A 72,089-nucleotide genomic window follows, 5' to 3' on the forward strand; every position below is an offset into this window, starting at 1 on the left:
TCTCACAAGCACCAAACCCCGTCCATTCCAAGAAGTTCTTTGTCCTTGGGCAAGGGGGCCTTACAGCTTAACTTTAGCCCTTACACCTTGTCTGGTAATTGTTTTGCATTTGAGTTTTGGATTTGCCAAGAGCTACATGCTTTGTTACAATATGAGTTAAGTGAGCCCACAGGCCTATGTGGTAAGTCGGTAGCCAGTGTGTGATCGTATTGGAAGATGATGGGACATCAAGAGGCAGAGCATGGTGGGAGATCTTAAGTCATTGTAAACATGACCTCCAAGGAACTCCAGTCCTGTCCTCTTCTTTTTTTCATGTCCCACTGCCGTGAGATGAGCAGTATACTCAACATGAGCTCCTGCTCTGATATACTGCCTCACACCAGGCCCCTAAGCAACAATCAGTCCAGGAGGAGAATCTCCCAAACCGTGAGCCCAAATCAACCTTTTCTTTCTATAAGGTGATTAACTCAGTATTTGTTACAGTTACAGCAAACTGACTAATACAATTGCTTGTGAGCACTATCATTTCTTAAGTCTATTTTATGTGCAAGAAAATAATGACAGTGGCCTATGAAATCTTAATAAGTGCATGTTAATTCAGCTTCACCTGTCAAAGCCGTTATTTTCAGGCATATGTGTATTACTGATAACTTGCAGACTCAGTTCCATGACTACTGTATAGTTTCTGGCAGAAGGATGTGTTGGGAAGAATCAGGGAAGGGGAGAAATGGGTTTAGATATGAATATATTTCATTGTATACATTCTCAAATGATAAATTCATTTATTATTAATAAGTTATCAAGTAATAAATTAAAAATAAAAACTAGCAAAAGAACTCTTTTGCTTCCAAATAGTTTTACATATTTTTGGTAAAAGTCTTTGTATGAAATATATAGAAAGATTCTTAGAATGAAATAGATGTGGAGCCCCTCAAAGTCAGGGGCTGACACTACTTTGTTCGTAAGTCAGATTTCTTTTCAGGAGGAAAACTGAAGTCAAATTTGAAAATACATTTCCCCATACCACCCACGTGCACTGACTATATTAACTAAATAACTTAGGTAATTACTTAATCACACATAACCTGCCTACAGGTATTTTTGCTTACTCTTCAGGAAGACTAGCCATTTTTAGTAGTGGTGCTTCTTATATTTGAGAAACATACGGGTTTTTTTTTGTCAATAGCCATTTTCTCAGCAAGTGTCTAGAATGACTGCTCTACACTTATCTCTTTCTGGAGCTACACCCAGGAGTTAGAGGTGAAACACTTGTTCTCATGGAGCCTCCATTCTAGGGGTACTGGTGATAGCAAATAGATGACCAGTCCAGCATGTGCTGGTGTACTGCAGCCTGAAGGGGGGGGTGAAGACAGAGGAGGATGTGAGAGAGAGGTCCAAGCAGACCGCTGAGGGGTGCTTTTGAGAGCCATAGAGAATACCAGAGGAAGAACATCCGGGCTGCATGCACACAGATCCAGATGCCTGTGCTGGAGGATGTTAGAACTCGATGGGGAATGGCAGGAAGAAGGAGAAGCTGCAGAAGAGCAACAGGTTAGGCAGGTAACAGTGAGGGTTTAAAGCTAACAGAGCATATTATGTGGTGACCATTGTGGTCAGCAAAGTATCTTTAAAAACTGTATGGATGTAACTTATTTAAATATGTCCAATAACTATGACTAAGTGACACTATCATTACCTCTAATGTAAACGTGAAATACTGTTAGTTCATTTAATTGTTTATGGTACAGGGCAAAGTTCACAAACTCTAAGGCTGATAGTTTTAAATGACTGCCTTTCTCCGGACAATTGTGTTCTTCTCCGATTAAATTTTGTTTACCCTTCCTTCCCTCCCTTAAACTTTAGGTTACAGACAGAAAACAGATTTGATGGACATAAAGGAATCAGACACTGAGATATTACTTACAAAATATCATTCCCCACCTCAACCCTTACTAGGAAATATGAGGAAGACCAAGGAAAATGGATTTTCATGCTGGTGTCCCAAGACCAAGTTTTAGGAAGTAGCATTTCTCTCTCGTGAATTTTCCTTATGTATCCCTTCACGTATTTCTTTCTGACTATTGATGCAGGGTCTGTGACCAAGGTGCTCAACAGACAGAATGCATGGATTGGTTTAGCCTGAAAGACACACAAGTCAAGTATGACATTTCTAAGAGGGTTTATCATGGTCAACTAGGCATACAAGTTTCACTTAGATCTTCACCTTAGATCCATCTTGGGGTGATCTGTACTACCTTCCCAGACAGTGCTGATGGTAACAGTTAAAGAGGCATACACAGACAAGGTTATAGGGAACCCATCCTTTATCCCAATATACTCTCGTAGATTTTATGCTCTGGGAGAAAATGGAAAGCACTAACCGTGTTTGTGTACATTTTTTTTTTTATGGAATCCAAATGATAGAAGAAATTATCTTTTTTAGTTAGTTAATTAATTAATTTTACATCATTGCCACATTTTCCCCTCCCTCCTCGCCTCCTAGTCCTTCTCCCCGACCCTAAAAGAAATTCTTGATTGCTTCATGCCATTTTTTTTTTTTTGGAAATAACTAGACTCTACCTCCTGGAATAAAAATATAAGAATATGACTGAGGAACGGGAATTGAATCCATGGTTTCAAAGTGGGGGGGGGGGTGGCAATGATCATGCATTTTTGTGTGACACGAAGAGAGATGGCATTAGAAAGAACCTGAGAGTGATGTTTCAGAGGGAAAGAGTGCAGAAGGTAGAATAAAGTGGAGTATGTCTCCGCCACAGTGTCACACGCTTGAAAGACAAGAGGAATGGATATAGGGAGATCTGGTGTAAAGTCCCAATATCTGCCTGAGCTAGAAAAGTGACCATAGACAAATAAATCCTGGTTTCCTTATCTGTAAACTGCCAGGAATCACAATATTTTAGAATGTTGAAAGAAGCAGCTGCGTATATGTAAAGTCAGCACAGAGTAGTGTGATGTGTACTGTAAATGTCAATCCTTGTTATTAACTTCTTAATGCTTCTTTTTCTCACACAAAGGGATGAGTTTCTCATATTCAAATTCATTGATAATTTGCCAAACTCTAAAGATTTCTTTAGTTAAATATTTTCCTCTGTGTTCCCAGCTACTAGTTCATAAGAAATTCTGAGTGACCATTACCCATACATTTATAATTCCAGGGAGTCCAGGTCAGCCCAAACATTCAAACTTATTTCCAGCCACTTTCATTCACACAGCCTACTCGTCAGGAAATTGGAACCACCTGTATTTTCTTATGGGTGCCCTGGTGGAGCCTCATGCTTTGACCTCACTTTTCAACTAGGTATTTTAAAAAAAAAAAGTCATCCAGTGTAGAAAATTCATCTGAAACCTCAACTTCGTACCCTCTAGAGCTGGGAAAAATAAATGTATGTTCTTTGTAAGCTCCCCAGTCTCTAGATTTTTGCTATAGCAACACAAAGCCATGTGTTTTGTGATCTAGCCAAAAGTAAGCAAAACAGCTTTTTTTCTGCATGCTGAGTTCTTCAACAGCGAATACCAATGTGCTGTTGAATGTACCTGTGTATCTCCACAGCAGCCACTGCTGGGCCCACATACTTGCACGAGTCTGGTTTCCTTTTTACAAGTGCCTCCAGATTCTTGAATGTTTTTCTAAGGCAGGAGTTTTTTTATCCCTGGCTGCACATCAAAAGCAAAGGAGATTTTGAAGTCCTGAAGTAGGTCCCAACCATGGGCTACATATGTAATCATTGCTTTATGAAACCAAAAGAGAGTCAAGTTCAAATGAAAAAGAAAATACTCCTTTAATTTAGAGTTGAGAGGCAGGTGAAACAACAAACCAAACACACCTTTACACTTGAGCTCATGGTAGGTATGGGGGTTGCTTTTAAATGAGTCATTTGTGAACAAAACCGTCCCTTCTGAGCTGTGGTTTTCCACATTGGAAGAGATGGTAGGTACTGTAGTTATTTCTCATAGACTGAAATTCATCATCTGTACACACTTAGGAACTGTGGAATAAGCACCTGATCTCACTCAAGGCAGAGACAAGACTAAAGACCATATAGATAAGTTACTGATCCTGTTCTCAAGGTGACTCTAAATGTCTCATAAATTATCTTGAAGAAAGGAAATTTCTTACCTTTGACTCAATAAAATGTTTCTAGTTGGAATATAATTGTTGTTATGGCTAAATTGCATGAGGGATGTATTGAAGGGGTTCAGCAAAAGGTAGATAAAGAAAGGATATATGTATGCTTCAAGGTAGGCTCAACTTGTCCATTTGACGAAGGAAAAGTAATCAAGAAAAACAGAGTCAAAATAAGCTAAGATGTTTCTTTGTTGGAAGATAGAAAACACCAGCTTGGTTGGTTCAGTCTCTAGGAATATCTCAGTTTGGTACAAGAATACAAATTTCCTAAGGGAAAGAATGATGACCACCTCAGTAGCAATCCAGGAATCCATGGTGCAGGGAGATTAATAAGGTTGAGCTGGTTGTGTTGAAGAAATTTTGATGAGTCACCCTTAATGCCATACAAACCTTTGTGAAAATACACTTCTGCTGTTACCAGATATATTAGTCAGTGTTATCTACAAGGATAGAATTTGTAGAAATAACATGTGTTCATATATGTATTCATGTATATGTGTGTGCATGTAAGTATATAGAAAGAGACAGAGAGAGAGCAAGAGAAGATTAATTAGGATAGTAGTCCATCTAGTCCAACAATGACTATACACCAATAGAAGTTCAAAGAATCTGTTAGATGTTTAGTCCAGTTGTGTAGCTGGTTGTCTCAGCTAGTCTTCAGTATATGTCAGAATCCCTAAGAAGTAGGCTGAAATGCCAGTGAAGAAATAGACTTGCTGTAAACAAGAGCAGTAGGAAAAGAGTGAGAGTTTCCTTCTTCCATTTCCTTTATATAGGATGCCAGCAGAAGATATGGCCCAGATTGAAGGTAGATCTTCCCACTTCAAAAGATCTGGATTAAAGATGTACCTTCCCACCTTAAAACATCTGGATTAGAAGTGTGTCCTCTCACCTCAAATGATTTAAGAAAAATCCCTCATTGGTTATAGTTAATTCCAGATGTTGTCAAGTTGACAACCAGGAATAGCTGCCACATTGGATATCACATAAACCATTTTATTCTCACGCAATTGAGTAAAGATGTGATGTTACTGTTATAGGCAAACTAGCCATAAATCAAGAAAGTAATTCAATTTCTTTACTTATATGCCAAGTAGGTGATCTCATCAAATATGTACTGACTGTGTCAGAGACTGAACAGGGGTAGACCTACAAAGTAATTGTCCCATTTAGGTAGTTAATTGCTAGTTGTTGGTCCAGTCTCTAGGGATATCTCAGTTTGGTACAAGAATATAGATTTCCTAAGGGAAAGAATGATGACCACCTCAGTAGCAATCCAGAGATCCATGGTGCAGGGAGATTAATAAAACTTCTTCACTCCTGTGAACTGTCCTAGATGCTAAAGAGAGACATAGACAACTAGTTTGTGTAAAAACACTCACCTTTTCTGTGACATGCTGATCATATCACCATTGGCCTTCATGCATCAGTCCTGCTAATAATACCAGCATGTCAGTGTTGTGTCTGTAAGTCTACTTGAGTATTCTTAGCATATGTGCTTAAAAGCCCAACTTTTGATGAAATCATTGCTGTGAGTCACTTACATGGGATTTCTGACATTCTACTGTTTATGTTCTTTGCAATGGATGTTACTCAGCTGTAAAGATGTACTTGGAGATAACATCAAATGCATAAGGATTTATAGGGCCATGACCATTGAAAAATGGTCATGCCATTTAGGGGAAAGTCTTGCACTGTAAAAAAAAAATTGACATATGACTACATACATTCATTAAAAGGGCTATATATCTCCACACTTACCTATGTTCATTGCTGACAGGAATTGGAGACAAAAAACCATGTGTCAGTTGATGGGTAAGCAAATATTGAAAATATAGTTCATATAAACAACAGGAAATTATTTAACTGTAAAGAAAAAATAAATTATGAAGTTGTAGTTGGAAGTTTTTCTGTGTCCCACCCAGTTCTGCAGCCACTCAGACCTAAGTAAACACACAGAGGCTTATGTTATTTTCTTTTTTTTTGTTTTTGGAGACAGGGTTTCTCTGTGTAGCTTTGCATCTTTCCTGGAACTTGCTTTTGAGACCAGGCTGGCCTTGAACTCACAGAGATCTGCCTGCCTCTGCCTCCCAAGTGCTGGGATTAAAGGCATGTGCCACCACTGCCCGGCTGTTATTTTCAAACTATGGCCATGGCAGGCTTCTTGCTAGCTAGCTCTTATATCTTAAACTAACCAATTTCTATTGATCTGTGTTTTGCCACATGTTCCATGGCTTTACTGGTCTCCTGGCATCTCGCTTCTCCTTCAGTGGCAGTTGGTGTCTCTTCCTCTCTCTCCTTTCTTCTTCCTGTCTATCTGCTTGAAATTTCTGCCTGCCTCTAAGCTGCCTTGCCATAGGCCAATACACCTTTATTTATCACCTGTAGTGGGTAGCCATTACAGCTTTGATCTGGAAGTTCCAACCCCCATTGAGGCTTTGGTAACTGCCAGAACCTCTGGTGGTTTTTTTTTTTTTTAGTTAAAAGGGAGGTTTATTAGTGGTGTAACTTACAAATGAAGGGATAGGTAGGTCACATGGTCTGGGGAAGGTGTGTTGTAACCTGGTGGTGTTCTCTGAAAAACTCTGCTTAGTCAACCTTCACCGTCCAGGGTCCAGGAACAGAGAGCATTCGGCGCATCTGGATCTCGGGTCTTCAGGGCCGTCTCTTGGCCCTGCCTTGTAGGTGCGACAGTTACTGAAGCCTCAATGGGGGTTGGAACTTCCAGATCAAAGCCCGAATGGCTACCCACTACAATCAACCAATCAGAGGAACACATATTCACAGCATACGGAATGATATCCCACAGCATGAAATTCATCATTAAATGTATTGAACTGCAAACAATCCTTCTGGGTGAGGTAACCTAGACAAATAAAGATATATGCAACATGATTTCTCTCATATGTGGATGCCACCTTTAGATCTGTATGTTTACACTGGAGTACATATAGAAGGTAGGAAACTTGTATGCAACCATGAGAGGTAGGTACATTCAGGAAAGAGAAATATAATACAGATAATAAGGAAGGATAAAGAATAATAATGGAACAAAAAGGGATAAATAGGGTAGGGAAAAGAAGGGAAGAGGGGAGGAAGGAGTATGGGAAAGATAACATTTGAGCTTTGAGAATGCCATCTAGAAACCTACTGCTGTAGATGTTTTAATATATATCATATATATTATATAACACTATGTATTATATAATATACATTATACATACACACACACACACACACACACACACACACACACACACACACACACACACACTCACACATACATACAGACAGAGTTACCTTAGTTTCCCTTAGACACCATTGGCTACATTATTTAAAATGCCCAGGACCAGATACATGTTACCTCTTTTCCAGTTAATGGACTCTATAGGCCCTCCAACACTAGAAACTATTACTGTTGATTTGAGTTACCCTTCCAAACTTTGTGATAAAACCCTAGACCTGAAGACATTATATATCTGAATCATAGAATGTGGAAAAATATATCTGGTAACAACCTAGAAGATTCATTCTTGCTAGCAAGCTTCCATAGTGCTGGAAGATTCTATGTATATTTTGGGAAGAAAAGTCATCATCTGTCTTACTCAGCTGTGAATCATGCAAGCTACAAATGCCCACTAATTCAATAGTGGCATTAGTGTTATGGAGCAAGTAACTATTTTCTGGTTAGATTTAATGCCTTGTCGGAGATAGACCTCATGACTGACACTATTGACTTGTTCAAAAACATATTGCTGGTTATGTTATAGGGCTTAGGGGAAAACTTATTCTTGTAGATATATGTAGCAATAAACTGCTCCCTAAATATTTATATTTATGGTCATAGATTAGAACATCTTTCAACCCTCTTCAGTGAATCCTCTTCTTTTCTTCTTCTTGTTCTTGTTCTTGTTCTTGTTCTTGTTCTTGTTCTTGTTCTTGTTCTTGTTCTTGTTCTTGTTCTTCTTGTTCTTCTTGTTCTTCTTGTTCTTCTTGTTCTTCTTGTTCTTCTTCTTCTTCTTCTTCTTCTTCTTCTTCTTGTTCTTCTTCTTCTTCTTCTTGTTCTTCTTGTTCTTGTTCTTCTTGTTCTTGTTCTTCTTGTTCTTGTTCTTGTTCTTCTTCTTCTTCTTCTTCTTCTTCTTCTTCTTCTTCTTCTTCTTCTTCTTCTTCTTCTTCTTCTTCTTCTTCTAGTAGACTACTATTAACACGGAGACCAACAATCCATCAATACATAGAAAATAAGAGACTATGGCATACTCAATTCTAAGTGGGACATCTATATCATAGACCCTCCTCCCATGGGTCAGTTACCATTATAGAAGATGGGGTAGAAAGATCATAGAGCAAGAGTGCTGTGGGATGTTCTTTATGCTGTGAATGTGTTGCTCTGATTGGTTAATAAATAAAACACTGATTGGCCAGTAGCCAGGCAGGAAGTATAGGCAGGACAAGGAGAGAGGAGGATTCTGGGAGGAGGAAGACTGAGACAGAGAGATGCTGCCAACCACTATGATGAGAAGCAGATGTTAAGATACCAGTAAGCCCTACAAGCCACATGGCAACTTATGGATTAATAGAAATGGGTTAATTTAAGATGTAAGAACAGAGAGCAAGAAATCTGCCACGGCCATACAGTTTATAAGCAATATAAGTCTCTATGTGTTTACTTGGTTGGGTCTGAGCGGCTGCGTGACTGGCGGGTGAGAGAGATTTGTCCTGACCGTAGGCCAGGCAGGACCAGGAAAACTATAGCTACACAAGAAGAAGTATAGGTATGTCAGTATCAAAAGAGCACTTGCCAGCCATGACTGTGCAGTTGCATATATAAGCTCATCACAGCTGGGACTGCATGCACAAGATCAAGCCAGTCAAAATCCCAGCAGTTAAAATCACAGCAGGAATGGATGAAGAGCTCACAAAGCCCTATTGTTAGTTGGTGGCTACTTCAATGGGAGAGTCACTTTTCTTCAGAAATGTGGGCCCTCAGATGCTACCCATGCTCCAGGAAATGCTCCCACACCCATGCACATACAGGTAGCATCAAATAGACCCAGTGAGTATTGAGAACAAAAGAGAGGAAGCACATGAAGTTGGGGGCAGTGAGCTAGCAGAGGAATAAGAGGGGAGAAAATGAGGGATGGACTAGATACGGACATACTGTATGAATTCATGAACACTGAATATTAAATTAAGAAAGAGCACAATTAATGGGCTCTGAAAAAAACTTCTGACAACAAAAGTTAGAATAGGAAAAGGTTTATGATTAATTAAGTTAATATAAAACTCAATTTGCCAAAACCCACTGTTCTCTCACCATTTTAACTTTTGGCTGAATTGCTTCAAGGTATTGCTTTTTCTCCAGAGAGGAGTGTTGATGGCTGAAAAATGCTACAATTCAGGAAAGATGAATTTTTTTTGTTTGCCTTTTAATTAAATTTTAGTATATATATTTTTAAATGATCCAGGCATCATCTGAAGAAGTTGGAAGCTTTTGCTGTTATGAAGGTAATATTTGGCATCTGGACACACATCATAATGAGCAGAAAAGATCATCTTTCAAGCTTTGGTTTTGAATATTACCTGCGAGCATTACTGTTGAATTCATCCCTACCACAGTCTCTCTTTTTGGACCAAAATGTTATTTCTTACCATTAGACAACACATCTGTTTGAGGAACAGTTTCATTTTTGCCGACATTTAATTATATTTTATTTTACTGAAGGTTATTTGAAAGACTATTATGAAACATATAGGGCTTTTTTTTTAAACTTTAGAAGTAATTTATAGGCAAAGGACAGTTTCAATCCTAAAAGCAAATATTAAAATTGGCTGCTGCCCCAAGATACACCTCCTATGACTTGGATCACATTAGCCATAATTTGGAAATAAATAGTGATTTTGTTTGTATGGCTTAAATTTTTTTTTCAAGGTCTTATTATGTAACTCAGGCTGGCCTCAAACTCAAGATCTCCTCAGTGCTGGATTGCAGGTGTGTGCCACTATGTCCCATTGGGGGAAGGGGAAATCAACATTTGAATTGCTCCTTGTGTTCGAGCCCCCAACCCACACTCATCTGTAGCCTGGATCTCAAAATTTAGTTCGACTGGAAAAAGAAACATGTTTCCCCACAGCATTTGTTTTCTGTGGCTAAAATAAAAAAACCCAGAGTTGGTGGAATAAGATAACATAAATGGATTGTTTCATAGAACTGGAGGTCAGTAGTCTGAAACCAAAGTGTCCCTGGACAATGAATGCTTGCTTGGACAGTCTAGAACAGATTCAATATTCTGCCTCTCCCAGGTTCTGTAGTTGGAGGAATTCATTGACCTATGGTTACATCCTTACAATCTGCCTCCATTATCACATTACTCTTCTTTCTTTGTGTCTTTTCTTCAGAGATGTGTCTGTTCAATCCTCTTACAAAGATGCCAGTAATGACAGGTAGGTCCACCGTGAAGATAATTAGGCTAAGCTTGCTTGTACCAGGATTCCTAATTTAACACATTCTCACCTGCCCTTTCTCTGTACAACACCCACAGATTACATAGACTTGATATGGTTGTCTTTTAGGGGTCCAGATTTTGGACTACCTACCTGTGCAGTTCCTATTTTTTCATGTGGATGAGTTTGTATTTCCACAATGATGATAGGTGGGCATGCTTCTTTTAAAATTCTTTATGTTGCTTGTAAAGTAGTAAGCATACAATGGGGAGTTCATTAATTATGGCTGAATCATATTAAAGTATTAAGTAACCTTAGATAACATATAAAATTGTCTACTTGGAGAGAAAACTATGATGTTTGGAAATTCTCAAACCCTGACATCAATTCATTAATGTCATCTTCTTAGTTCCCCAGGCATTGTCCCTCATTCTGGGCGTGATGCTCCTCATTCCCATGTACCTCTCTACCTTCACTGTGTCACTACAGCATTCCACAACCAGAGACAGCTACGTGCCACTTGGCTGCTTAGCATCAACTACCTAATGCAGAGTGCAAGCATTTCCTAATGTCGTTGTTGAGCTGTCCTGTGTGTCTGCAGTAACTCTCCCCTCATGATCAACCTCATCAACAGGACCTCCCGAGTAACTGTTTTTCTATCTATTCACTCATTTATTTTTGTTGTTGTTGTTGTTGTTTTGTTTTTGTTTTTATATAGGGCCTCACTATGTAGCCCTCACGGACCTTTATAGACCAGAATGGCCTCCACTTCATACAGATCCACTTGCCTTTGTTTTCAGAGTTCTAGGATTAAAGGCATGTGCCACTGTGCTTGGTACCAAGTAACTAGTGCTTTCAAATTACAGTGAGCACAGAAGAGTGGTGATCTACTGTTGAAAGGGGAACATGGAGGCTCGTGGCTTTGTGATGTTCTTTGTGCCTCAGAATTACATGCGATACATTGCCAATCTGGAATGAGGGTATTTTATGCCCAAACTCACTTTATATCCACTACTCCTACTAGCAGCTTGGAAGGTACCATTAACCATATACCAAACCCAGGTCACCCTGGACGATGGCCAGCTTTCTAGATTTGAGGTTAAGTTTTCCAGGCAAATAGACTTTCTCACTTCTTGAGAGTGTTTTTATATTTTAACAGTGCATGGCTCGGTTTATTCCTTTGGCCTCTTAAGGATAGGGGGGAAGGAACAGTGTTATACTCCGAAGGCCACGGTGAGCATATTTATCACCACACCCACTTCTAAATCTTCCAACTTCAAAGCACAAAAGGAAACTTTTAAAAGTTCATTTTATGACATTTCCCCCCTTCAGCCATATAACTTTTTAAAAAAAGGCTCTAACCAATTTATTTATTATTTTTTAGAAGGAGTAGAAATTTTCCTTCTGGACTTACTTTCCATGTGCCGGGTTTCAGCCCGGAGCACATTTTTTTTACTGCTGGAAATAGGGGGTTATAATGAAAATGCTGACGCAACCTCAGCCATCGAGGTGCTAGCAGGCACTTGTGCAATAAATAACGTGGGAAATATTCTACACTTCAAGGCAATTACATGTTCAGCCATCTTTAAGATAGCTGGCCCATGAAGGGTAGGGATTAGGTTTCTCTGACAAGTGCGAAAGACCCATGACTCATGAATGCCGGGAGGGATGAATGAATTACGAGAGCTGAGTGAAAGCCCCATAATCACCTATCACAGGTAAAAGAGATTCTGTGTATTTGCAGGGGAAAGGACGGAAAAATGAAGTCAAGGCATTTCTGCCAGTTTGGGGTTTGACCAGCAAGGCTGGAGGTGCTGGATGTTGGGCAGTCAGTCCCCTGTATGGATTGGGTGACCACTGCTGCATGATAAGCTGAGTTTTACTTCTGATATTTCCTTCACGTGAATTATGTTTTCAGGGACACTGAAATGATTACTTATGATCCATAAAGATGACAGCGTCTGTACACCCACAGATTGTCCTGCGGCCAGTATGGCCCAGGACACAGCGACAAAGCCTTCCTTGATTCACTTTTACTTAGTCTCTGGCTCAGCTGCATGCTCTGACTTGTCTTTATATTGCCCCATCCACTCTTGGCTCTATAGCTGAGCACAGCGGGGGCTGTTGAGGGGCCTCCCCCAGGAGCTATTCACCTGGAGGCACACACACTTGCTTTTGCATCCCTTTCTCTTGAAATGCTTTGAATAGACATGGTAGTGCAGGGATGAATTTCTCCGTATGAGTCTGTTAGGTGTTCCAGACAGAGACTAAACCTTCAAACGCAGCAGCGAAAACACCGTGTGCGCCTACAGCCTGTTGACTGAATTCACCCTTCTATTGGAATGTTACCGTTCGTTTGGATAGAAAATATTTGGGTCTTTTTTGGGGCTGTACTTCCAAAGCCTAGCATGCCTTTTTTTTTTTTTTCTTTCTTTTTTTTTTTTTTTCTTTTTTTTAGCATGTGGCTCATTCTCTAAATTAATGGAAGAGGTAGGCTTCGGGATTAAGGCAGTTCAAAGGTCCATACAGATTCCAAACAATATTATGCCGGGTCTTATGAGCTGGCATTGATTCAGTCTTTCTACTATAAGCGAATCACGCTTTCCACCCTAGAGGAACTGCCACTGTGGTAGGGAGCTTAACTTGGTGGATTATCACAGTATGGTATGACAAAGGCTATAAAGAGTAACACGGTTGAGATAGAGCCCCGGCAAGGGAGTGTGGTCAGTTCAGCATGTACCAATCATTAACTCAAAATACTTGCAACCATAGCTTTCACATTAGTAACCATCAAACCATGAAAGCCGTAAGTTCACTTACGTTGTTTGACTATCCCAAATAGTCACCGACAGTCTCCTTGCATCTTCCATCCTTCTGCAGTCCTGTGGTACTTGGCCCACAGTTTCTTCCCTCTTTTGAGGAAGGTATCAAGATGTGAGTGGATAAGCAGCCTAGTTCATTTGGGCTGCTATAATAGAATGCCATGGAAAAGCTAAATAGCCTGAAATAACCAAGTTATTGCTCACAGTTCTGGGGCTTGGGAAAGTCACTCTGTTCATCATCGTTGGTGGTGGACCTTTTGAGACTCTGTCCTGGGCCGTGTGTGTCGAAGCCAAATGGTCTGGTCCCTCATAAGAACCATTGTGTAGTCAATCTTGTTTACTCTGAAGAATAAGGGAAAGGTTAGGAACTACAAATTTAAAGTTACTGTATTTTAAGCTTTATAGGAAGAAGAACGATATGCAATGAAAACCATAATTTGATGAAATAATTGTTAAGTAGTTGCTTTGACTCACAATTTCCTGAAATGTACTTCTTTGGATATCAGAGAACCTAGAAAACATAACCATCCTATACCTAATTTTTCTGCCATGGGCAAATACTTTTATAAATACTGTATTTAATTTTTCATCTAATAAAGTCATAAAACAGCCACAAAATTTCAAACAGCTCTTCCTTAAATATTGGCAAGGCTATTATGTAACATATTAAAGTATACATATTATTGCCTATGCATACATTTTACGTTTGCAGATAAAGCCATGATTATTCAAGAGGTTTAAAATAACAGGCCCTAATTTATTATCACTGCTTATAAAGACTTTAGAAGGGGCCACTGAACATTATGTTAGCATTGATGTGTCAATCTTTTAATTGAAGTATGGCACATCTGAATTCCAGAACAGACTTAATTAACAGAAAATAATTAGCATCAATTTCCCAACAGAGAATATGGAGCTTTTTTTTTCCAGCAGAATTCATTGATTGATAATTAAGGAGGAGTTAGTTGTAATAAAACTCCAGTATTGCAATGTCTAATTGGCATTTCAGGACATTTTACAGTTACAGTTACTTTGTTGCAGGCATTCTCTGCCTTTTGAACAGTTTTAATAAGAATCTTTTCCTTTCCAAGGCCGAAGCTCTGCAGGTGAGGAGGGAGGAAGATGGAGGAGGACAGGAGCACATTAGTATCGGGTGGGCAAAGCGGTGGCTGGAGAGCCTTTCCTTCCCTTTTAAGTTTCTGTGGCTGCCACCCTCCATGCCTCTAGGGCTCAACTTGTTCAGGGGACAGGTATGCCCTGCCACAGGGTCTCTCTCCACAGGAGGCGTTCTGTAATCTGGGGTCCTTCTGTAGCAGAAGACCCTTTAATAACTATCTGTTGAGCCTGGGCCTTTTCATTGATTGATTTATTTATTTTACACAGCTTTGCCTACCTATGATGCAGAGATCACTGATCATCTCTTTAAGCGTTTACAGCCTTTCTTCAAGACACCAAATAATCTAACCATCTCTGACAGGCCCTTCCTCTCATAATCTCCAATTATCTCCAATTTTTTCAGTATCTTTCTTTTTTAATGGAAGATTCCAATAAGAATTCACTGTAAATGCATTGTAGAAAAATCAGGAAATGTAGCAAACAAAAGAAGAAAATAAAAATTCAGCACATTGAATATGCATAGCTATAATGATTATAATTTTGGCATATTTCTGACTGGTCCTTTTGTATATGTATTTTCCAATAAAATAGAATCTACTTTTTTGTAAAATTTGAATTTATTAAAATATAGTTTCATACTCTTCCTACCTGCAGAGCAGTGCTATTTGCAAACTGGACAAAAGTATTTGATGTAATCATCTTTGACTAAGTATAAAATCCTGTTTATCTCTCAAGCAAGATTTTTATTTGATTTGAGAATAAAATTGTCCTTCAATTTCTTATTAATATTCCATGTAACTTAGAGATATGTTAGGCAAATGAAAGAAATACATAATAGGAAAAAGGGAGATATTACTTACATAAACACAATAAATAACAGTTATTATTTGAACTAAAACACATCTCTTGAGATATAACACAAAATATGGATAAACCAGAGATCATGGAATTGATTAAAAAACTTATTAATTCTCACATAGGAAACAGCTCAAAAGTCCAAAAGAAGGCAGCAGAGACTTTTGTTGACATGTTGAAGACAAATCCAGTTACAAAGTTTTCCACAGGTCACAACAGCTGTTCAATATAAAGATCAAATAGAATTTTGAAACTTATGAGAAAAATTCATTGAAAAGAAAAATGTGACAAGTAGATTTATTTACTATACATGGTGAAATTTCCACTGTCTTCCATTAATGTTAACACAATTATTGGAATGTTAAAGAAAACAGTAAAATATTTTTTAATGCAATGGAATACTGGATACAGTGGGTGTTCAATGTTTTTGATTGGGTTCATTTTGTAAGGAAAAGAGAATTCCATAGAATGTTGATTAGAACATACTTGAGACATAATTCTTAAAATAATAAATAACTACTGAATCAAAAAGACACATGAGTCATTTCAGTCATTTTATTCTCCCCACAAATAAACAAACAGCTAAGTCTATTCTTGTACAAAGGAACTGGGGCCATGGTTTGTTTGAGGCCAGTATTTACCAGCAAGTGTTGAGAGTTGTCCTCCAGATCCTTGAAGAAGGCATAGAAACTTCCCTTTAAAATGTCAGGTCTGAGAAGTACAGCTTTCTGAGACTACAGGAGTCATGTGTCATCAAATGTGTTCTTATACAACTAACAATCAATTTCTATGAGTCAATTGCACTTTAGAAAGGACCTCTACCCTCACACACAAATCATTACAGATTCATCTCTATTGTCCCACATATCTGGGGCATCCATCTGTAAACTTTATAGTTCAGTTATTTAGAACTAAAAAAATGTAAACCTAAATATTCACTTTGCATTTACATTAGCAAAAAATAAAAGACAAAACAGTATAAAGTACAATTGAAAACATTTTTTAGCATCAGTATATATGAATAACATTTATGATTTTCAGATTTTAATAATAGAATATGTGCATACATACACACAGTATATTACAGAACATAGTACAATCAACTTTGCAAGATGTGAGTGTAAGCTACGCTGCTGAGGTAAAGTCCTCCAGTTAGAACACACAGCTCAGTCAGTATGATTAAGTTGCCATCCACATGGTAACTTCTTTTGGCTGGTGAGTAACAGACTCTACTTCCCTGATCGCTGAATCATTTGCAATGTGCATTGTTTGTCCTCCTTTGAGTTCTTCCCCCACCCCCACCCTGCATGGTTTTGGTTATGTTGGGTCTGTTGACCAGATCAGAAGAACTAACGTAATTCAAACAGTTCTAGATCTGTCGTAAATAAGTCAGAATTACATTCCACCATTGGGAAACCCCAAATATCAGTGGTTTAAAGGAAACAACATTTATTTTCTGTTGTGTAAACTTCTGGAGGTATTCATTCCAAATCTGCTTAGTTGTTGAGTTTTATGAAAGTCTCGGGAACCTGACCACTGTCCCACCATGCTTCTACTGCTGTCTTTAAGATGAACTCTCCATCTCTTTTGACTTAGGATGTTGACGGCCCCATTCTCAGCAGAAGAGCAGATCACAAGAAAACTGATTTCTGAAGGTCCCAAGTCTGTTTTTATTTCCTACTTAAAAAACAACAAAACAAACAACAAAAATTGTTCAATTTTCTTTATTTTAAATTTTTTTCATTTTACATACCAATCACAGTTCCCCCTCCTTCTCCTTCTCCTGCTCCCCCCTCTTCCCTCCCATCTCCCCCCAACCACTCCTCAGAAAGGGTAAGGTCTCCCATGGGGAGTCAACAAAGCCTGACATATCAAATTGAGGCAGGACCAAACCCCTACCTTCTGCATCAAGGCTGAGCAAGGTATCCCACCATAGGGAATAGACTCTAAAATGCCAGTTCATGACCCAAGGAGAAGTCCTGGTCCCACAAATAGACCAAGCCATACAACTGTCGTTCACATTCAGAGAGCCTAGTTCGCTTCTCTGCTGGCTCCCTAGCTGTCATTCCAGAGTCCATGAGCTCCTCCCAGTTCAGGTCAGCTATCTCTATGGGTTTCCCCATCATGATCTTGAACCCCTTTTGCTCATGTAATCCTTCCTCCCTTTCTTCTACTGGACTCCAGGAGCTCAGCTCAGTGCTTGGCTGTGGACCTTTGCATCTGCTTCCACCAGTTACTGGATGAATGTTCTAGGATGACAATTAGTGTAGTTACCAATCTGATTACAGGAGAAGGCCAGTCCAGGCACCTTCTCCACTATTGCTAGGAGTCTTAGCAGAGGGCATCCTTGTATATTCCTTGGAATCTCCCTAACATCAGATTTCTCCCTAGCCCCATAATTGTTTCCTCTGTCATGATATCGCTTTCATTGCTCTCCCTCTCCATTCTTCCCCCAACTCAACCATCCTGTTCCTTCATGTTCTCATCCCCTACTCCCTCTCTTATCCCCTCTTCACCTCCAGTTTACCCTGAAGATCTTATCTATTTCCCCTTCTTACAATGATTCATGCATGTCCCTCTTAGGGTCCTCTTCTTACTTAGCTTTTCTGGGGTTGTGGTTTGTAGCCTGGTTATCCTTTGCTTTACATATAGTATCCATTTTGAGTGATTACATACCATGTTTGTCTTTCTGGGTCTGGGTTACCTCATTCAGGATGATTTTTTTTCTAGTTCCATCCATTTGCTAAGAAATTTCATAGTATCATTGATGTTTAGCACTGGGTAATACTCCATTGTGTAAATGTACCACATTTTCTTTATTCATTCCTTGGTTGAGGGGCATCTAGGTTGCTTCCAGGTTCTGGATATTATGAATAATGCTGCTATGAACATAGTTGAGAATGTGCCCTTTTGGTATGATTGAGCATGAATTGGGTATATTAGCCCAAGAGTGGTATTGCTGGTTCTTGAAGTAGATTGATTCAAAATTTTCTGAGAAATCACCATACTAATTTCCAAAGTGTCCATACAAGCTTGCACTCCTATCAACAGTGGAGGAGTGTTCCCCTTGCTCCACATCTTCTCTAACATAAGCTGTCATCAATGTTTTTCATCTTAGCCATTCTGACAGGTATAAGATGGTATCTCAGAGTCATTTTGATTTGCATTTCCTTGATGGCTAAGGATGTTAAGCAGTTCCTTAAATGACTTTCAGCCATTTCAGATTCTTCTGTTGAGAATTCTCTGTTAGACCTGTACCTCATTTTTAATTGGATTATTTGATATTTTTGATGTCTAGTTTCTTGAGTTCTTTACATATTTTGGAGACCAGCCCTTTGTTAGATATTGGGTTGGTGAAGATATTTTCCCATTCTGTAGGCTGCTGTTTTGTCTTATTGACTGTGTCCTCTGCCTTACAGAAGCTTTTCAGTTTCAGGAGGTCCCATTTATTAATTGTTGCTCCAAGTGTCTGTGCTACTGGTGTTATATTTTGGAAGTGATCTCCTGTGCCAATGCATTCAAGGCTACTTCCCACTTTCTCTTCTATCAGGTTCAGTGTAGCTGGATTTTTGTTGAGGTCTCTGATCCATGTGGACATGAGTTTTGTGTGTAGCAATAGATCACACTGACCTTTAAAGTACACTGGGAAATGCGACCTATTTTCTAAGGGGCCCATGTGCAATGCTGACATTGTGGAGGAAATAGGGAATGACAAATGCTTCAAAGAATCAATAAAAGAGCCTCCTTTCAGGTCATATTCTGTAGAAATAGAGCTGGGCCAGAAGCCCATAAACCTGTGCTTTGCTTCAAGTATGCTTCAAGTTGGGAACAGGACGGGGGGAGATGAACAGGGAAGGGGACGGGGCTTCAGAAGAAAGCAGTCACTCTAGGGAGTTCTAGAGCAAGAAATGATTTCAAAATCTTTCTCTTGAGAAGGGCTTTGGGAATCCTGTCCCAGCTACTCTGTTGGAAAAGAACAATCTCAGTATTGCACAAAGGCACACATGAACAAAGCTAAGGTCATTTGGTAAGGGAATCACTGTTTGTAAAGAGGGTTGTGCCAGAACCCAGACTAGGCTAACAAGCAGCACACTTGGTCAAAATGGTCTGTCTTTGATCCCTGAATTAGATGGTAACTGCCTCTCCTTCCATTGGCTGGAGCTTGGTTTGTTAATCTGATGTGATTGGCTAATCTAATTGGTGCAAAGGGGAAGGGGGAGGGATCTGGAAATGCGGGCCTTTGTCAGGCTAACTACCTTGGATAGAAAAAAAATGTTTCTCAGAACTTCGTGGCTCTGGCAGGCCTGATGTTTTGCTCTCTCTCTATTTACTAACAAATCAGTTAATTTTACCATTTTGGGTGTTGCTGTCTTGAAAGGAAAGCAGGGTATTTGAGAGAAGCAGATATATGCAGGATTTTCTTGTCCTTTAGGATCATGGTACCTGACCCTGGGAATTTCCAGATAGTTATTTGATCATGTGATTGAGGAAATCGATTCACCATTGCACATGAGTACACTCTAGAATGAGTACACAAACAGACAACCAGCTATGAGTTCAAAGAATTGCTTCTGTCAAGTTGATTCTAAAACAAGTGATCATCCCTTAGGAAAAGTAAATACACATCAGTACATAGGGTCTTTGGTATTTTTCTTTCTTATCTTGTGTTGTTATTTGTTTGTTTCATCTTTGTGGTTAACTTGAAAAGGACTCAGAGATACACTGTAACTATTAGAATTTTCCTTCTTCAAACAAAATAAGATAATAAAGCTCCTGTCCATAAGGCCATCAAAAACCAGTAGAAACATTTGGTGCAATCAATCTATTGCAAACCAATTTTATAGCCATATAATGAGATCTAATTGCTGCTTTATTAGTCTGGCTAATATTAAAAGTGTCAGTAATTGCTTTGCATTTAAGTTGCTTTTCCAATTTAAATTGCATGTCCAATACATTACCATTAACTTATGTACTTCTTTTGTTTAATAGATTTTTCCTGTTCTTATCTGCATCTATAGAACTAGTTGAAATTATAGGAAGGAGAAATTAGAGAAGTAGAAATAAATGAAAATTTTATATAGTGAATGTTTGTATATCTGGGGTAGTTCAATGTATTTTTCAATACCAAAACTTAGATGGAATTTGTGTATTGTGAAGTATTTCTATTGCCTTTATGCAAACTATACGCAAAAAAAAAAAGGTTAGTAAGTATATTTCTTACTGTGTTGTCCACACATCCCTATTAATTGAAGTACTGGATTAGTCATTTCTAATTCATTTGATTTAATTAGATTAATTGATACATCAAAGTGACTCTCAAAGCAGTAACTTGTTGATTGGCTCTTTGGAAAAGCAGATGAAAGGGAGTCAAACAGATCAGTTCTGTAGTTAAGGACCCATGCTTGAGCACCAAGTACCAGCTTCTGTGACCATAGTCTCTGGAATGAAAGCTTTTGCTTTCCCCAAACAAGGCATGCCTAACACATAGCCATCTTGAAATAAACCAAATATCGTTTCCCCAAGAGTCAGGAGACTGTTGTTCGTTGTAGGGAAAATTCCATGTCACTGTTGTACCTGAATGTCCACATAAGGTCTGAAAAAGATCCTGTATTTCAATTTGACCTCTCTATCTTTTTACTAAATTTGTTTTTTAATCTTCTGGGGATTTTTATGCAGCTACAACTTTGGCTTAGTGGATGCTTGATGCCAAGCTTAGTAACCTGGGCTTGATCCCCTGAACCCACAGTGTGGAAGGAGAGAGAAGACTCATAGTTGTTCTTTGACCACATGCATGCTGAGACATGCACATGGGAGGGGAAAGACAGACAGACAGACAAAGACTCAGACACACACACAATCAAATAATCAGTCAGTCCATCAATCAATCCATCAATCCATCAATCAATTAATTCATATAAATTATATCTCCAAATTCTCAAGCTTTATTTGTCAGCTTTTTCAGAGCTGCTCCAGTCTTTCATCATGAGCTCTGTAGTTGGATGACAAAGATTCCCACCCTGGATCCTGCTCTTCCACTCTGGTGTCCTGGGGCAAATTCTTAACTATTTTGTGCTTCGGATTTTTTGTTGTTGTTGTTGTTTTGTTTTAATTTATAGAACTTCAATAGCAATAGAAACCATTTCTTGTGGTTGCTTTGGGGCTTCAATAAAATAATATGTAGTCTATGCATATTAGATGTTTTTATTCACTTTTATCTTGAAAGGAAATATCAACAAGACTCTTAAGTTATATCAACAATACATTTTTTAGACACATGAAAGCATTTTAACTTACTCTCTAGTAGCCATGGATTATTCCTGGAGTTAAGGGAGGCTTTGGACTTACATGAATGGATGGCCATATCTAAGACGTGGTTTTGGCTTTGTTTCTTTGTTTGTTTGTTTGTTTGTTTTCAAGACAGGGTTTCTCTGTGTAGTTTTGGTGCCTGTCCTGGATCTCACTCTGTAGACCAGGCTGGCCTTGAACTCAGAGATCTACCTGGCTCTGCCTCCCCAGTGCTGGGATTAAAGGTGTGCCCCACCACCACCCAGCTTAAGAGGTGGTTTTAAAGGAAGATTTGTAATCCTATTTTCTTATTTTATTTATAAAATATATTGTTTTAGCTAGATCCCTGTTTGATCCCTGTTCTTACTTGAATAGGTTTCATATTATCATAAATTATTACTCCAATCCAGAAGTTATGAAGTCATATATAACATTTGATGTTGATATATAGAAGGTAAGGAGTTATAGGCATAACATCAAAATAAAAAATTTGTTTTACTTGTTTAAGGATTTATTTTTATTTTATGTGTATGTGTGTGTATGTTATGCCTGCATGTATGTAAGTGTAGCATATGCATGCGAATGTCTGCAGAGTCCAGAAGAACGGATCAGATCCCATGAAACTTTTGTTACAGGGAGGTACAAGCTTTCATGGAGATGCTGGCAACTGAATTAATTTAGCTTGTTATTTGACACTTTTCTATAACACATCTGGCCAATGTCACCAGCTATTCCCTCCCATTTCTCCCCATATCCAACAATCTATCAATAGCCAAATGGTCAGCTGTAAGGGTTAAGACCACATCGACTCGCTTCCCTTCCATGATTGATTGCTGACAGGGTGAGTTTGTACAGGTCATAAGTAGCTGTTGTTGTGTGTTCATTATTATAATGGCTGTAGTAAGTATGAAAGAATGACTTTTCACACTCTTCACCCTACCTCTGGCTCATGGATATTTCTTACCTACTCTTCTGTTCTGTAATTTTCTCTGAGCTTTAGAATGGCACCATAGATGTCCTTTCTAAAGCTTAGCCTTCACCAATCCCTTATTCTCAGTCTGCTGAGTCTCTGTATTCACTGCTGTTCTTTGCAAAGAGATAAAAGGTTACAGTACTAGCTCCCACTTATTTCAATCATGCAGAGATTTGGACATAATGTTACCATGACTTTGCAGAACACATTTTTCAGATCTATTGCCTACCCTCAGGCTATGTCCATTAAGGCCTTAAGTTCTTGAAGTTCCTTTTGTACCTGCACTGCAGCCTGAAAGCCCTTTAACCTATTAATTCAGCTCTGCTGCTTCCTTCTTCCAACCCTCCACCAGCTGCCCATTTTTCTCAGGGTGAAAAGCAAACGTTCAATGTGCCCGGTCAGGCCCATCCACCTAGCACCGGACCCTCACTCTGCACTTGACATTTCTAGTTTCCTTTACCTTCAGTAGAGGGGTGACCTTCAGTTTTGTTTCAGGTGCTTTGCATATGCATCTTCAAGGCTTTCTCCTTCTCCCATGAAGTGGGTTTAATTACATACTACCTCCTGTAAGTGTTACTTTTCAAAAACAGGATTTTCTCAGGTTAAAATGAGGTCATACCAGGACGATATATACAAAGACTGGTGTCGTTTTAGGGAGAGGCATTTGGGTAAGAGATGAACAGGGACAATGGAAACAGAGGTGGGGATTATACATCACAGAAAAGAGGTGAACATCCAAGATTACCTGCAATGTCCAGAAATGCTTTGCAATGTGCAGAAAGAAGCTTGGGGCCACCTTTTTTCCCTCCTGAGCCCCAAGAACACAATCAACCATGCCAACCATTTGTCTTTAAAGCTTTGGGCTGCACAACTATGAGAAAATGCATTTCTGATACTTTAAGTCTCCTGGCTATACATCTGTACGACGTTTGCGACCAACGCTAGAAATCCATCCACTCCCAAACTTACTTTACTTTTCCTGTCTGGCCCTGCCCTTCTTGCCCCACTTACTTCTTTGTCCACATTCTTCAGTTCTCTGCTCATGTGCTCAGAAATGCCTCCTCACTTAAGTGTAAGGCTCGTGAGTCCAAAGCTCAAAATTATAGAGGTGTGTTCAATTTGTTTGTTTTCATCTAGAATATTAATTACCACATGTTGTAAGTACTGCCTCTGAAATGCCCAATGGCAGACAACAATCTTTGCTGTTTTCATCACTAACCACTCAATGAACGAATTCAGTGCACACAAGGTACCTGGTGACTATGGGTGACTTGAGGAGAACCAGCGTTGTACCAACAGCAATTTCCTAATTGCACTTGCTTAATTGTATCTTTGAACAGTTGCTTCACCTCTGTGGGAAATGTCTTCACTTTGAAATGAAACAAATCTGTGAGAGTATTTCTAAGGTCTGATACCATGCTAGCATTCCACCTGTCAGTGTGTTATTCTGCTTAAACTCCTTCCAAGCACATTGCTCACAAGCAGATAGGCTCATAGGCCTGTGAAAAAACTTGAGATTCAAAATTATGTCATATAATTGTATAGTCACTATCAATATTCCATTTATTATAACGTAAATGTGGATGGCAAAAAAATGTGCTTATGTGTTATATTCTCAAAGCCTGTCACTTTGCCTCATAATTTTAAATATTCAATAACATTCATTGAGATCACTGGTTAAAGCAAAGGTTGTATTTGTCTCTGGGATGAGGGCTCTCTAGAACACCATAGTCTATTCAAGTTGTAGCATCATTGTTCTCTTTTACCCCAAAATAGTGTTGACTGAAACCAATATGAGAGTTTAGAAGATCAATATTTTTCATTTTTTTCTTATTCTGGACTCCTAAATGCCTTTATCATTGAAAAGGCCACAGGAGGAAAAAAAAATGAAGAAACAGTGAAACCTAAAACCAGACATCTAAGGCAATTAGACTGATTGCACTTCAGCACCATCAGCAGCAGCACCCTTGCAGTCTGTCAACAGGAAAATCCAGGGGGAAAGAGACATTTTTTTTAAGTTACTTGACCAGATTTTGAAAGCAACCACAGTGGGGTTTCTTCTTCTCTTTTCTCCCTGCCTTTTCTGGTCCTGAATCTCCACGCAGCATGCTGTGAGCCTGGTAATTTGTAAAATATCATGCAGATCTTCAGCTCTCAGTAAGGCTTTATATCTTGCACATGTTGGGTAGTAATTGGGGATTTGTATTTTCCACAGGGAAATTTCACTGAGTAGCGGGGTTTGTTTCTTTTTTATGATTGCGCAGTTGTGATTGGCTGCTGTGATCTCAGAATGGGTATTTATGGGATGACCTATGCCACCCTAGTGTGGTGATTATGATTTTAATGCTGACTATTTGTTGCCTTAGGCAAGGGATGCCAGGGTCCCACTCTGTGGAAAGAAGCATTTCAAGGCCACTAAAGAAGTGCATCACTGGGTTTCACATAGCACAGAACTGAAATAAATTGACTAGTATCCCTTGTAATATTTATTAGAGAAAAATGAAATATTTATATACTTATTTGTGTAATAGTCATTTTTTTTGGTAGAATTTCAGATGCTTGAAAGAACCAAGCCTTCTTAAGGGTACTGCATATGTCAGACACTAGAAAGAATGAACCTGTGTCTCATTCTTGGTTCAGATTTAGACTTCATTGTTTGAGTAATGAAAATTCTAAAAAGGAAAGATGTTTGCTCATAGTGTCTACAAAAGCAGAACATGTAAAAATGGCTGATGTGGAGGAAGTTGTTCCAGAAAAGAAGGTGAGAGACAGGAGAACAGTAGGCTATGGGATGGAATGCAAGGCAATACAAAGATTAATTGCTGAATAGATTGTTGCTACGGATGTGTGAAGCACATTGCCAGAGGGACCTTCTGAGCAGTAGAGAATGCATTTTGTATTTGTGAGGTCAAGTTCTAATGAAAACAGAATGTGTTTCTTGCCATTATCTGTTGATGGAGATTTATTTCAAGCTTAATTCTCTATATGTTTGCCAAGTGAGCATCGGCAAGCATCTACAATGCAAAATCCCAGAAGTATCAGAGGAGAAGGGAGAATCACATTGTCAGTGTAAGGCAATCACTGTTGGTGCTTTATCTAGTAGAAGTTGAGTAGATCTACTGAAATGATGTGTCCAGGAACTTTCTTGATAGCCACAGTCACTCTTTTCATCTAGGTAAGTGCCATATTAGACCACATACAGCCCTCGAGTAAGCGAGTTCTCATTTCTACATGGTAAACGCTGGGTTTGCCAGCTTCTATTTAACAAAAATAACCAGCAGCTGATTGAGTCTAGTCTGTTAGGTTGGTCTTGTGAACCAAACCTAAGAGTGGTTTCTTTATTTCATAACTCATGGATTGCCAAATTTGAAAAACAGTCTCCAGGGATGTGTAAATACCAACTCAAAAAGAGGAAAACAAGAGGTTGATCTGTTGTGTTTGCTTATTTCCATGGTATAAACAATCTCACCAGTGCCAGTTTCAAATAACCAATATAACAATATCCCTTAAAAAATAGTATGACACAAGGCACATCTGCTTCTTAGAGAAAACACTAGCCAACTTCAACACAGTAATGTGATCCAAGTCCACAGTTAATCTGAACAAAAAGTTCTATAGCAAATGATTGGAGTTGAAAGTTTAATAGATCTGCATGCCAAGGCTTAGTATCAATTCTATTATTCAAAGAACTTTGGAAAATTTCTTATCTTCTCAATGCCCTAACTTTATTTCTCTAAAGAGGAGAAACAAAATATTGCTATGAATATTGAGCAAATCCTGGTAAAGCATTATCTATTTATCATGAAATGTAACAGTCTTAGTAGTCCTGGAACTCACTTTATAGACCAGGCTGGCCTCAACTCACAGAGATCCACCTGTCTCTGCCTCCCAAGTGCTGGGATTAAAGACATATCATTATTTTTGAGAGCTGAGTAATACTCCATGTGTAAATGTACCACATTATTTTTATCCATTATTCTATTGAGAGGTATCTAGGTTGTTTCCAATTTCTGCTATCATGAATAGAGCAGCAATGTTGAACAAGTATCCCTGTGGTAGGATGAAGTGTTCCTTAGGTATATCCAAGAGTGATACAGTGGTATAGTTGGATCTTGAGGTAGATCAATTCCACCTTCCTGAGGAACAGCCACATTGATTTGCACAGTGTCTGTACAAGTTTGAACTCCCACCAGCAATGGAGCAGTGTTCTCCTTGCTCCACATCCTCACCGTCATGAGCTATCACTTGTCCTACTTATCTTAGCCATTCTGACAGGTGTAAGTTGAAATCTCTGTGTAGTTCTGTTTGCATTTCCCTGATGTCTAAGGATGTTGAATATCTCCTTAAGTGGTTGCAAGCCATTTGAGATAATTCTGTTGAGAATTATGCTTAGATCTGTACCCCATTTTTGAAGTGAGTTACTTGGATTTTTGATATCATTTCTTGGACTCTTGTATTTTGAATATTATACCTTTATTGGATATAGAGTTGGTAAAAATCTTTTCCCATTCTGGAGGCTGCCACTTTGTCTGAATAACGGTGTCCTTTGCCTTATAGAACCTTTTCCATTTCATGAGATCCCATTTATCATTGTTGTTCTTAGTGCCTGCATTAGTGATGCTCTATTCAGAAATTCTTCTCCTGCATCATTGAGTTTAAGGCTGCACCCCACTTTCTCTTCTATCTGGTTCAGTAATACCTGATTTTATATTGAGATTTTTGATCCATTTGGAGTAGAATTTTGTTCAGGGTGATAGATTATGGATCTGTTGGCATTCTGCAAAATGATTCTTATGAAGAAAAATGTCAAAACAATCTCAAGAAACTTACAGTAATACCAAAAGTAGAAAATATGATATTATAGAAGTAAATGTAATTTTCTGTGTGTCATCTTCTAGATATTATTATAGTCCCAACAACATTCAGAACTAAGGATGTAGTCCTGTTTGTAAAACTTGGTCAGTGTGTGCAAGTCTTAGTTGACTAGCCACTAGCATAATATTAGTTAAGAAAACAAAAGCAAAAAAGGATCAAAGGCAACTTTACATAGTAGGAAGACTAATTTAGTGGTCACATTACCAATTTAAATGCTGGACTGACTACTTTTAATGACTACATTCATTAATACTTTTAGAAGAATCTTTAGTAGAGTTAGTAGTTTCTTCTTTTAGGAGCCTAGTACCCAGCAACTTTTATATTACATGGACTTGAATGAACAGAAGCATATATTTTCTTCTAAGTAGTCCTCTCTCTGACATTTCTATTCATTTAGAATGATCTTACCATGCACTGGTGCTTTTAATTGGGTAAATTAATGACAACTTATTGTGGACATGCCAAAGAAAAGGTTAGTATATAAAGTCTAGCATTTTTAACTAAGCAATCTTTCTCTGGGGTAATTAAAAAAGAATGCCAGCACCAACAAGTCTTCTCTTCTCTCTCTCTCACTCTCTGGCTAGTTCATACACATATAAACTTAAAAACAAAGTTCGGTTTCTGATATTTTCTTCATCATCTACATATCTATAGTTAATCTCTATGATTGGTTCCATAGAGTCTTTTCTCACTTTTTGAGACAGGGTCTCATATAACCCAGGTTGGCCTCAAACTCACTATGTCATTGAAGTTGGCATTAAACTATTAGTTCATCCTGTTAGCCTTTAGCATGCTTACTTGAAATAATTTTTGTGAGAATATATTTATATATACACAGATACACAAAGAAACATACACAGTATGGATTTCAAAATACTAGCTTCCCCATTTTTAAGCTAGCTCTCTCTGTATATGGTCATCACCCATACATCTTCTTTCTTACTATTACATCATTGTAATGCCTCTTGCATCTAGGCCTTCCTGTCTGGAGTACTACATGTATCTTATGACTTATGAAGCTACACAAAATTCCTCTCTTTCCTCAGGTGTAGCTGGAAGGTTTCTCTGGTCCCGCCCACCCTGCAGTCCTGCCTGGCCCCAGGGTCCCACGTCCACTTATAAAATAATCATTCAGAAGCTTAATATTATTTATAAACTGTATGGCCTATGGCAGGCTTTTTGCTAGCTAGCTCTTTCATCTAAAATTAACCTATTTTTATTAATCTGTTTTACTACATGGCCGTGGCATTATTGGTCTACTGGCATCTTGGTGGGTAGGCATCTCCCCAGATTCCGCCCTTCTTCTCTCTGTGTCTCCACTTGGATTGCCTGCCTAACTGTAAGCTTTCTTGCCATAGGCCAAAACAGTTTTATTTACTAACCAATTGGAACAGCATATATTCATAGCATACAGAAAGATACCCCACAGCACTCAGGCTTAGGTTTGATTATAAAAAGTCAATGCTTTTTACAATATACACAAACTGACATTTGACCCATCTCCTGTGTTATGACTTCTCAACTGTTTCTCAGGATCATTATTGTCATGGTTTTAAAAAACTCTCCTGTGCATGATTTTAAATATGACACCTTAGAAACAATCTAGAGAAAAGATACAGATAAACCACAGAATGGGAAAAAAAATCTCCAAAGAATAGCAATAAGGATACAGGATTTTCAGGCCTTGAAAATCACTTGCTGAATGGTTGTGAAATGTATAAAGAAGTGAATTTCATTGATTGTTTTTATTTCAAGTTCTAGGACATGACACCTATAAAGATACACAAAGAAAATGCATACAGTGACTAAAGCAAGAATCTGTAAGTCTGAAGGTCAGGCTCCCTTCTGTCTCATAAATTCCAAATGCACAGACTGAGTCTGGGAAAATGGGTCCCCATCAGCTGAAAAATAGCTAAGTTCTACCCCTTAACAAAATGCAAACATTTTTGGTTTGTTGACTTTCAAAATGCAAGCTGTCAAAATTATCCAACCAGAATAAGTAATTTAAGAAAATTATTAATTTTTTCTCAGAATTATCCTTCAATTGGCAGAATTCAAATATTTTAGAAGTAATATGGATTCAGTATTCTACTACACAATGAAATGTACTAAAACGTCATAAGTAAAGTTTTGGCTATTTCCCAGTATAGTAGCTTCCTTCAGTTTCTAGGAGGGAGTTGGCATGGTCTTATTCTCATGTTGTATCTTCTACAAAGATAAGCTATGGAGATTGTGCCTGATTTTGAAACAGACCAAGAGACTCAGTTGTTGTGCTTAGAAATTCTTTTAACTGATTTATAATTTTTTGTTTAAAAAATGAATTTCTTAAACACATTCATACACAAACATACACACATTGGATTCCTTTGAGCTGAGGAGCTAGAATTATAAGCTATTGTGAGCCACCACCCATGCATACTACAATTTAATTATAGTCCTCTGGAGAAGGAAAAGCACTTTCTATCTTTCCAGCCCCCATGAATTCTTTTTTTTTTTTTTTTTTTTTTTGGTTTTTCGAGACAGGGTTTCTCTGTGTAGCTTTGCGCCTTTCCTGGAGCTCACTTGGTAGCCCAGGCTGGCCTCGAACTCACAGAAATCCGCCTGCCTCTGCCTCCCGAGTGCTGGGATTAAAGGCGTGCGCCACCAACGCCCGGCTACCCATGAATTCTTAAGATGAATAAAAATAATGTTATGAATCCACTGTCAAGTCATTCATATGTGTGTATGTGTGTGTGTGTGTGTGTGTGTGTGTGTGTGTGAGAGAGAGAGAGAGAGAGAGAGAGAGAGAGAGAGAGAGAGAGAGAGGGAGAGATACAGAGACAGAGAAACAGAGACAGAGAGACAGAGAGAGAGAGACAGAGTGGGAGAAAGAGAGAATGTTTCTGTATGATATGATGTTTGGAGAAACTGACAGCCTTATTTTTGGGAAGACAGACTTGGAAAAAATACTATTCTAAGAAAAAGTGCATTTCCATTCTTGGTGCCTGAGGAGGTGAGTCTGTTTGGGGAGCAGACACTTGACATTTGGTTACTCCCTATCTCTGCTCCCAAGTAAATCCATAGTGAATAGGATGACCCTCTTGCCTTCAAGACACCATTCATGTATCAGATTGCAGAGTTTTAACCTGTGCACCATGAGCTGGAAGGAAGATTTCAGAGCCTATGCCCAATAGCAAAACAAGCTGTAGTATGTGACTTGTTCCACGGCACAGCCACAATTGTTTGAGATTTACCTTTGAGACATTTTTAAGAAGGTGTATGTTTTCCGGCTTGCTTTGTTTCTTGTCTGGAATGATATATGGTTTTGGAAAACAGTTGTTAATACTATTGTGATATTGTCCTACTCAATTTTCAAAGCATCGATCAATTTGGAGAAGGTTGCTTGTAGGAATCATTTATTCAGTGTGAGTTGTCAGAGGCCAATTAGAGTATATAATATTTAAAACTTAGACTGTATTGACACATTCTGTCTTTAGAAACAAATATAGGTGATTTGGTAGAAATATTAAATTGGTATAATTAGCAATACCTAGTTTTCACATAACTGAACATGCAAATACATCTTGGATCATGCTGGATTCCACTTCTGGGTATGTCTATGTATCTGAATACGAGTTCTGTGTGTCAGGGTCCTTTTGTCAGCCAGCTGATATTTGAGAACTCACTTCATTTATTTATTAGCTAAATAAAACATTAATCCCTGGACATTCTCAGTGTTCAAAAACTAGGTGTTAGTGAATGTTCACACACGTTTGTCATGACATGTGTGTATTTAGGATCTAGCATGTTATAGAAAATTGGATGCTGCTATGTACATTTTCATTCCATATTTATGATGGGCTTGGCACTGCAGGAGTTAAAGTGAAAATGATGTGGTCTGCAGAATCAAGGGTCTAAGGTATAGCAGAGTTGTGAGGGAAGGAATACTAAAGCTCAAGACTGAAAAGTCGGATGAAGGAAGCTGTCTGAGTACAGTGAAGTCATAGCAGGTAGGGGAAATTTGAGTTAAACTTTCCAAGTTTGAGGGACACTTTCACTGGTGGACTTGCCTCCTAAATAGGAGGAGTTTTTAAGTATTTGTTCTAAAGGAACTGTATTTATGGAGGGAAAACATTTTGTCACTACCCTCCACCAGCTCTATGATCTTGGGTACAGACTCTCACTTCATTTTTTTTTTTTACTTAGCTTAGAGGGGTCCCAAGGATCTTGATATCTATCCAGAACAGAAATGACAGATACCCATCTTTGGCAGCTGCAGAAAGATAGGCAGAGCTTTAGCCAAGAGGAAATGCAGTGTGCAAACTGGCTCAGGTGGGACCGGAGGATGAAAAGTTCCACTCCAAGCCCCATGCAAGCTAAGGAGCAAGAAAACACTGGAACGGTCAACATCATGAAAGACCACACCGATTCCCTGTACCCTAGCAGGGAAACTGAAACTCCAACCTGGAAAGAAAGTTTTTTACTGAATATGTGTCACTGTCACTCCATTGAAAAGTTGAAAGCTATTGCATCTCTATGGAATCAAATCACAGAGTCAGACTCCAGTCCTTATGGGAAACTCAGACTTAGAACCTCAAAAGAAACTGATGATGTTAGTAGTCTTTTATGGGGATGGATTATTGCATTTATTTAAGTTACTTAAGTGTGCCTGTGCCTCTCTCTCTCTCTCTCTCTCTCTCTCTCTCTCTCTCTCTCTCTCTCTCTCTCTCTCTCTCTCTCTCTGTGTGTGTGTGTGTGTGTGTGTGTGTGTGTGTGTGTGTGTGTGTTGGAGGATGGGGAGCTGGCTGCATACAGAGGTGAGAGGACAAAGGGAGGGAGAAATTTAGGTTGACAAATGATCAATGGTCCTCGGAACATCTGGGTCTTTGGAATCAAACTCAGGTCCTCGGGCTTGGTGGCAAGTGTCTTTATTCACCGAGCCATCTTTCTGGCCCAAATGAAGGGCTGTCATCCCTGGGTGGACTCAAATCATCTTCCTTTTTGTTAACATCCAAATGCAGTAAACTAATGTACCGCATAGACTTTTAAATCTTTTAAATGTTTGTTATCCTGAGTGTATTACTCTGTGCCCTGTCCTGATGAGATATTCAGGGAAATCGGGTAATATTAAGGTACCATGGTGCTGCACATTTTCATTTGGTGTGAGTCAACATTTAGAGATTTCCATTTAGATATTTGGAGAAGCAGAGGAACAAATTATGTCACTAAACTGTGTGGAGATGGTTTTTGGTCACATGCCCTCTTATCTGTGTTATGGTTACGACTTAGTGAACTATCAGTCAGAAGCCTTAACCTGCAGGCAATGGTCACTTGGCAAAGGAAGCAAGCCAAGCCAAGCCTGTGGCAGTCTTCGCTCCCAACAGGTGTCTATTTCGCTCTTGCATGCTCTGTAGTTTGGTGTTTCAATCCTTTGCTTGGAGCAGAGACTGTCTGGTGGATTACTTAGTGGAGGAACTCTGAGGATTATAACTAACACCTGTTTCATTGACACCATATTACACGCAAGAATCGTTCTACACTGTGGTGTTGTCTCATTGTCCACAGGCTGCTGAGGTTACCATTAATGAGTGTAGAGTTGTGTAAATTATCCTACTAATTTAAACCTTTTCTACCATTTTCTTTAAAAGTACAAATATTTAAAACATTTTTTAACGTACCATATATTTTGACCGTATTCTTTCTTCTCTCCTAATTCTTCTCAGAACCTTCCTACCTCCCTACTCACCCAACTTCATGCTTCATGAAGTCTCCTCAAAAAAGACCTAGAATGAAAAGGCTCAGACAAACAAAAACTCAACATGACAAAAGTACCAAAACAAAACACACACACACACACACACACATGCATTGATTATGTTTTGCGTTGGCCAACTACTCCTGGGCATGGGGCTTGACCTGGAGTGTGGTTGATAATTGGAGAAAACTGATTTTCCCATTTCCAACAAGGGTAATTTATTTCAGGACAATAGTTTAAAAGCATCTTCGTGAACCAGCAGAGATTCATGAGATGTTTCTAAACTTGTTCCTCCAAAATAATGCCCAGGATGGAAGAAAATTACTCAGTTCCACTCTTCAGGATTTTACATTTCTCATCATTTTGAAACCTAGGTTTCAAGACAGCTCAGAGCAGCAATTTACATGTATGTTTAGACTGTAAGTTGAAAATTATGATGTCTGACAACTGTGTCATCGCACATGGTATAGTTAGTCGATGGAGTCCTCTGCTTAGGACCCCTAACGGGGAGCCTAGATTCAGCCTTTCACACTCTTCTGTCCTCATCACTCTTTGTTAACAACCCTTCCCCATTTGCTATGTAGTTAATGAAAATCGCCTATTTCAAGTTTCTACTGAAGTATTTCTTCATTTAGGCAAGAATAATTTGCCCAATCACTCTCTATAATCTTTATTATTTCTGTGAGCCAATCTTAGTATGCTGCCCATGCAGGTTTCCACTCTGGAACTCATGGAATTCCCCTGCCTCACCTCTCTGGTGGCTACCACCATTGGGTGCACACCACTAGGCTAGACTATACTTTTTACTAACAGCATCAGATTTTACATAGATTTTCCATTATTTTGGTGAACTTGATAAAAAAAATAACTCACTGTGTCTTCCTGAACTGTTTTCTTGACCAAGTGATTGTTTCTAATGCATAAGACCCCATAAAGCCTGTTTAAAGGACTAGGTTCTGTGCTCCCAAAATCTGACAAACACTGTGACCTAGATGTTACTTCTTCCCCCATTTCCTTTTCCCATGGTTCCTATAAGTAACATAACCCTCTAAAGATGGGGGGGGGGATGAATTCTGTGATTTCCTAGATGAAACACTGAATTAACTGAATTTAATTAATCTTAAACTACACCAGAGCACCTGCCCAAACCAATGCCCCTGCTAAATAGTGTAAGGAAGTGAAACATTTGGCATGGGGCTGTCACCACTGCTCAAAACAACAGTTTTGGGGCTTCCTTGCAAAAATTGCTTTTCTAAGTATTTTTAAAAAATATTTCCCACATGCTAAATGTCTGTTTTCTGAGGTTGTTAGATTTTCGAAGGCAGGCAGAACTTTTGGGGAACTAAAGTTGGCAGACGGAGTGAATGCTGAGGCTGTGTAATGTCATTTTTGGCTATTTTGGTTCACTATGGCCTCGGGAGAGATTGGTGCCTTATGTAACTGTAAATTGACTTCGATGCAGGAATAATGAGAATAATAATGTAACAGCTGGCTGCTTCCTCTCTTCTTCAGAACCCCATCTTGTGTGGTCTGCTGTGCATTGACCTATTTCTACACAGTTCATAAACAATTGCTCTCAAAGTTATTTTTTTTATGATTAGAATCTACAACACACTCTCTCTTTCCCTCTCACTCTCTTTCAGATTTTGTGCAAACTGGCTCTTCATGACATTCAGAATGACAATCTTAAAAATCCCTTGTTCTTATAAATCACAAAGAAGGACTCTATATCCAGCTTTAATATTTAATAGCTGCAACTTTAGCGCAAACGACAGCCTCAGTTTACTTATCTGTAAACTATATATTATTATATCAGATATTGATCTTGTTGCACTAATTGTTATGATATAGGGTTTGTCACCCTATATCAAACCTATATCAAAATACAATGAAGCCAATCAAATGATATTTGATTGGCTTCATTATATTCACTGGGAAAATTAGAACTCCTTGAGATTAGGGCCCATTAGGACTCCTATCAGTATTTCCTGCTCATATTTTAGCACATAATGAACACTCAACAGATGGAACTTATAAAGAAGGTACAGATATTGATTAAGTTTTGCTTCTGTGAAACCAAACTTAGATCAAAGAACATATACCCATCACCACTGCCATGGTTTGATTATGATTGTCCCTCGCAAACACAGATGGAATTTTAATCTAAATTATGAGATGCTGAGAGGTGAGACCAGATGGGACCATTAACAACTAATTATGGCTTTGACTTCATGAATGAACTAATACATTCCTTTAATTAATAGATTGATTGGTAGATAAATGGATAAATGTGTTATTTTTAAAAATGAGTCAGCTATAAATTTCAGTTTGGCTAGGTCTCTGGGGCACAGTGATACCCCACTATAACTGGGGACACTGCCAGCCCAAAAGTTATCATCAAATGCAACCCCGTTTTCTTCAAATGCAACCCATTCAACCTCAGAGAAAAGCCATGGGACAAATAAAACTCTCTTCTATATAGTTCACACAACCTGTGGTAATTAGCAACAGGAAACAGCCTAAGAAAAGCAACTGCCATTATTCTTGTAGAGTTACATTTGTAGGAGAAGGGATCACCATCTCTCATGACATTGTACTCCTTTGAGTAATGACTAGTCATTAGGTCAATTGACAATAATTTCTGATTGGGAAGTGCAGCCATATGAGGAGTCCTCACGTGTCTCATATACCATGAAGATATGGTCAGCATGTGAATAGAAGTGATATGGACAGAAAGCAGAAAGCAGCTTATTTCTAACGATCCCCCTGCATATGAAAATGATGACCCAGTTTTGAACACGTGAATGAGGGCCACTTACAGGGGCTAGAGAAAGAGGCCAGAGTCTCTGATTCTCTCAGTGTCTGTGGCACACATCACAGCAACACATCTCCTTGGACTTCCTCCTTGTATTGAGGCTGTTATCAGAGATAGAAATGAACTTGTGTCTTGCAGAAGCTACTATTGTAAGCCTAGGTTTTTAAGAATCCATTTGTAGAGTTACCCATCCTATCTATGGCCTCTTCAAAACCATCATGCTTTTTCTTGTGGCACCTTAGATGTCTTTTTTTCCCCATCACTTTACTCTGGTCGACAGTGATGATGACATCACTTATGTCTTGTCTTTAGTATTTTATTCTATAACCACAGACATTGATTACCTCTAAATGTTTAATCCCTTAGTAATGTTAATTTCTTCTTATTACTTTATTTTTCTGATTCCACTTAGTCCACTAGTTAGTTAAGACCCCTGTTCATCTTTAAAGTCATTTCAAGTAGCTGAGTATTACTGGGGAAAAGCAAGAGTGTAAGTCCATGTTTCTACTTTTTCATGCCACTGTTTCCTCAGTCCTCATAAATTCTATGCCACAACTCTTCAATGTTCATTCAAAAGTTCATTCAAAAGAAAGCCAACAAATCTCCCATCTTCCTCCTTTTGAAGTCAGCAATCTGTCTATGTTTGTTCCCACATGCTGACTCTTGATTTCTACACATGAGATGTGCCTGCATCCATCAAAGCTGGATCCCTTGCCTGTGCTTAGGACTGGCCTCATTTCAGAGTCTTAGGACTTTCCTTCCAGCAATTGTCATGGCTTTCTCCTTATCTATTAATCATCAAACATGCTTGCGATTATACCACCAACTTACTTAAAGAACTCTCTGGACATCCAGAGAGCTGAACTACCCCCATTTCTTTCTCTTTCATTCAGGATAAAACCTCATTAAAAGGCTTTTGCTGTAGTGACCATGTCCACTCCCCTGCCTCATTCTTCCTTTTCAGTACCCTCAGATTTTGTGCTTTCCTCTGAGACCAAGCTAATGGCCATGTTCCCCTTTTTATTTTTCTCTTTCCCAGCGCCTGTCTAATTAATTACTCTCTTTCCTGCTTTGGTGTCTTCCATTATCATTCACCCGTGGGACTCCAGGTTCCTGGTGCTGCTTTTACCACATTGTAGCCTCCTTCTCCAGCTCCTTTCCTGCTTTTTCTCCTGTGCTCACCTTCTGAATACTAACATATGCCAGAATATGACATGAACACCCATTTTTCTCAGATTCTTTGCTTTGTCTATTACTAGTATACCCTCAATACTTAACAGTGTTTCATACATACTAGGGCCTCAGTGAACATGCATACAATGAATGTGTATATCATCTAGTTTCTCACAAAAAATAACAGTAGGGGCTGGAGAGACAGCTCAGCAGGTAAAGTACTGGCTGCTCTTGCAGAGGATGGGGATTCGATTCCCAGCACCCACATAGTGGTTCACAGCTGTCCATAACTTTAGTTCCATGGGATCCCACATCTCCTTGGCTCTGATGGCACTGCATTCATGTGGTGCACAGATATACATAGAGACAAAACATCCACACACAAAAACATTTAAAAAATTAAAAAATTAAAAGCAACGGTAAATAATGGCTTTCAGTTTTACTCTATATACTCATTTTGGGAGTATATCTGAACTTATGTTTTATTACTGTGTTGGGATCCAATAATTGCTCCCTGGGTGTGACAGCCCAGCAATTATCTATATAAGAATCTATGCAATACATAGAAAAACCTAATAAAGCATTGGCCTCTGCACACATAGGCAAAAACATTGGAATATTAAATAATTACCATGTAAATTCACTTCAGCTGGACAACTAATGTAGATATCCCAGTTTTAAACTCCTTTCTTTTGCAAATTTACCCCCTTTTACTTGAATGGCACAAGCAACAATTCTAAGTACATGATACCTGCAGAACAGCTACAAAATCAAACTTCCATTTTACTATAATTGTGCTGCACCCTTTCCATTTTTACTAAATGGTGATAAGCCTTTGTTCATAGCGTGCTTTCAGATCAGAAATGAAAGATTGCTAAGTCCCTGGCATTATGATTACATTATGTTTAAAGTGGCCTAAGCTATCTGCACAGGAAAACAACACGTTCTAATCCATTTAAAGGCTTTTGTAAGTAGTCAGGTCTCCAACTCTTAATCCACCTCATTATGCTCTGGTACTAAAGCAGAGAGGGTTTAGGTCCCTACAGGTACTGCCTGAGAGTGAGTTTACTAACTATTAAAGACAAGTTAAGCAAGCTAGACCACAGAGAGCCCTCACAGCTTGTAACCATGGCAGCCAGAGAGGTGTAGGTTGGGTTGGGTGGATGATGAGAGCATATCTCCAGGTGTCATCTGGTCTAAAATTTCCTGATCTTCTCATAAAAATAGCCATCACATAAGGACTAGCCAGGGCATCCTCACTCCACTCTAGCCAGTTCTGATGCCTCCAGGGTAAGCCTGGTTTTTTTTCCTATACCCTACCCCCTCCCCAACTGTGCTAAATATTTTATTTCCAAAGCCTTTTCCTGATTCTTGACTGCATCTTTATATGCTATATTCTATCGCAATAAAAAATGAAGCACCACTAATGACATCCAGCCCTCAAAATTCAGTGCCATGATGACTGAGTCAGTACCATGGCTATCAACTCCACAGTGACAGTCCCACTTAGATATATCTAAAGTGGACATACACTCAGATAAACTCAGAACTATATGTCCATCAAGTCAGGAGACCTGCCACCTAAGATTATATATCATGGACCTCCCTAGTAAATTGAAAAGCAGGCCAATGTTCTTCATGAGATGCAAATAAACTCTTAGATGTTGCTACTCTGCTGTGGACCAGTAATGTGTTACATCATCTCCTTGCAAAAGGTTATTAAGAAAACAGTAAAATTATGACTCTTTTCTACCTTTAATTTATGTTGTTACAATCTAGTCTGCATAAGGCCAGTATAGATCCCTGGTAACATATTCATTTTCACTGTACTTAGTCCTCAAAAATGGTCATGCAATATTTGCTATCTGGTAATCACTCATTTATTTCAGCTAATGTTACACTCAGTTTTTACCTTTTGAACTTTACTAAATTTAGAATAGAATTACTCCGTTCTTTTAGAGTCAGAATAAATTATATGTGAGTTCTGAACTACAATATTTTGTAACAAATAAAAGTTTGTAAAAGCTAAGGACGATAATTTCTCTTGATCTTGTATTTCTTTTAGTCTAGGATTCCTTGTTAAGAAGTCTAGATTTTTCCATATTTTTATATATTAAATATTTTCATATCAAAATTTCTTCACAAATGAGACTGTAGATAATAACTAGTGTTAATAATAATAGAGGAGCAGTGTCTGCTGGTTACCGTGCACCCAGGAGTACCACTTCTTGGGAGGTAAATGGTGTTTAGTGTGAGTTACACAGACAGGTATTTGAAAGCAATGAAATAAATACAACACAATTCAGAACTTTTATGGAGTCCAATCGCCTTCTCTCCTCCTCATTCATGCACACACTCCCGCACATGCTCCAACAGGAGCGGTAGTTAAGATTCTAAGGCTACGAAAGCTGTGCAGATGAAATCACTGAGGACATACAGGTTCTCTGGATTGGGGTGGGGTGGCAGAATTCCAGGTTAGAGAGGGCGAGAAGCACAACAAAGCGTTCCTAAGGAGTGTTTCTGTTTTATGTTCTTAGGAAAGGCTGCCATGTGCTGATGCTGGCTTTGGAAAGATTTTGTGGTCTTTTTCTAAAGCTCTGGGGAGCTGTCAGATGACACATAAGCTTTAATCTCAACTACTAACTACCCCATTGTGCTTTAGGATGGCTCATCCTTTTTAGGTAAATGTGCTCTTACATGTGGAATTGTAAATGGGTGATGAGGTTGCACCAACTGGTATGCAGGTCTAATGCAGGCTTCCTCTTGACCCCATTTCCCCTCTCAGGACTCTCACACACACCTACATTTTTTTTTTTTATGATTGTCCAGAATGTCCCTAAAGTTGAAGCTATTATGGAAAATGCCATTTCCTGCAGACTTATTTCTTATTTCTATCAAAACTGCTTTATGTATCATTGTGCGTTTCTGTTAGCTAATTTCATGATCACATTCGTGCAAGGGTTCAACTCTTGCTACCTCCCCCCCCCCCCATAAGCGTCTTAAAACAAGGATCTTATTGAGGCAATGGAAAGGATTCCTGGAACATCACAGCTGATACCAGACACCAGGTTGATAGATCCAGCGTCATGGTAGGTCTTACATCACACCTACTGGGATGAGATGTCTGGGGAAAGTCACAGTTTTGCTCTAAGTGAGTGCCATTAGGAATAGAAAGAAGGGCACAGGTGGGACGTAGGTAGGGCCGGTGCTTGTTTCTGTATCCCAGCCATTGGATGGCATTAGGGCTAATTAGTGAGAAACCGATACATTCAAAATAGAGGACAAAATGGCATTAGCAGGGTGAGGCTTGACATGGATTGACTCAGATGGATTAGTGGATGAAAGGATTAAACAGCAAGAAAGCTCTTTAATTTTTCTCCCCATATTTATATATTCTTATTCCCACTGCAGATTTCATCCTGTGTTTCAATACATCTTAGAATAAACGCGTATGTGTCCAAATGTTTGAGTGCTACAGACCAATGTTCATTAGGAAAAGGAACAATATAGATGTACAAGCATTAAGGCATAGAGGCATTTAAGGGAAGGATAGTTTACATACAGTATATGCATGGGCTTCTCAAGAGTCACATAGCTGGAGAAATGGTTCAGAGATTAATAGTACGCATTGTTCTTAAAGAGGACAGGAGTTCTGTTCCCAGCATTATATTGAGTAGCTTACAACTGCCTGTAACATCAGCTCTAGGGGATCAAGGCTTCTAATCTCTGTGAGCACCTGCATTAATGTGAACACACACACACACACACACACACACACACACACACACACACCCCAAATCCTCCCCAAATCTACCAATGTACATGGACTAAGGGCTGAACACTTGGGATTTGATGACCTATCTGGGTTCTCAGCCTTGGAGAAAACTGATTCCCTTTCCCTTAGCAGCCATTGACTGCCTGTTGTCCTTCATCTAAGCATACAGCATTGGGAAATTTCCTCCTTTCCCATTGGTATGTCAACTGGGATTGTCATTATCCAGGTCTTGTTTAAGTGACCATATTGTTGTGACTTCACAGGTGCACCTTCCCTGGCATGTCTAGAAGACACTATCTTGTAGCAAAGGTCTGGTCATCTAGCTCTTATAATCTTCTCTCCCCTTCCACGATGTTCCCTGAGCCTTAGGTATAGGGATTGCATTGAAGTACCAATTGTGAAGTACCAATTGTGACTGGGCACCCCAAGATCTCTTAATGCATCTTTTAATTAAGAGGAGTCTTTTAATTAAAAGTCTCACTTATACTGATGTTCTGGTTATTTTTGTTTTATTAGGACATCCTGGAGGTGATGCCTTAACTGTAGTATTAAGTGTTTCCCATGGTGAAACTTTCATCAGTTAAGGAGGCTGGTGAAAGATAAATTTGAGGGTGCACAGACATGGGCAGCTCCTCATATAATGCCACATAAGAATTGGCTGCTGGTAGCATGTTGGGTAATGCCAGAGGCTTGTGGCAAATGAATCCATTTAAAATGGGTAGGAATCTTATGCCAGATACTGCTAACAACTGTAGCAATCTTGCAGATAGCTAACTACACAGAAGTCAGCAGTACTGAAACTTTTCTGTTCTCATATTTACCAATGGGTAAGACAGAGATTTGACAGGTATTTGCAATCAGATGGGTAATGATCTTTGATGGTGACCTAGCAAGCTGAAATACTAAGGAAAAAAATACAAAGTGAGTGTGCATGCCAGATAATCATTGGAAGGTAGATAATCATGGGATGACTTACTTATTGTAGCATTTGATTAGGAGGTATGTGGGTCTGTTGAATCAGTCTAGTTATGTTGTAGAACTCAGCAAACCTTTAGGAATGGTCATGGGCATAGCTTTGGTGATCAAGGAGGCATGACGTTGCCATAGTGATGATCAATTGGGTAGTTGTACATACACTCACTCACTTTGGCTAGTGAGAACTTTAGGTCTTTGAGGAGCCAATATACAAACAAAGAAGAAAGAAAAATTCTTCTGCTTAATGGAGACCAGTGAGAGACTTCTAATTGATTAGACTTTTGACTGTAGGAAGGTATCAGTGGTAAAGTAATAACACTTGAATGAGAAAATAAATGAAAATATCCAGAGCCCCCTTATTAGCGAAGCTTAGCATTTGTATCTATAATGTGTAATGACATCATTATGTTAAGCTATTACAGACTTTCCTTGCAAGCTTATTTTTGTCTCCAACATTATTGCTATTTCAATTTATAGTGCATTTAGCATAAATGATTATATTATGAAAAGAGCTACACTTTTAAAGCTATTGTTCTATGCTTAATTATCCTTAAGTAGGCTCAAACCACCATAATATTAGTACAATTAAAAAGACATTAAGTGGAATGTTAAATCTTTGCATTTAAATACATAAAATATTTCAAAACTAGCTTTCATGTTGTTCTTGCATGAAATATAATTTAAGGTATATCCAAAGTTGTACAAAAATATTAGAAGTGGTTTTGTTTGGATTTTTTTCCTGCTTATACTTCCTTTGTTATGGTAAATGATTTTTCCTGTTTTATGTGCTACCCAGCTGATATTTTCATAGATTTTAAAATGAATATCTAAAAGAGTAAGAAAGAGAGATCAGAAAGTTGGGTTTGCTCCACCATCTTTTTGTACCTCAGAAAAAAGAACATACCTTATTAAGGAGATATATGTATATATATGTAAAAGCACGCATGCCAACAAGGTTTTTGTTGAACCTAATATGCAATTCTTAAGCCAATTTATTCTCAGTATGCAAAATTTATGCAAATAGGAAAAATTAAGATCACATCACTTAGTTAGACAGCTACTGTACAAAATAATAGGTTTCATTCTCATATTTTTGTATATGTGTGTCGTTACTTTGATTCTATTCATCCCCTCAATACTCTCTTTTATTCTGCTACCCTCCTTCTGCCCCCTTCCTCTTCCCCAACTGTCCTCTTTCTGATTTTAGATCTTATTTTTTTCTAAGTATTTATTTTACATCTGAGAAAAATTATCACACTGCTTCTGTTGGAAAGTTCTTCTGTTAAAATTGAAAGTATCTCCCATACTGACTATTTTTCTTAAAAATTTGTCCTGCTTTTGTTTATCTAAAATATTTTAAAAAAATGTTCTGGCCACTGGTCAGCATCACCTCTTCAAGTAAGGACAACTGCTGCGTTCGAACAGTTTTCAGTCCTCAATGACTATTTGTTTTCTTAACTCTCTGTAGAGCTTATAGTTTTCTCTACACCTAAAAGGGTGACATTATAAGTAAGGAGCTTACACGATTTGATTAACTCCTGTCCTCACTTAAGGAGGCAATGAGAAGAAATTTGGAGGGTGTTAAGTTAAATATAATTTTGGAAAGTTCATCAAAATTAAAAGATAACTATTTTTCTTTACCTAAGAGATAGTTACTCATGTATATCAATTTCTGGCAATGGGTGTGTAAATTATAAATATACTACAAAATCAAGTCAATATTATCTAGAAATATTAAAGGTCTCTCTATTCTACAACCTCAAACATTCTGTTTCAGGTTTCTCATAACCTACAGCGATTTATCTCAAATTTTAATGTACACCTAAATCACAAGGACCTTGTTAGAATTACCTTCTAATTGTGTACGTCTGGGATAAAATCTGAAAGTCCACAGGGCTGCAGCCTCCTAGTTGAAGGCCGTTCTGCTAGTCTGTGGGCCAAGGCTGAGTACCTAGAGCCAGACCTGTTGTCTCAAAGGATAATTCCCAGGCCAGTAAGCATCAATGTCTCCTGGGTATTTATTTTAAAAAAATGTAAATTCCTGGGTACCACCACATCCAAACCTCTGGGGAGGAGGTCCAGCCACTAGTGCTTTAAGAAAGCTTCCAAATGATGCAGACCATGTTAAAATGTATCAAAGTTTGTGTGGAGAAATAGTCTCAACATTATTGTTAATAAAACTCAAAGTTGGAGACGATTTCAAACAAGTAGATTAAGTAAATAAATTATGATCAGTTATACACTACTAATATTTTACATTACAGAGGATGAAAATAAGCAAATGGTACTTATGACAATATTGATGAATCTTTTTTTAGCTACTTTCCTTTTATTTACTTATTTGTTTATTTATTCATTTATTTTTACTTTCATCCATTCTTGGTGGATTTCACAGCATGCATTCTGATCCCATTTATCTCCCTATACCCTTGCATCCGCCCTCGTCTCTTCCAACCTCCTACCCCAAAGAAAACCGAATTTAAAAGAAAAATCAAACAAAAACGATGAATCTTGTTGTAGAAGCTGTAGTGTGGCCCACTGAGACACACAGTTTACTCTTTAGTCCATTTGTCTTTAGTTTCAAGTGTTCATTACCACGAGTCATTGGTCTGGCTTGAGGCCTCTGGTTTCTGCCACACCGTCGATTATGGGCTTTCACTGGGGGTCCTCTTGGATATCCTGTTTTTGTCCTGTGCCATGGAGATCCTACTGTTTTGGATCTGTAGGTTCATCCCTTTCACACGCTCCAACAGTTCATAGGTTTCGGGTGATGCTGGGGTGAGCCAACTTGAGCCCTAGTTCTGGGTCTCAGTGGTAGCTGGGTTGGTCAGCTCCTTCGCTTTCCCTCATCACTACCCCACGAGCTCTCCAACATTGCCTCAGCTAGCTCACCTACTACAGCCTTCAGCAAGAAATGGGGCCAGTTCTGCTCTCTGGCCCTCAGAGCCCGGTCCCCCTCACTCACACAGCCAGGGGCAGCTCTACTGTTTCGCCCTGGCAAGGTGCAGGGCCCTCTCTCCGGATTGCTGTAGCGGGCATACACAGGCGAAGGGGGTGGGGTCGGCTCTCTTGCTCGCAGGCACTCAGGGATGGCTCACCTGTGATCCAACATCAGGGCCAGCTCGCTCGTGCTGCCCAGGTGTGGTGCAGGCTCCACTCTCCTGAGTGCTGCAGTTGGTGTGGGGCAGGGTTTGTTCTCTCACTCTGACCCAGGGGCAACCCTCTTGCCTGCCACGGGTAGAAAAAGGCAGAGGGGGCAGGGCATCTTTCCCTCACCCATGCCACCATTCGGCTGACTGGAGGGCGGGGAGGCAGGTCAGCTCTCCTGCTCTCATGCCTTCACGGTAGGTTGACCTGTGTCCCTGACCACAAGGTCAGCTCTAGCGTGCTTCCAAGGTGAAGTGCACGCCTATGGGGGGGGGGGGGGTGCATCTTTCCCGAGTACAGGGTAGAGGTTGGGGGGGGGGGGCGCAAGTTCTCCCTTGAGGAGCTGGGCTACCTCACCTGCTGCAGTATCCAGCAAGAGGCAGAACCAGTCAACCAGGGTGGATCCAGCTCAACAGGACATGGATCTAATGACACCCTCCACCCCCCCCACACCATCCACCCCCCCCACACCCTCCACACCCCCGTGCTAACACCGGCCATGTACATCACCACAGATCCCAGCTGCAGTACGACCATGGACCCAGACATGGCCCTTGGCAATATTGATGAATCTTATGGACCGTGGTGTTAAGCCTAGGAAGTAAAACATAACTCATATAAAAACTATTAAGAATGTAAATATCTTAAAACACAATCATATACACATATATATGAGTCTACTACAAAGTTAAAAATAGTTATGACAGTTTGAGTGAAATCGGTAGAAATGGTAAAACTATAAATAAATTTTAATGGTGGTAACTATAAAATTCAAGATATGGATCACCTCTAGTGTAAGTGAAAGTGCAGTTTTATATAGGACCTTCAGGGCTAGCTTTTGTAATATTTTTTAACAATGGTACTTATATGGGCATATATGAATAGCCACTCTGTAATTGTTTACATACTTCTATTTTATGTTTTTGTCTTTTTAAAAGTTAAACTATACAAGGGCAGTAAAGCGTATAACACGTTTTGTTTATGAATATAAGATCCTTTCCTTTGTTAGTAACAGAGGATTATTGTGACCAAAACCATCCTATTGTCCACTGTGATAGTTAATTATGATTGCCAGTTGATTCCTGAAGAGTGAGGAACACTCACCTTGAATATACTGTCCCAGAGATTGAAGACAACGATTCATAAAAATGGAGAAAATGAAATGGGACGGCCTTGAAAATGTAACAAATAACGAAGAGAAAAGATGAATGCTTTTAGAAAAAAATAAAGGTGGAAACATTTTCATGATCACAGCGATCAAACCATGCTTCACTCTAGGGGATGGGCCTATGAACGACTGACCCAAATTTTTCTTTGCTTTTGTCATGTCGATTGGTTGTACTGTTTCGATTTCAGTTTCAATACTTAAACCCACTCGTTTTGTAGAGTGCTTGCCTGGCCCAGCATTTAGGAAGGTCTGACTTCATTCCCACTGCAGAACATAGTGTGGCCATAGATTCCTGTAATCAGGAAACAAGAGTATCAGCAGGTCGAGGGCATTCTGGGCAATATGTGGAGTACAGCAATATATGGCTGGTACAGCATACATGAATGTATGTTTCAAAAGAAAGAAAGAAGGAAAGAAAAGGAAAGGAAGGAAGAGAGGAAGGGAGGGAGGAAGGAAGGAAGAATGGAAGGATAGAAGGAAGAAAGGAAGGAAGGAAGAATGGAAGGATAGAAGGAAGGAAGGAAGGAAGGAAGGAAGGAAGGAAGGAAGGAAGGAAGGAAGGAAGGAAGGAAGGAAGGAAGAAGAAATCAAGAAACAACAACAAAGTAAAAGCAAACTCGATAAACAAACAAAGCAAACCCCAGGCTGGGCCGTGGTGACCCACACCTGTAATCCCAACACTCAGGAGGCAGAGGCAGGTGGATTTCTGAGTTCCAGGCCAGCCTCAAAATACAAAGTGGGTTTCAGGACAGCCGGGGATACACAGAGAAGCCCTGTTTTAGAAAAACAACAACTAAAAAAATACAACCAACCAAACAAACCCACAAACACAACTAGAACCTATAGAACCTAGATGTCTTGAGGCTAACTGGTTAATACAGTTTAATGCAGCCACCACACATTCTAAAACTCATACATTTCTGTACGAATCATGACATTTTGATTGATTTCTTGGAATGATACAGTCAACTTATAATTAACTACTAGTAACTGACTGTTAGTGGAAGTGTTAAAGCCACAGTTTTGATGCATCTCTCTGATTGTGGTATTGCTTTCTATATTCTAGTGTAGGTTAGGATGGAGGTTCCCACAGACAGAATGGCATCTCATCCAGAAGTTGCGATCTCACTATAAAGTAAGTCCCCTTCTTCTTACTTTACACAAATGTTAAAGATTTTGATTTCTCAGTTTTATAACTTCACTAAAAATCATAATGCCTTGTGGGGGAAATGTCCATGGGTGAAATCTAAGTGAAGCTTTTAATGCCTATAGAGTTCTAAGTATATTGTAGAGATATCTTCACTGAGCTGGAGATATTAAAGTGAATGATCACCCAATAATGACTACCATATGTCTATAACCTACTCTGGCAGTACTGATTTAACTGGTCTGAGACATGGTCAAGAGGTAGAGATTTAAACTTTTTCATATGCAGAATCTAAATGTAAGAAAGAATATAAACACACACACACACACACACACACACACACACACACACACACACACACACACACGCATTGGATAGGGACTGTATAGATATATACCAGGAGGAAGGAGACTAGAGTGAGAATGGTAACAAAGGAAGATAATAGAGAGAGAAAACAATAAAGATCTATGTGGGATCTGGATTTAACCATATACATTTACATGTATGTATACATGTAATGTGGCAGCAGAGAGAACGCTATGTAAGCGGAGGAAATGAACCAGGAGGAGGAGAAAGGGGACAAGAGAAGGTAATGGAGGGGGAAATATGAGTAAAGGACAATAGGAAATGTCATCATGAAACACATGGTTGTAGATTCAGATTAAATATATTGACAATAAGATTTATCATTGTACTATCTTAGTAAAAAAAAAAATCTGCCCCATGGACTATATTTTAACCTTGTTTGAGACACTTTGAAGTCTCTAAATTTCCCGACTCAGTCCACACTCAGGTTTTGAAGGACCCGGACTAGCTAGTATGAATGAAGGTAGCATATAGAAACAGAGAGCCATTTCTTGGGGCACGGTGTGTGTGTGTGTGTGTGTGTGTGTGTGTGTGTGTGTGTGTGTGTGTGTGATATTTAGGTTGTGTTCTACCACAGTGTCTCACCTGAACACTTGCTCTTCCTAAGACTCCCCCGAGAACATCTCGTCTGATCACAGAAGTCACGCTGGGACACACATTCACTTACAGCTCGATTGCAGAATCACTCCCAGTAGACCAAGTGCCTTTTCTCCGAGCTGCTCATTCCTGCCACCTCAATAAAAGAAAGAAGAGGTAAACAGGAATTGAGAAAAAAAATTAGACAAGAAGATTCTTAATCAAAGATTCTAGAGTCTCACTAGGCAGATGTGATGATTTAGAGGTTGGCAATCTTAATGTGGTAGCGTGTCTTAAAAAACCCCATCCTGTCTCCTGTCCTCATGCTGAGCATCCATTTCTGCTGACTCGGATAAGATCTCAGGTAATCACAAGAATACTGGCATAATCATTAGACAATCGACTGATCCCTTGATAGGTTTCAAGACTTTCATGTATATCCCACTCACAAATGATAAATGACACTTAACTCTTTTGTAAAGAAATGGACCACAGAAGGTTTCAGATTACCAAATATGCTTCTTATAGCTCTCTCATGTCATCACTTTGATTCAATGCAAATATACATCTTCACCAGAAGAATTTATTTTTCTGAGGTGGTATTGTGTTCCCCAAAATATTGTGCACCCTAATAAACTTATCTGGGGTCAGAGAACAGAACAGCCACTAGATACAGAGGCTAGAAAATGGTGGCACTCACACCTTTAATCCTAGCCTTCTGGAGGCAGAGATCCATCTGGATCTCTGTGAGTTCAGGGCCACACTGGAAATAGCCAGCATGGTGACTCATGCCTTTAATCCCAGGAAGTAATGACAGAAAGCAGAAAGGTATATAAGGCGTGAAAACCAGGAACTAGGCTGGTTAAGCATTCAGGCTTTCGTGAAGCAGTTCAGCTGAGATTCATTTGGATAAGGACTCAGAGGCTTCCAGTCTGAGGAAACAGGATCAGCTGAGGAACTGACGAGGTGAGGTAGCTGTGGCTTGTTCTGCTTCTCTGATCTTCCAGCATTCACCCAATACCTGGCCTCAGGTTTGATTTTATTAATAGGAACTTTTAAGGTTCCTGCTACACCTTTCTCATGAGCACTGGGCATTTCTTCCAGCTGAATAAGAATTTTAACAATACTTTTTAGTTAAACAAATCCTGAAATTTATTAAAAAGATTTAAGAGAAGATTTTATATGGAGGTAACTAACTTGTTCTCAGGATTGGATCTAAGGCCTGCTTCATAGGAGAGAACTCAATTCTGATGCTGTAAACATCATGAAAAACCATGATGAAGTAAATCATAGGTCCTGAGAGGATGGACCTACTGTTGTTTTGAGTGATAGTTATGTCATAAAACTGCCTTATAAATATTTTTTTTTTGGCTTTTAGAGACAGAGGGTATCTCTGTGTAGCTTTGGCGCCTTTCCTGGAACTCACTCTGTAGCCTAGGCTGGCCTCGAACTCACAGAGATCCGCCTGCCTCTGCCTCTTGAGTGCTGGGATTAAAGACATGCGCCACCACCAGCTGGCCTAAATATTTATTTTTAAATTGTACATTTGTGTGGCTCGCGACCTTGGCCAAAGCAGTTGCTTATTGTAGCAGGTAGTGGTTAAGACAGAAACATGTAACTGTTCATTGTGCTGGGAATATTAACTGTCTTAGGGTTTTCTATTGCTGTGATAAAACACACCAAAGTCAGTTTGGGGAGGAAAGGGTTTATTTTAGCTTATGGTTCTACATGACAGTCATTGTTGAAGGAAGTCGGGGCAGGAACTTAAGGCTAGAACCTAGAGGCAGTAACCAAAGCAGAAGCCATGGAGGAATATTGCTTCCTGGCTTGCCTCTAATAGCTTACTCAGCCTGCTTTGTCATAGCACCCAAGACCACAAGTCCAGGGGTGACACTACCCACAGTGAGCTGGGCTTTCCCATATCATTTACCAATCAAGAAAATACCCTATATATGCGCCTACAAGCAATCTGAGGTAGGTATTTTGTCAATTAAGCTCGCTACTTCCATGAGCAGTGGTGGCGTACACCTTTAATCCCAGCACTCAAGGCAGAGGCAGGCAGATTTCTGTGAGTTCCAGGCCAGCCTGGTCTATAGAGTGAGATCCAGGACAGCCAAGGATGTTATGTGGAGAAACCCTGCCTGGAAAAACAAAGAAACAAAAAAGATTGCTACTTCCCGGATGACCTCAGCTCCTATCAAGTTCACATAAAAACTAACAGCATCCTGACTGGGAGTGCTCAGCTGTATGTGGGATGTCTACAGCAGCTTCTACTCTGCCCTCCCCCAAGGTTCAGGGAACACTGAGGAAGTTGAAAGAGAGCCAGTAAGAGCCAGAGGATGGTGAAGAGTGCTGCAAAAATGCTGTCTTGTGAACATGACATGTCTGTCATACACAGGAATTCATAGCCTCTATAGTTAGTTATACAAGACCTCTGCAAGATCAAGCCACATAACAAGATGGAGGAGGGGATTCTGAGGACTCACCCCTAGCTGAGGAGCTTGAGAGGAAGGAAGAGTCACTGTTATTTGGGGACTACAGACACTGGTATTGCCCATGCTCCAGTGGGTGACCTTATATCCATACACATATGGGCAGCACTAATTTGGCTCCATAGGTTGAAATAATAATAATAATAATAAAGGAATAAATATGAATAGTTAGGAATAAACAAAATAGATCATATTAGTTCAATCATAAAACACTAATTCATAGTAGCCAGTAGCAATAAAATCTTCCAAGATGCTGCAACATTTTGTATGGCCCACAATCCCTCTACAAAGAAAGTCAAAGCTATCTTCCTCCTGATCTTTAAGAAATGCTGAATACTCTGAAAAAAAAAAACTGCTAAGTTTACTTCAGCGTAAACATAATTCATTTTCTTTTACAAACTAGAATCTTTTTTTTTTTTTTTTTTTTTTTTTTTGGTTTTTTCGAGACAGGGTTTCTCTGTGTAGCTTTGCACCTTTCCTGGAGCTCACTTGGTAGCCCAGGCTGGCCTCGAACTCACAGAGATCCACCTGGCTCTGCCTCCCGAGTGCTGGGATTAAAGGCGTGCGCCACCAACGCCCGGCACAAACTAGAATCTTAAGGCTTAAAATTATATAAAACTATGTGCTAATGAAACAATTTCAGTAGAGTATTATCAACATTTCATCTTCTCTGTTGTGTAAAGATTGCCATATGAAATGAATTTATATCAGGAAAGAGTGAATATATCCACTATGGTGTGTGTGTGTGTGTGTGTGTGTGTGTGTGTGTGTGTGTGTGTGTGTGTGTGTGATTTTAAAAACAAAAATACACTGGCTAGAGAGACGGCTCAAGAGGGCACAGATGCTCTTGCAGAGCATTTGAATTTCAGTTCTCTGTACCCGTGTCAGCCACGAAGCTCCCACCTGTAACTCCAGCTCCCAAGGGGCTGATGACCTCTTTTGGCTTCTGAAATTACCAAATACACATAACTAGAAATTTGAAAACACTGACACATTATTTAGCTTTCTCACCTAAAGCTGCATCTTAGATATGTCTTTTCAGGTCATGAAACCGCTTTTGGAAGAACATAGAGTCTTAGTTTCTGAAAGTATTCGCATCCATAACGTGTATTTGTTCTATCAAAGGGAAATGGAAACAGTGTGAGACCACCTAAATCAGTGGCTTTCATCAAAGAGAACCCTTCTCTCTAGTCAGCACCTGTGTTGTGCTCCATGGTCTTCAGCCCCTCAACCTACCTCCATTCACCCTGGAGTGGAAGAACCCTGCACTTGCCCAGTGAAGTCCTTTCAGAAGACATTAGCGTGTTTCTGAGATTGCTTCCTCCAGTCTGTGGCTCATGTGGATTTCATTGTCAACCCAGTGTGCACGCCTTGTCTTCCGTTATGAGCAAAGAAAAATAACAGATTCAGCACTAAAGTGCGGCGTCTGTGTCAATACATGTCAATGTGATAGGGTGGATTGAAATCTGAGCACATTTGTTTGTTTTAATTCGGAGGCACCCGGTATTGTAATCCACTGCTCCATCTAGCCTGCAGTAGAAGCGTCGTTCTGAGCTCACCAAATCCCTTTGTAGATGTCAGAACTCTGTGGAAAAACACGTTTCCTAGGTGCCTTCCCGCCTGGCTTGCAGATGTGATGGGCCACAGAGGACAGAGTTAAAAGCGAGTCCTTTCATCTCCATACTGCAAATCCTTTCTCCCTTGTCTTATGTTTTATACTGTGCATTGTTGCAACACCAACAGTTAAGACAGTCTTCTTTTCTTACTCCCTTAATGCCCCCATGCTGAATCATCAAGTCTTCCTAGTTGGAGCCAGGATATCAGGAATGTAGAAGAGCCAGTGAAGTTTTAATTGGATTAAACTCTGTGTGTCCCTCCACACCCCACACCACCAATCTCTTTGCTGACAACTTTCTTGACAGCTTAACTAACAAGATATGCAACAAAGAGATGTGGCATTCCACAGGGCCTCCTGTCTTACCTGGGGGGAACACACCTGGGCCAGCTCTGAGTAGCAACAGAATAACACGTCGTCGCTGACAACAAGCCTCACTCCGATACTGTCACCAATTCTCCCACTTTGTGCATTTCTCAGATGGCTGAAATTCAAACCTGAAATTTTAACTGCTCAAAGTGATTGGATTCAGCAGGCGCCTCCTAACTTGTGGTGGAAATGCCAGAGGGGGAGCAAAGCCACTTCCCTGGTCTTTAATTCCCTCAGCCAAGAAAAATCAAAATCTGTCCATTTGGCACATTTGAGAGGGAAAAAGGGCAATACAAATTTTCCTTAATAAAATCACGCCGGCTATTAAAGAGCAGCCGGGCCGATGTCATTTGACGCCCTTCTCCAACAGGGCTGGCGGGCACAGGTCCAGGGTGTGTGGAAGTGCAATTGGAGACATTAGTTACACCACCTTAGGTACGGTAGCAAAATAATATTTGATAAATGAAAATAAATCCAGGCGGACACGATTTCCAAATAGTTTTTAGAAGTACCTGTCACTCCCAGGCTCTCTTCTTATGCAGAACCCTTGGTGAGAGAATCCATTTTATCGCTCCTTCCCAGCAGAAAATTTCAGTGTGCCCTAAAGAACAGCGCTTCAGGAGAAAGGTTGACAATCACATTTTTATGAGTATCAGGGGCCGCCTATGTAAGCTCCTTCTAGAAAGTTCATACCTGAAACCGAAGGATTTGAATGCTGTACTTTCATTTCACAGCCCCCACCCAAAGAAGAAATTGTCCCCTGCTTCATATCAGACACACAAATACAAGCGTGGTGCCATATATCTTCCACAGGAACTCACTTCTTCTGCCTTACTAAGAAAGTTAAATTAACCCCTCAGAGAGCTAGGTGTATTTCAAAGTGCCCACTGAAACAGAAGGGTCTTCTATTTGATCATGCTCTTAGGGCCAGGCTCTGGATTGTAGGAAGACCTGGGAATTACAATGAAGGTAATAGCCTAGGGATCTAAAGATATGCCTGACTTATCTCTGCTTTTCCTTCACACACACGCAAACAATCTGAGAACTTGAGGGAAGTTAGGCACGCTCTTTAGCAAACCACAAGCTGGGGAGGGAGACAAAAGCTGACATAAAAATCTAATTCAAATGATCTGGGAGATGGGTGTAATTTGGCAAAGTTAGCATCAGGAAGAACACATCTCTTGACTCCTATGGCCAAGGCTCACTGTACTTAACATCCTCATGGGTTCAGTTTATGATCTTTGACATTTTACAGTGGTAAGAAAATGATACTCCCTCAATAGAACGAATGGCCCACCCACCACTGCTTTACCGTGTTGCCACTCTGAGATGCACAGTGGGGTAGGTAGACTAAACACAGCTTTTTACACAGAATACATTCATTTTTTCCATGAGTTTACCAGAAGGTGACCCTGTCCTAATTTGGGGTGGGGGTGGGGAGATTACAGTCCTCAACCTGTGCTGGGAAACCTGATTAGGGGGTCAGGAGGAGCCTGCCAGGACAGTGTCAGCTGACTTGAGTTCCCGTGTCCTCTTAGCCCTCAGCACCTGCTATCAGTTATGTAGGGTACATACCTGGTATGCTGCCGCCCCTATTGGATGCACGCATCAAAATAATCTGTTCAGGTCGGTCCGAAGAGAGGTTCAGTTTCTTCGTAATATATGAGGACTAAATTCAGTAATGTAAAGAAAGTAGTAACACCCTCTACACTCATCTTCTACTCTGTTGTCTAAATGTGTTTCTGTTTCCTCAGTTAGCATAGATGGAGGGGAACAGAACTCAATGTATAGGTTGCTGTGAGGTTTGAACAAGGTAATATATTTGAATATCTGTTAAGAAGTGTACGTGGTATAAAATAGCAGCAACTGTTTACACATTTTATTATCACCCATTTCAGGGTTAATATAGCAACTACATGAATATGCCTAGTTGTTGCAATGTGGTAAGGGGTGGGCATGGGAATATGGGAGTTTTGATATTTTTATCTACTCATCATTGGTTTTGTTTGTTTGTTTGTTTGTTTGTTTGTTTAGAAATAGGGTCTCTCTGTGCAGATGTGGCTGTTATGAAACTTGCTCTGTAGATCAGCCTGGCCTCCAACTCAGAGATCCACCTGCTTCTGCCTCCCAAGTACTGGGATTAAAGGCGGCAGCCGCTGCCGCCGCCGCCACCGCCGCCGCCGCCGCCGCCGCCGCCGCCGCCGCCGCCGCCGCCGCCGCCGCCGCCACCACCACCACCACCACCACCCACCTTCAATTATCAGTTCTACGGATCAGCTCCATCGTTGGTTTTGTTGTTGTTGTTGTGGTTTGTTTGTTTTTTATTTTGAAACTCTTGACCTTTTATTTTATTTTTTATTAAATTTTTTTATTCATTTTACATACCAAGCACAGATCCCCCTCTTCCTTCCTCCTGCCCCTCTAGCCTTCCCCACCCCACTACAACTCACCCTGTCCATCACTGTTTTTAAGCAAAAGAATTTTGTATTAAGAGCATCTTCGCTATCAGAGCAGAACACATAAGGAGTCATGACTGAGGAGCTTCCCTTAGAAGTGGTAGAGCTTTAGACATGGGTCATGTTGACACGAGAACCAGGTAGGAGTAGTGTAACCTCTTCCCTATTGAAAAGTTCTCCCTAGATGCAACTTCTAACTTGGCCACTTACCATCTTAGGATAATGAGCACAGACAGCTCTAGGTTAGACTGCCAAAGGACCCTATTGACAAACTTCTACAACTCTAGACAAAAGTCTAAAAAAGAAGGGAAAAAATCCAAACAGACCTAGGGTCTGAGAAAGCAAACTCGAAATAGGAGAAGGTTTAGAAAGCTCAGTCTTCATGGGAGGCAACTAAAACGTAGCTTGTCATACTACAAACTGCTTTAAAAACCTGATAGATCACAGTGGGCAGTAAGAAAGAAGAAATTGTGGAGGAGAAATTATTTACCCAAGTCTGTGAACCTGTAGCATATGCAACAACCGATTTCCAGGGCCTTCTCAAAGCTTCTAACATCATAAGAAAATTTAGAAGGGTATAGAATTTTTGTAGGGTATAGAATTATTTGTGAGAGAATGGTTTTTAACATGCATCTGATTTCAGAGATTTCTGAGGCTTCCAAAGGGTTAAGAGCACTGGATGAGACAACAATAGCCTTAGGCTTATGAATAAGAGTTCTTACCTTTGTTATCTTCTCCTTGCACAAGAGTGTCACAAAGACACTGCACAATAGCTTGGCATCTTGGCAGGAGAGATGTTTATTCTCAATTTCTTGAGAAGCAACAGGAATTAAGAGATTTGGAGGTGGCCCACATCTGGGGCTTTTGGCTGATGAGGAATTCACTTTGCTTATGTTGACTGAGTGTGAGAGTTGACTCTACCAGAGACTCTGGGAGAACCAAGCAACCAATAGTGTCCACAGTTTAAGCCTATCACTGTCACTCCCACCGTATCCCTCGTTAGCTGCTGAAGAAGCCACCTGCTTAAATCGTTCTGCTTAATTTCTGACATCAACACCACCTCGAGACAGTCTGTGTTTCTCTCCCATTCTGTTACTAAGAGGATGAGATTCAATAGTAACTGGCGTGTTACAGTCCACTCCCAACTGGAGGACCACCTACAGGAAGTGAGGACAGACTTAGTTTATGGGAAAGTGTCTCATGTTAAAAGCAGCATAGATACTCTTTCTTTATTCTGACATTAGTGAACATTTTGATTGCCATAAATACCTTTAAAATATTTTATAAACGTTTTCCCTTCCAGTGACAATGCAATTGAAAGGGATTGGCATGCTTTTCAGATTTCAGATAAGTGAATTATTGCTTAGGAAGGTTAGACAGCTACTACAAGGTCAAACGGCTAACAAATACCAGAGTTGAATGCCACAGTTCAGTTGGCATGATTCAAAGTTCTCAACCATTATTCTGTAGCAAGTAGTTATTTCTAGTGGATGGAAAAAGTCCAACTACAGGTTTGTTTATGACTCGCTTAGTTTGAAGGAGGTACAAATGTTAGCTCTGAAAGGACCTTCTCTACACACAAGTAGCCTGTGTGATTCTGCAACTGGAGAAATGATTTCTTGTTGGCCTCTGTGAATTTCAAACCCAGAAGCGGAAAATAAAGACCAGAAGAAGTCAAGAAGTGTGCCACCTGTGTTCTTTTTTAAAATATTTTTTATTTTATTTTATATGCATTGGTGTTTTGCCATAGGTGCCAGGTCCCCTAGAACTGGAGTTACAGACGGTTGTGAGCTGCCGTGTGGGTGCTAGGAATTGAACCCGAGTCCTTGGGAAGAACAGCTAGTGATCTTAAACACTGAGTCATTTCTCCAGCCCCAACACCTGTGTTCTTAAGACCAGTGAGACATTGGTCCGCAGCTAAGGATTCCATAAAAGACTATGTCTTTTACATAAATAAATAAAGATTTTGAGCACCACTCCTAAGATACCAATGGGAGCGCAGTCTGGCTGGGGTGGCGATTCCAGTGTTCCACAGTTTCTCATTTCACCGTTCTCAGTCTGCTTTGTCTTTGTGTTTATAAATGTTGACAGCCAGCACCTCTGGCCACCATGTCTATGTTCCAAAAGAGAAGGCCAAGAGCAAATAAAGGACCTGGAGCTTGCCATCCAGGTCTGGGCCTGAAGCCATCCACATTGCCATTCTTTGCAAGAAGGGAGACTGGGAAGGTGTGCTAGCTCTGAGCACACTGCCATGATGAATGAAGACAAGGATCTAGGTATAAGAAACAAAGGGAGTGTGGTTACTGGACTCCAAGAGTACCTCACTTCACTTGGGGACACAGCCCCAAGGCAACAGAGACTTTCAGTGCCCAATTCTCACTTTCTAGAGCTGCAAGTTGGGGGTCAAACAGAGCTGGGACTTGCATATTATATGGCTGAAGAGTATGGTCCTGTATTGTCCCAAAACAAAGGGCTCACCCCAACGCGACTGAGAGAGCTGGGCTTGAATTCAAAGGACCTGTGCTGGTCAGACATCTATGGCTCTGATGATGAAACAATATAGAAGGATGAAAAGTTCGTTTGGGCTCAGAATTCTGGGGGAGGCTCTGTTTGAGGATGGTTAGCTTAGCTGCTTTGTGCCTGAGAAGACAAGGCAGAATATGGAGGCTATGAGCTGGCAGTAGAGGAGGCTACAGGAGCTCCTGAGAGCTGGGGAGGTGAGAAGGGAAGGAAACGAGACTAGGACAAGATGCATCCTTCCAGAGCACCCTCCCCTCCCCCATGACCTACTTGCCACACCTGAACACTGTGTCCCAATAATTCTGTGAATTTGCAAATCTGGCATTGGATTAATCCAGAGATAAGGGCAGAGCCCATTTATGATCCAATTGCCTCCCAGTGATTGGCTCTTCCAACTGAGGATCAAGCCTTTAAGACAGGAGCCTCTGAGGGATGTTTCAGACTCAGCATATAACAGAAACAGGATCTGAGTTCAAAACCTCAAGTCTCTCATCTGCCATTTTTTTTCTCCTGGTGTGACTTTAGACAAGTCATCAGCCTTACTTCCAGATATAAAATAAGGATAGTAATGTTATTGTAAGATTGGGTTCCTGTTAGGCTTAAATGAGATGGTATTCCACTCAACAGAAAGGTGAACGCAAATAGTACCCAGGGAGATTATAACCATCAATCAAACACACCTCATTTGGCTTCTTTATTACTTTTAATGGAAATCACTGTAATTTGAAAAAACACTCAGGGCCAGCTCTGCACAGAACATCACACTATGGAAGAGTGCTATAGGCAGAGAAATGTGACAAATCCATACAACCATCACATCTCCTAAGGCTGGTCTCCTTTATAAATCCATCCCTCCCAGCATCCGGCCTGGACCCTTTCCTCTGCGGGATTCTGCACTAAGCTGGGAAGCAGCTTGGCCAAGCACTTTCCCAGTCTATGGGAAGAATTCATTTATTCTTAGTATCTGAGACACTGTACTTTTGCGCTTTAAAATTATATACCCCGCCCCCTTCACCTTGTATCCTTTCCAGTTCTAGGGTGTAGATTCCGTGGTTGCCACTATACTCAGTCATGACTCTTCTCAACTGGCAGGCCCAAGGTTAATTTCAGTTGCATTTACGGTTCATTCTACCTCAGTTTGCTGGCTGGCAACTGACTGTATGTGCCTCAAGTTCAGATTTGTGCCTCAGGCTGCACAACCATATATGTGACAGCTTATTGGACAAGTCCCCAGTGGATTTCCCAAGCAAGGACAAATCTTCCAGTGTGAACTCTTCTTTATCTTCTTTAGAGTTTGGGATTATGGCCAAACCTCTGTGGAGTGTTCAGTTTTCCTTACTTTCTACTGCAGCTCAGTTCAGGCACTATGAAGTAATTCTCACTCTCCTTTGCTGAGCTGCAACCAGTCATTTCTTTGTTTTCTTTTCTTTTCTTTTTTTTTTTTTTTTTTTTTTGGTTTTTCAAGACAAGGTTTCTCTGTGTAGTTTTAGTGCCTGTCCTGGATCTCGCTCTGTAGACCAGGCTGGCCCCAAACTCACAGAGATCCGCCTGGCTCTGTCTCCCGAGTGCTGGGATTAAAGGCGTGCGCCACCACTGCCAGCTACACCTAGTCGTTTCTAAACGGGGTCAATAGCTCTAACTCTTTTCCCCTGTCTTCTTCCTGGCCACTGCCACCACAGTTTGGAAGCTTTGCCTCCCATGTGGAGTATCTGAATGGATTCCTGTCTCATAGCTGCCTGTGTCATCCCAATGGTCACAGCCTACGTGACTCAATCAAACCAAAGGAACTGTTTCAGTTCTTTTGGTAGTTCCCCATGGTGTTTTCTACTTAGATTTTCCAAAATTCACTTTCCATTTAGGAAATTTGAACTTGGGACATCCATGAGATGCCTGGATCTTTTCTAGTATGAGTTGTGTCTGTTTTAGTTAGTGTCCACACACATGTTAAAGTGTCGATGTATCCACCCACGGCACCACACAAACAGCACTCCCCAGTCCAGATCTCACTAAGCAGGGCTGTGCTGATTTTGTCTGTAATATTTTTGGTTGAATAGTTTAGATGGTGTGTGCATGTGGGTGTGTGTACATGCAGCCTTCATGCAAGTGTGTGTGTGTGTGTGTGTGTGTGTGTGTGTGTGTGTGTGTGTGTGTCAACTTAGTAACTAAAATACTTATGTTTAGCAAGAAGGTTGGTTTTATTGTCTGAAGACCGGGTCATTTAGGATGGAGTTCTGCAAAGCCTGCTTAGCATGCCGAGGGAGAGTCAGGTACTGACTTGATCCCAGAGGGTTGATCCGAATTCCTGAGCATTTCCTTGGCTCTCATCTAGATTTTTTTCCTTCAGTGGTGTAGCAGAACCTATTAATGTGCAAAAGCCCTAGTCGTCAAAATGAGTCACTCCCTGAGTCTAAGAACAGGAAAAGTATGTCTTTTGATGTTGGCTTTCCTAAAAGGCACAGATTCACTAACTACATGTTTGGTGACATCAGCCCTTTGTGTTTGTGTGAATGGCTTAGATTAAGGAGATTAAGAAAGAGTGAGTGAGTCAGAGGTGAAAGTGGTTGGTGGCAGAAGAGCTGGGAAGGCAAATCCCTCCGGGCCTTGCAAACCAGGCCTCACTCACATGTGCAGGCCTTAAGGCACAGGGCAGCAGGTAGATTTCTGGGCTGCACCATTTCTTAAGAGCCGAGTTCAATGTTAAGTCCTAGCTTTAGTAGGAGGACGATAAGGTTCATCACGGCATTAGCGTTTTGTACCTTTCATTCAGGAGGAAGAACTGTTAGGCCTTCCCACAGCAATAACAAAAATGCATGTGCAGATAACGAAAGGGAAATGTAGCCATATAAGCTGAATGATTAAATGTATGACATACTAAATCAGGCCCTGGGGACTGATATGCAGATGACTGGTTCTAGTATCTTTTTTTTTTTCTTTCTTTCTTTCGTTTAAGACAAAAATCTCTCTTGGAACTCACTTTTTAGACCAGACTGGCTTTGAACTCACAGACATCTGCCTGCCTCTGCCTCCCAAGTGCTGGGATTAAAGATGTATACCACCACCGCTGGACTCCAGTATCCTTTCTAACATTTTTGATTTTTAAATAGTACATGTACTCCATAGACTATGTAAGAATGCCAGCTTAAAATATTGTTTTCTGTACTTATATAAAGTGTATGTATGTACAACTTGCAATATTGGATATTTCCTTCTACTGTCAGAATTCCCAGGCTCTACTGGTATCTATAGGATAAATTCCAAGCCTCATTTATAAAATCATCACCTTCCAGGCTCTGAGCATATCCTTCTGTGTTTTCAACCTTTCTCCCTGACTTTCCTCATGTGTGCTACAAACAAATAGTATACAAGCCTGTACGGAAGCACACACACTTGAGCATATATCTCATTTAAGTATAAACTGTGTACAAATACATAATTTACACAATACACAAATATAAGCATACAAAATTCACAAATGTGTAAAACACACAGATGCTTAGAATGTATAGGAATTCAGATGGGTATAGGATGTGCAAGCTTGCATACAGATATGAACATGGGCACACTGTAAACACATACAGATTTACATATCTGTGTGCATGTATACCACCACATGGGACCATACTTGACATCCATCCATACCCATGCATGCACATATATTCATGTGGCTGCAGGGGATACATATGGAGTCATTCATGCCTACATACAAGCATAGGTGCGTAGCCAACACTCCACTTCATGCAGATTAACGTTAGTTACTTTCCCTGTCTCACTCTCAGCAAGGTGGTAGAGCTTTTGATTTGGTTCAGGAGATAATGAAGTTTCTGTCTCCTCCCAGGAGCATGGTAACGCTCCCCTCATTTCAGCTAATTGCTAAAGCATCTGGCTCTCTTTTCCACCAAAGACACAGAAGTTTTAATCACAGATATTTGTCAGGGGGTATCTCATTTGATCTCACTAGAGTTCTGAGATGAGCTCTTATAGAGCAGCGTACAATCAAGAACAGCCTGTACTGTCACTAGACCAGGGGTGCCTGAAAGAAATATAATTAGTGCCACAGGCATGAGACACCCATGCAACTTACAAATTTGAAGTGACCACCTTGCTGAAGAAAACAGCAAGAAGTAGGTAAACTACATTTCAATAATACATTTTTAAAAAGTATTACAAATTACAAAGTGGAACGGTTGCCTGTGAACAAGCTGTCTTAGCTGTACATATGTGCTGGTATTTGAAATGTAGTCTGTGTTTTGTACGTATGTGAAATGCACTTTAATTAATTCATTAGTTGATGTGTGTACACACCGGCGTGTACTGTAACTACAGCATGGAGTCACAGGGCAACTTTCGGGAGTCAGTTCCACTCTGGCCCCCATGCACACCCCAGGAATAAGACTCGTATCTTCAGGCTTGACACCAAGGCCCTTTATCTACTGAGTCATCATCTCATCGGCCATGAAATGCAACTCTTACAAGCCATGTGAGTCCTTTCTTTTTTTTTTTTTATTTTTTTTGTCTGATCTTACAATGAAGCAGTTTAAAAAGAATGAAAACAGAAAAGCAAACACACACTTTTCCTTATCTCTGAGGTCTGTGTTTTCTTCTCAGGAGCCCCTTAATGAGCCCCTACACACTTGGAGGAAGGGATTTTAGTAAGTCTTTGCTGGATACTAACCACATATACCTTGCTGAACATCCTTTACTGTGCAAATCAAACAACAAGTACCATGGAACCAAGAGGAAAACGGAGCTTGGGACAAAGATTTAAAGGCTTTGTGAATGATGTATTAATCCAAACTGCATAAAAGCAGCAGCAGAGAGTCACGAATGTGAAATGGTTGAAATACAAAAATTCTTGGGGGAAATAAAGCACTTAACCATGAAAAAGATTGACCTCTGCTTGGGAATTGAAGGATGCGGATTCGTTGTGGTAAAGTAGTAGAAGAGAGGAAGGTAATCCAAAGAGGGACTGATAGTGTTGGCAGCAGATGGAGACCGATGAGCTTTGTAACCTAGGAGAGCAGAGGTTGCTGCTGCATGATCAGAAGCACACACGTGTATAGATTGTCCATTCTTAAACTGCCCGGTTCATCTGAATGCTGTTTTTCCATGTGGCTAGGGTGTCTTGCAGCTGTAAGATTCACATGATGATTGCTTTGTTCCCTGATTTAGTCATCCTCAGAACAAATTTGTGTTTATGGAAATAAGTGTGACCGCATATCTGGCTGCAGGCATACCTGTTACGACCACATTTACATCTGTCTGGTTTCGGTTGCTTCCACGTGGCTCCTCATTCTCTAGTCCATACTGCGCATGACACTGAGGCAAAGGTACACATCTCACCTTAGCTTAACATCGTATTTCCATCGTCTGTATCTCCTAAGCCCAGTGCCAGCCGCAGTGGAAACATTCCTTAGATCCTCCAAATTTTATCCACATGATACCCAGCTCGATCACATAAATGCTGAATTTCTCAGGACCAAATGCCACAACTCATGCATACTCTGATATCCTTTTCCCGCTTAGGAGAGAGTAGGCTCCAAATCAAGTGGTGAGATCCGACTGGGCCCAGTGGGCACCCCTACTGTTCACACTCATCTTCCTCCGCCCCTCCCCCCCATCTCTGGGAGACCTACTCCAGGCTGGGCAAATGTCATGGTTTAGTCAATGAAGTCACTGTTTTAGCAGGGCAGACTGCAGGGAGCCAGGGCAGGCGAAGGAAACAGTGATGAGAGCCCTGTGAAAACCCTCCCAAGGCCACTCTTCCTCTCAGGCCTGAGCTCTCACCAGGACCGCAGGAGAAGTGAAGGACAGGCCAAACTGTTCTTTCCCCCACTGGTTCAGTTGGAATCATTCCTCACCCTGGGCACATAAGCGAGTGGAAATTAGAGTTTGAGATTGTAGAACCTCAGGTCTATGCACAAGAAACACCCGTGGATTCCAAGTTCTTGCTACACATACAAGTGGTTTGACAGAACAGTGAAAGAGAGGATGAGTCTTGCTGAACACAACAAAGATGCTTTATTTTGTCCACATAATACCTGAGTTTCTTACTCTAAATGCGTGGTTTTAGATTTTCACAATGAATATGAATTTCCATGTGTGTGCCAATGCCCTCTACTGGATAATTGTGGTAACATTAGTTCATTAGTTGGCCACGTACTATGTACCATTATATCAAACAATAGCTTATCCTCGGCTGGCGTTTTACTGTTTCACGTTTTCAGTTCTTTTATCATGTAACATTTACATTAACCTTTTGCAGTGCTCTTAAATAACTGGAGTATTTTCATTCCCATTTTAAAGATGATAAAGCTGAGGCAGAGGCTAAATTATTAATTCAATTTAAATATGTTAATGGCATGATGATCAAAGAACTATATTAGACAGTTTACAAAGATTAATAGGATAGTGTCTGGTCTTTGGGAGCTGACAGTGTATTACAGACAAGATATAGTCACAAATCATTATGTTAAAATGACATTGTGATAATGAATAAATGACTCTAAGATTTGTTATTGTGCCCAGTATACATGTGTGTCATTATATTCTTATGATTATGTTGATGCATATTATACCAAAACCAAGGGTGAATGCTCAGAAGTCACTTGTTAGGTGTCAACATAAAAATCATGGTGGGACACCAGAAGAAAGAACGTTTGCCCCTAGTATAAATCAAGGAAGGTGGGGGAGCATGTGAGTTAAGGCTTACAAGAGGGACTGAAGAAGAAACCATCAGAGAGAAGTTTCTGCCCCTGGTGTTAGGAATGTGCTGACTTGAGGGATGATAGATTGTACAAAGCCAGTGGTGTTCAGAACACGAGAAACTGAGATGGGGTCAGGAGCCAGTAGTGAAGCCAGAACTCACCCAGGTCTGCTCCCCTGAGCAGTGAGACTGGGCCCTTAGGAGAGAGTGCTGGCATGGGCCCCTCTGTTGCAGGAGGCAGTGGTGCCTGTCTGTAGCATCATGGGGCTGCCAGTTATGAGGCCTGTAGTGTTTTGCTCATGGATTTGGTCACAGGTCAATGGGAGCCGATGTAGGAAGGGTGAACAGGCTGACAGCCTGTGCTGCATGAATAGTAAGGAAGGTGCATCACAATGCTCCATAGGAAAATCACTCACTTTCACATTAGAGGTCGCTGAACCACCTCCTCTCTCCTTTAACAGCCTGGACCAACAGCTTCCAAAGCAGCATGCAAAAAATATAAAATAAAATAAGATTGAAGACACCGCATCAAGTATAACAGGAGCATCTTTGTCCTTTAGAAATGATGATAAGCCTCATTTGGTAGAATACGTGGGTGGTTTTTGCCTAGAGTTTTCCTTTTATGACCGACAGTTCCACAAGCCCTTTCCAGTAAACCCACACCACTGTCTATGTTTTCTGTCTCGGGCAGCCTCGCAGAGGATCTTGGGGTCAGAATAAGCAGTGGAGACCTCCAGAGAGTTCTCAGAGATCATATGGCCTGGCCTAGCTAGCAGATACCAAGGCAATGGTAGGTGGGGCCCGAAAAGAAAATGGGGGAACAGAAAAGCTAAGTTAAGTTGCAGGAACTGGTGTAAGCTTTTTTTTTTTTTTTTGAATAAAAGAAGCTCTGAGTTGGAATGTTTTTTTTTTTCTTTCTGAAGTTTTTATATTTTTTTCTGTGTAATTCCTTCCAGTTATTGAAAAAGAAATATGAGGGGAGGAGGGAGGGGGGATAGAGCCTCATGGGCAGAAATGAGGCTTGAATAGATGTGATGTTTCTATAACTTGCCCTAAAGACCTTCTACTGTTTACTTGACCATCAAATCACGGACCCCAAAAAGGCAGCAGTACATTTAGTTCTTCAGAGCAGCTGAATTCACAGAACTATAGCTCCTCCTCCTTTGCCTGCTCACCAAAAAATCTTTAGATACACATGAGGAGCAGCACCAGGGTGTAGAACGCAAGCAGATTCTCTTCCCTTCTCCAGCCTTTGCCTCAGGGATGCTGTTGGAAGGGATGCTTAGTAAATGCTAAGTGGAGATGATTCTAGTGTGGCTCCATCTCCTCTTCAGGAGGGCCTAGACCTGTCCACACCAGTTCCACCTCTTGGCCAGCACTGCAAAGACAATGTATGGCAAATGAAACACGTCTGTGATTCTTTGTTCTTGACAGGTTGAGTCTCCATCCTCTGAGCCTGGCAGAAGTAAATTCCAGAAAGCAAGCTAGGGAAGAAAAGCCCATGGTTTTGCCTAGAAGGCAGAGCTGAAACCTTTTTTATCGGAGACCAACCACCACTGTTATCGCTTCTGGTTTTTCCGTCTTTGTCAGAGAGAACCATGGGGCAAATGTTCCTGCAATGTGGCTACTTTCTTCATTACTGATGAACCAAATTTCCCCCCTCATTTCACCAGAGAAATGCATAGTCTTGGAAGAAGTGAGGATTGAGTTGCTGATGTTGAGATTGGAGCCAGGTGACAGCTGCCCTGTAGATTTATGTCACTGAGCAAAGCAAATCGAAGGGGATGGGGCTGTATTTATTCATTCTTCGTTTATGTGCATGTGTGTGTTCTTGAGAATATGTATATACCCCACATACATGTAGGTGCCTGAGGAAGCCACAAGAGGGTGTTGGATCCCCTAGAACTGGACTCATAAGCAGTTATAAGACACTTGATGTAGACGCTGGGGCCTGAACTCGGGTCCTCCCCAGGAGTGGTGAGCTTTCTTCACAACATTACCATCTCCAAGCCCTATGTTTGTTTGTTCTTTGAAGTAGAAAAATAAGCAGACATGGAGCAATAACCCTTCCCCTTTGGTACATTCCCCACAGTGTCATCACATTGCTGTGTGTTGTGCGAGCACATGGCATTCACTCCTCATTTGACCTTTACCTGTGGATTCATGAGGATGCCTAAGCAGGGTAAGGATCCTGAGCAGTCACAAAATGAGGCACTTTCCTGTATTATGAGCAATTTCTCAAAACCTATAGATAAAAGAGAGTTGGGAATGGTATAGAGAAAAAGACAAAGAATCCAGAATGCCACTTTTTTTTTATGTTTCCATAAAATTTCATATTACCATAAATTTTCATATTGCCAAGCTCTAAATTATGATTGCTATCAAGATTACTTTTTAGATGTAGATACTACTAACCATTAAAAAAAATACAGCTAGATATGGTGACCCACACCTGTAATATAAGTAGCCTCAGAAGGCTGAGGCAAGAGAATAATAAACTTGAAGCTAGCTTGGGCTACAAAGTAAGATACTGTCTCCAAAAAAATTAGATTAGTTCATTAAAGCAGATAAAATGATACTGAGTACTAATTTGGAGTTTCAAGACTTAGACAAGCAGATAAAAAAACAGCGATGCTCCTGTGAACTGATGGCAACACCAAGTCAATGCATGTTTAATGTCAGTAAAGGCTAAAGAACGTGACTGCCTGTAACTGGTGAATCATCTCAATTTCATCAGTTTAGATTTATGAAAAGCTCACAACTGTGGCTTCGTGCTTCTCATATTTCATCTGACCAGTGACTACGGTGTCACCAGGACTTGATGAGGTAACTTCTGCCCTTAGTTGAAAGTGTCAGTGATCTATAAAGAAGAGGTCTAGTCTGATGTGTGAGCCCACACAGGACTTCCTCAATATAACTTCAGCCACTGACAGACAAAATGTTAGATGTCACTCCACACCCCTGCATCCTCACTCACAAAATGAAGATGCCACTATTTGTCCCGGTAAACTAGAATGGCTGTTTAGAATGACATTGACTGAGATCAGGGAGCAAAGGCTCACCAGAGACTCACAAGATGATCTCCTTCATATCCTCTGGCACTTTCGAATGATAAGAACCACACCTTACTCCTGCCTTAGGGCACCTTTCCTAGGGCCTTTGTATATAGGAAGTACTTAATAAAGATTTCCTGGACTGAGTTGACAAGATGTGGTTCACAGTGTAACATTTGGTATACCTTATTTATGGTAAATGGCCTTATTTAATAATTGCCCCTTCTCTATTTCCCTTATTAATTCTATACAACATTTACATTTAGAGAAGGCATCATGGATTTTCTTACAATCACTTCCCTCCCATAGTGCCCAATACCTCACAAGCTCTTCTAAATAATTTGATAATTAGTCTCTGATTAAAAGGAACACTATGCTTTTCTTCTAAAGGATCAAATAATGTATATGTGTACACACCCATTCTCAGAGGACTTAAATTTCTAGAAATCTCAGGAAATCTTGGAACTCTCCAGTTTATTCTGAGTTTATAGACCTTCAGAAAGGATGGCCACACTGCTCTTTGGGAAAAATCTATTTTAAGCGTGATATCTTGTGGCCAAGGGCAAGGGTTCTTTTGCTACTAATAATTCAACAGGGGCAGCAATCGGTAGCCTTGCTTACAGGCTCTTTCATTCTTCACAGGTGAGAGCAGTATTACCTTCTATAGCCTACGATATTTTACTTACTCAGTGGTGATCTGATTACACTGATGTTAAGATTTTTTAACTTTGCCCTGTCCATATCCACAGAGAGTTGAGTAAAATGATAAGGGCCTGTGGAAATACAGGCCTAATTTTATATTGCAGTTCAATTGGTAATTGTGATTTAACCAACTTAACTGCTAGTTCTTGGGGGAAGTAAAATTACGCACAATAATCATATTGTAGAAGAAATGGATATGATACATCATGCAAGAACTTTCCTTGATGAAGTAGATAATACTAGATACATATATAAAAATCTAATAAGTAAGTTTTTTTTTTTTTTATTAAGGGCAATTTGTTCAATAGTCAATAACAAAGTTCCTAGGAAGAGCCACCAAGGGAACAAATGCTATGTTCTCACTCACTTTTGAATTAAAATGTTTTCTCTCTAACACGTTTTAGGAGGATTCACGGAGCCTAGGCTGAGAGGAAAAAGGGACTATCCAAATACTTTGAATACCTTTAAAAATTTAGGGTGTCCATATTGTCTTGGATTCAATTTAACTGATACCCAGAGTAGGTGCAATTTCATGATCTTGACAAGCTGAAGGTGACCATTCAATTACTAAGGTCAGTATTGTCACTTTTTGCCTTCTAACTTTGTCAAGGCATTTTATATTATCAACTCTACTAATTTATGTCGCCGACGATGCCCCCTGATGCAGGCTTTTGAAAGTGTCCTCTGTGTCCCCCAGGAACAAGAACCAAGGTTGCTGGGGTGTCGTTGATGTGCTTGGTCCAGCCTGAGCAATGCTGTTCATCTTGATATCTTCTCTGTCTTCCAACACATCTGATGTGACCCAAATTCAAGAAGGAATAGAGCTGCCCTATTTAATATAATTCCTACCAACTCCTCGGTCAGCGTTCACTCCTGAGACTAATGGGCTTTTTAAATTTTATTTTATTTTTGATGAGAAAGAAGACAGTTGAACGTCATTAGGAAATGATGACTAGCCTTTCAATCCTTCTAATTTGCTATTAACAGTGAGTTATGCAGCTTTCATCTTTGAATTTATCTAAACTGTTCATGCACATATTTTTACTTCCAGCTCACATAAATAATTGGTCTAATAAATTCCACATGTTACCTTATTTACAGTTAAAGACTTCCTCTCATACCTCAGGAATCTGCCCTAACTTTGTAACCACAAGATACAAGAAAATACCCCTGTCTCTAATAATGATCTCCTTTTTTATTCCCATCACTTTCCAGTTGTTCACTTGCAATCTTCAAAACCATCTTGGCATTTAAAGCAACAGTAACATTAATATGTCACAGAAATGCTCCCTTCAAAGACAGCTTTGTGTAAACATTTGATTCTGCCACCGTTTATAAAGTTGATACTGGTAGCAGACACGGGAATGTAATATAGAATAAAACATAACTCCTGTCTTCTAGGAGCTCTCCATTGGGCCATGGAGACAGAAACTGATCAGTTTAACGCAAATACAACTGAGTTATGTAAAGTGTTATGGATTGCAGCAGAATTGGGGGAGAAATTGCTCCTGAGAGAAAGCTTCAGATTTGAGGAGATGTTCAAGTCTTAAAGAGAGCAGAAGCTTTGTCTATAAGATAAATGGTGTAAGGCTTGCAGTAGAATAGAGCTGGATTTGGCTCATAGTTCTGTTGCTTCCCAGATATATAACCTGACTTAAATTGTTTCACCTTTTAAAATCAAAGATTTTACCCTCTGAAGAATAGAGAAAGCAACAACATCTCTCTCTTCCTATTGGTAGATAACCTAATACACCACTTTGCCCTTGATTTAAGTGTATGTGTCCTTTCAAAATTCATACACTGTAACTGATGCCCAATGCAATATCCTCTGGACATGACAAGTCCTCCAAAATCACAGTAGCTGTTGCTGCCTGCACAATATAAAAGTAGTCAACTTTCTAGCACAGAGGGAGAGGGCTTCACCAGCCCCTACACTTGCTGAGGAGCCACTGTAGGTTTATAGCTGCTAAGGGAGGGAGAGTCAGTATTCTTTAGGGGTGTGGTCCCTTGTAGGTTGACCCAACATGCTTTAGTGAATGGCCTCACACCAGGTGTTTATAGACTCGAAGTTGGAGGTGGGAAAGAGGTGAGAGATGGGGTGGATCCTGGAAAAATTGGAAGAGGAGGGAGAATAAGAACAAAATACTGTAAGGACACGTATAAAGTTTTGAAGAATTAAAGACTTTTTGTGATATGATTAAATCAAGAACAATCTCCTTTCTTGAATGGATTAGTGGTCTTACAATGCAACAGATGCAGAAAACAAGCCTATTCGGGCCTCTCCTGCTGTCCTGTCATCTGTGGGAGCAACAACACAATCCTACCAGACTCTAAATTTGTCAGCTCCTTCACCTTGGACTTTGCAGACTCCAGAATTAGAGGGAAGAAATACTAATTATGAGTTATCCGGTGTTGGATATTCTTGTGGTAACAGCATGGACACTGTGTAAACAAGTACTTAGAATTGTGCTTGGCACTCAAGGTAACTTCTGTGCATATCACTGTTCTCAGTTATTCATACAACTCCAATTCTTTCTAAAACCCTCAGAGTAGCATCCAGTTGTCCTTCCCCCTGTCATGAGACTAATGGACACTGAGAGAAACAGTACACTCCTGCATGTGTAGGCCTTGCGCTGACTTTCGAAGCACCTAAAATTCAGACTTGTACAACATTCTCTTGCTGCTAGTTACCCAGAATCCTTAGCGATGAGACTTACAGAGCTGGTATTCTATAATCTGCTTAGGGTAGTTTTATGCCCTCCAGGGAAGGAAAATTCCCTGTTATTGATTTAGACGTCATCACAGTCTTCACAGAACTAAAGATTCCCCTCAAAGCCCCGAGTTCCTTTTGCTTTGGCCACTCTGCATATTTCCTGTCTTAAAGACTATTTTTGACTAAGTAATTAAAGAAGTGTGGCTTAATTCTTTTATGTATGTATTTTACAATTGCCTTGGTGACTTCTTATATTGAGGGATTTTAATTTTTCTTTCATGAGCTATGTATACAATAAACTAGTCACAGGTACAAAATCCAAAGGTGCTGTCTTTTGATTTGAGGTCTTTGGAGGAGACGCCAAGAGACATAAAAAACCCAAGCTCAGGATTAGAGAAGAGAAAAGGGCTGGCATTTAAATTGTCCAGTCCTTCTTTAATTAGCTGCAGGAAGGCCCAAATCACTTTGTACTTTGGGGCTTCAGGGTATCCTGTCTGCATTTCAGGATTTGAACCAGAGTCTACACAAGACACTTTCTACCTTTATCATTCTACTGCCACACTTGACACCATAAACCTTCTCTGGTTCACACTGTGCTGTGAATAGAGATTTTTTTTTCTGGGTGAAAGAGTATTGGTAGTACACAGTTGCAGATTGATATCTGTGATTTCATACACAGTGGTCTTTAAAATGTCAAGAAAAAACAACTCACCTTAAACAGAATTTATCTGAACAATGAACAAGCATGAACTGGGCAGCATTTTTTGAATCAGAAATGGTCCTTGTGTTCCACCCAGCAGTATGGGCAAACACAGAATAAGCTAAATAAGCCAAACACAGAAGTCTGATATGCTATTCTTAGACATTTGCTTTATTTGGTCATAATGAGATAAGTTGGTTGCTAGACATTTGTTTTATTTGATCATAATGAGATAAGTTGGTTGCATGCTATTAGCTAGAGCTTATCTCTTTGATATTTATTGCCTAGAACTGGGTTATTTGATTAAGAACATATACATCACTAAGTGCAGTTTCAATTTAGTAGGTTAGGGTTTTTATCAAACTTACAGTCTTCT

This window comes from Peromyscus maniculatus, chromosome 21, assembly GCF_049852395.1.
Source record: "Peromyscus maniculatus bairdii isolate BWxNUB_F1_BW_parent chromosome 21, HU_Pman_BW_mat_3.1, whole genome shotgun sequence".
NCBI classification, from domain to species: Eukaryota; Metazoa; Chordata; class Mammalia; order Rodentia; family Cricetidae; genus Peromyscus; species Peromyscus maniculatus.